General features: G+C 36.8%; 1 protein-coding gene across 5 annotated transcripts; it reads right to left on the bottom strand.

The window, feature by feature from the left end:
- Positions 1-34,236: 34,236 nt before the first annotated feature.
- Positions 34,237-71,735, bottom strand: klhl4 (kelch-like family member 4). 5 transcript variants are annotated; one of them, XM_047354400.1, is made up of 12 exons: positions 71,598-71,703; positions 65,812-66,304; positions 54,124-54,291; positions 51,488-51,624; positions 49,169-49,365; positions 44,608-44,820; positions 42,011-42,197; positions 41,700-41,924; positions 39,015-39,177; positions 38,056-38,268; positions 37,503-37,674; positions 34,237-35,329 (listed from the first exon to the last, which is right to left on the bottom strand). In XM_047354400.1, the coding sequence occupies exons 2-12, from the start codon at positions 66,267-66,269 to the stop codon at positions 35,270-35,272; spliced, it is 2,193 nt and encodes a 730-aa protein (XP_047210356.1). In that variant the 5' UTR covers positions 66,270-66,304; positions 71,598-71,703; the 3' UTR covers positions 34,237-35,269. The 5 variants fall into 5 exon arrangements, with proteins under 5 accessions (XP_047210356.1, XP_047210359.1, XP_047210355.1 ...); XM_047354403.1 differs by lacking the exon at positions 65,812-66,304 and having other exon boundaries at positions 71,598-71,735; XM_047354399.1 differs by lacking the exon at positions 71,598-71,703 and having other exon boundaries at positions 65,812-66,446.
- Between the last annotated feature and the right edge of the window lie 354 nt (positions 71,736-72,089).

Here is a 72,089-nt window from a genome sequence, read left to right as displayed (position 1 = left end):
ATTATAAAACTGCTAATATAATACGTTATTTGGTTATTTACAGTGAAGACTGAGCTCTTGAGGTTAGTACATCCACACCAACTTTCCAATAAACCCATACTACAAAATGGGTGCCCAAAATATCGAGCCAGAGTAACAGTTTGATATACAAAAGAAAAACACCAATTAGAATTCAAGAGGATATGTAATTATTATTTTTGGAAAACAGTTTTTTGCTAAGAATTTTCCAGATTGTTCAATGAAAAAAAAAAATTGCTTTAGAGCATATTTTAAATGTATTATGGTGAAATCTGATCACAGTTTTGTTATAGTTAAACATAAATATGCAAAGTTGTTTATATACATTAAGATATCATTGAAAAATTATTAAATTCAAAGAGCAAAACTCAAATTTTATACAGGTCCATTACACAGAGAGTAATTTATTTCAAGTGTCTATTTCTGTTATATTTGATGGTTGTGGCTTACAGCTAATAATAACCCAAACTTCACTTTCTCAGAAAATTAGACAATTATATAAGATCAATTAAAAATTACTTATTATACAGAAATGTGCCTACTGAAAAGTATGTCCATGTACTTGGTTGGAATCCTACTGCATGAATTACTGTAACAATGCGGCGTAGCATGGCAGAGTTCAGCCTGTGGCTCTGTTAAGATGATAAAGAACCAAATCATGATTTAAAGCAGCAGTGGCATAATACCCAATAGATTCTCTATGTGTTTTAAAGCCTGGCCAGTTTGGTGGTCAATGAGTGAACCATGGTCATTAAAACTGGCTTTGGTACTTTTGGTAGTGTGGACAGCTGCCAAGTCCAGCTGGAAAATGAAACCAGCATCTTCAACACCAGCAGATGACATGGCCCCCCAAATCATCACTGACTTCACACTGGACCTAAAGTAACTTAGATTATGTGCTCCTCCACTCTTTCTTTGTGATGTAGGGTAGTGATTTCCAAATTAAATGCAAAATTTTCTCAAAATAAGTCTTTAGACCCATGAGCAATACTCCAGTCCTTTATCTTCTTAACCCAGGTAGCCTCCAAATTCCTAAACTGCTTTTGTGTCACTATACATTATTTTTTGGTTGTGTGCCTTTTTCTGTCACATTTCCTTCTTCCACTCAACCTTCCATATATATGCTTGAATAAAGTTAACAGTCAGCTTCATTAAGAATGAGGTTTTGTGGCTTTTCCTTTTGTGGAGGGTGTCAGCTGGACAACTCTCAAATAAGCAGTTTTCCGCATGATTGTGTAGGTCATAAAAATGTGTATGTCTTTATTTCTTGTCCAAATAAATAATAAGTATTTTTTTGCTAAACATCACGTTGTGGGTAATGAATCTATAAATGAATTTTAATAGATTTGCTCAATGAATTAACTTTTCAATTTGACAGATGCACCTGTATATCACAATTCTTTTTGTGATTTAGAAATATATTATTTTATGAACTTATATTAATTTATCAAAATCCTAAAAATCTGATAGTTTGACCTGTGTGTGATGCATTAGTGACATCATCATCTCCAGTACCCAAACAGCTCTGTGTTTGGTCTGAATGTGGACAGATTTAGTCTGGTTATATGAATAGATAAAGGCAGACTATTGGATTGTCTCTGCTGTTGTAAGAGTAACTGTGCTGTAGGCCTGGAGGCATGTGTATAACAACAGAGGTAAGAACAAACATTTTCTTTACCTTATCTGAGCCTCTGTACTGCTTCCTTGGCCAGTTTAGTGCACACTGGGCCCCCTGTGAATACACTGTGTGATACCATTGACACAGATTATAGATTTTACCTGCTTAAAAATATGCTATGTGGGAGTGTGGAAATGTCAGGGAAGGCACCCAGGCTCGGAGATTTACTGGGAATTTATAGATAACCAAATGCTGCTCTCTAAGGAGAGAAAGAGGAGGATGGAGAAAGTCCATGGGGAAGCCTCGTCAGAATTCAACCACTGTTTTCCATTTCACCCTGAGCAAGAACTCATGTCTAGCAAATTTGCATATACATGTATTTGTACAGATCCAATCAAGGCTCAAGGTGCCGACACAATTCCAAGATTCAAAGCGGAATACCAACCAGTGTTTCAGCTGTAACTAATACCCACAGCCCGGGGAAGTGGAAGAAATGGTGCATTATCTTAGAAACAGATAACATTTAAATCACAGAGGAGTTTCAAGCAGACTGAAATACTGCCATAGAGGTCAGGTCACTTGTTCTTGTTACAGATGGAGTATGTCAAGCAAGTGGAATAGATTAAGGATGGACAAGCCCTGCTGTCATGTACTTATCAGTTCAATAGTGCATCTGGTGATTACACATAGTGGTGAGCAATTAATTATTTATAGAAAGCATCACATTCCCTTACAGTATGCAGCGTGCCTGAAAACGAGATTATACTGGGTTTTTATGGTAGATGTGTTGCCAATTTGGGATCAAATCAAGTCTACTTGGTAAATCCTATGGCTTTATTGAGATAAGAGCTTATTTATACATGAATATTTCTTCTAGTGAATCTTTGCACCAAAAATCCCGAGCCCATATGTAGCTTATTTTGTGATCTTCTGCTGATGTCTCTGCAGCTCAGCCAGTAAAACCAAAATGCTTTACTTGTTAAAATCATATAAAATCAAAGTGTGATAATTTTCAAAACATATTGTCCTCCACCAGTAGTACAGTTAGTGAAAGCGAAGGAAGGAAAATAGGGAAAAAATGTGAGCGAAAGAATATATTAAGCCTTGAATGGAGAGACAGAGAAAAAAAATATCCCCCACTCACAGCATTCAGAATGTGTTATTAGGGAATGATTTCAACAGACTCTTAGTAGCTCTCATTAGATGGTGTATCAAACCAGAACAAAAGTCACTTCTCCTAACTATGTGGGGGAAGTGGATTGGAAAATTAAATGGGAAGAGGAAAGTGAGGGAGCAGTCTCTGCTACGCTCTTGTCACCATGGCCTTGCTCCCACTAACAAGTCCGCTCAGTCGACTCGCACCAAAAGTCATTCACATGGTCTTTAATTTCACTTCATTGATTGGAATTTAAAGCTTCAGTATATAGCGAGGAAGACATTAAGATTATCTAGTCGCTAAACCGTGAGCTGAGCATTTGTTTTTAAATTGTGGTACAGTACAGCTGAAGCTTCGTCTTTCGAGTTTACAGCCCTGAAAGTTCAGAAAGTTTCCTAAAGTGAGACAGCACACCCACCAACTGCTGAGCAATACATGAGTCCCTGCAGTTATTTTTTTAAGGAGTATATATTTATATACTGTACAGCATGCCTAGATGAATAAGAGTAACATTTCATTAATCTTGACGTGCTGTTGCCGCTTGATGCCAGATGCTAGGGACACAAGCTGTCGAAACAATAGACGAGCTCTTCAGCACTCTCCCCTTCCTGCTTTTCTCTTTGTTTGCCCTGCCAAATACACAAAGACAGCATTACATCTGTCAGGAAAATATGATTTACATAAACATCAAACTATTCTACTGATTATCTGTCAGAGAAAGTTTCAAGACTTGCAACAATATTAGCATTTCAAGGTTGCGTTTACACCATATTCTTATCTGTTTTGCATATACTATTTTTGTGTATTCCTAATTTGCACTTAAGCTCTTGGTTGTGTTGCTGACCAAAGCTGGAAAGTTGAGATTTTATGGATGAAATCACATATTTTCTTTTTAATAAAACAGCAGTAATATCAGTGTTTAAATGTGTGGAGGGAGCTTGTGTTTTGCAAATTGCAAGAAAAATCTCCAAATAATATGCTGTCCAGCAGGCTGATGAGAGAAGCACTGGAGAAAAGACAACAACAGCATTCCTATCCATTCAGCAAGTGCATGTAATCACATTGTGGAAATACACTTCGGACAAGAGCTTGGCCATTTAAGACTCATTTTTAACACTGACTGTATATCAGTCATGTCTGAGTTTTTTTTATTTATTTATTTTATGAAATTGCAGCTCCTGCAGATGTTTGAATATCATCTGACGGTTTTCCACAGTGTATGTACCAGTATGAGCTGTTGATGATTCTCTGTTGAGGTGTGCACGTTTTTGAAAGATGCATGTGTTATGTACTGTCATTTATTGAAGTGATAAAAGTGCCACTTCTGAAGCTATTTGCATGATACCTTGTTATTGGCAGGCAGGGTAAATTACTGACATGAAATTATAGTTATACAGACTAGAATAAATGACCACGTTGATGGATTTTGTTTTTTAGTTCTTTTCACATCCCCAAGAAATAAGAATACCCTGACTGGTTAGTCTGTAAACAATCTGTGCTTGTTCAGGTTGACTTCTTGATTTAGTTTCATATGTCTTAATCATTGTTGTTCTACCTGTCATCCACTAAAACAAACTCAGACAATCATGTACAGTTAAAACTACACATTTACACATATTGTATAACAAGACACAACCTATTTTCTCACTGTCTTCCGTGAAATCAGTTGAAAACGTTCCTATTTTCATCAGTAAAGATTACCAAAATTATTCATATTTGGGAGGTAAAAGGGAGGTATATGCTTAAGGTATACGTTTCCATTTGGTAGCCCCAACTGTGCCCAGGATTTAACGTCCTGACTGATGTATTGAGATGTTGCTTGAGTATTTCCATATGATGTTTCCCCATGACGCCATCACCGCCAGTCCCTTCTACAGGAGAACACCCACACCAACCGTTTCTGCCACTCCGTAGTTCACTGTCTGGTGCCCCCAGATTTGCAAGATTCTCCCCTTTTTGGAGTTTTTGGTTTTGTTCTGGGGTTTATTTGCACATTTCTTACCACATGTATGTCTGGAACACAAATCCATCTTCTCCCTGGACACTATGATGGATGATGATCAAAACATTATCCCACCCTCGTTAAATTCATCATCACTATAAAAATGGCAAAAAGGATTGTAGAACTTGCACAGCACATGAGTAAAAGCTAAGATCCGAGCCGACTTCCTGACAGATAAACAATACGTGGCCTCCTCAACTTGTATATTAAACATTGTACTTCAAGTACTGTATTCACCAATATTGCCTTTAAATCTGCTGTTTTACTTTGCTGGAGAGAAAGGATCGATACTCTATGAATTTTTAAACTCATCTTAGCTTTGGGTGTAGCCTGTAACCTGCAAATTCAGTCTTCTCCAAAGTTCTGAATTTAATTTGAACTGCACAACCTCTCTTGACAAGTTACTGCACCAGGATCCTTTTTATGCCCAATATATGAGTATTGTAATGTGAAAGACAAATATATTTTACATTTTTGATGAATATTGTTTGTTATGCTATAGTTTAGAGCTAACTGTGGACATGTTGTATCCCTTCAGAGGAATTGTTTTCATGCCTTAAATTCCCACACCTCAGTGCTCTATTCCAGCTAATAGGCATTATGTGCAAGGGGTGAATCTCTAAAACAGGTCACATTTGTCTGTCGCTAATGGAAAAGTGACAAAACAAAGGGTTGAATTACAGTTTTTCCTTTTTTTTCGCTATGTATAAACTAAAAGCTAATAGTACGGGGGAATAAATTGCGGGTTTACACTTTGGAGAGCTTCAGAACTGGGTAGGATTTCAATAAAGGATTTGAGCTTAACTCTTCAGTTGAATCCTCTTGATTGCTAACCACTTCACACAAGCCTTAAAATAAAGTTTGGGTGGTGTTATATTTTACAGACACTGGCATGTCTGTGATGTATTTTAGACGATGTTGGACTTACACAGACTACATAATTGGCTAATTTGCATTTTGTGGATGTGGAAGTTTCATTCTATTTAAAGTTGACATCGTCAGCAAGCCTTTTGTGATGTTTTTTTTTTTTATGTAACTTTTGGTTTGGTTTACATCTGGACATCTCTGAAGAACATTACTATAAGATCTAGGTGGAAATAAACCTTAAATAACAAGAATAGAATCCTATGAGCTAGCATGTTTGGTTTTTTTTTGTTTTTGTTTTTTTTTTTGTGGGAGGGAAGCATATCCAGGAAACAAGGAAATGGTTTGTTGCTGGAAAAGTTAAATTTCTGAGAGGGATTTTTTTTCTAAGAAAAAAAACCCATGAAAATTCAATAAAATTACAAACATATAATTCGAATACGCACTTTGTAATCTCATTGTAGCTCAGTCAAAAAAATTCTGCTTTCAAACAATGTAAGACAAAGTTAATAAGATACATCAATTTACAAATATAATTCATTAATAGGAATAATTAATGAAAAGCCTTCAAGGTATCTTCAGGCATACCCAAGTCAGTCTGTCCATTTACTTTATAACCAAATTAATGAACTTAAAGTGAAACTTTTAAAATATTCCTGTTGCTGTTTCTAATTCAGAAGCCAAACTTTAGTACAATTCTGCTAAAAATGGTTTAATGCAAATTTTTGTTGCCTTCAAAGACAACAAGAGTGAATCTTTTAACAGGACATCTTTCACTGCAAATACAATGCATTTTTAGACTACGCTGTTTAAACCTTTTACCTTGAAGACCAAAAGGAGGAAGCTGTATTTACACTTCTGTAAAACAAGGTCTGATTCATTAATTTAAAATCTGATTTTCTTGGACCTAAGTAAGATGGTAGGAATGGTTTTGTTAGGTTTAACCCGTAAAGAGAAAATGTTAGTATGTAATTATTATTGTAAAAACACATAGTTGAATATTTAAAAAAATATATATTTTGCTGTGTTCTGGGCATGATATGCTCTGAATAAACTGGAGCAACAATTCAGCTCTAAGCTAAATAATGATGCTTCTCATATGTCTTTTATTACTCAGTTCAGTGCTTTGACAGTGTGCTTTTATTTGCATTTATGCTACATCAAAAAATCTAAGTGTCTGGGCATTTAGATTTTTTGGAAAATTTGGGTATTTGGTAACACAATTTCAAAAAGGACATCATTAAGAATTAACTGGGAGAAAAGAGCTTTTAGCCTGATTAAATAAGAATGACAAATATATATATGCAAACATTATAAGGCTTGCACAATTACACTAAATGTATGTTACCCATCCAGGGGATCGGAAAATGTATCCATAAATAATGAGTTTAAGTTTAGTCAAACAAAAATGACTTTCTTCTCCTAGCCCTCTATGTATTAGTCTTTGTCTATGTGTTGGTCAACCAGGTCAGTTAAAATCACAGACAAAAGAAAATGACACATTCAGTCATTTATCGGTGAGCTGAAATGCCAAGCAGAATGTTCCAATCTTATCAAAGACAGTTTGATAAAACTGTCTTATCAAAGGAGTGAAGTGCTGATGAGAATGTTTCACATTGGTCTCATTAGGAGGAAACCACACAGAGAATGCAGCTGGGCTCAAAGAAGCAGGGACAACTAGAAAGAGGAACAGAGTCTTGTGTAAGCCTGGTGATTTATTTATTTTACTATGGGGGAAAGTGTGTTATAAAATATGTTATGAAATAACCTGATTTATATATTTAGAATTGTACGACAGACAGCTCTGGTCTGCACTGGTCCAAAGAGTGTGTTCTTCACTTCTGTATGTGGAAAAACATCATACTTTTAATGTAGAAGGGTCATTTTAGATTTGGTCAGAGGGGTGAAAGACAAAGGGAGAAAGCCTGAAACTTTCTTTGTCAAGACAAAGGACAGGAGCAGACTGAACAGTGACAAAAATATCAGCGGCAACAGCATCCCACTCTGTAAATGTTTCTGTGAGATTTTCTGTTTGTTTATTGTCCACCTAAACACTGCAATGCAATTCCCAAGTATAGGGAAAATGTTTCCTTTAGCACAAATAAGACATATACTGTGTGTTGCAAAAGTGTTAATGTTTCTCAAACTTTTTCCAGAGTTTGCTACATAACAACCACAAAGTTTGATACATTTTAATTGGATTTTATGTTAGAGCCTAACAGCTTCACCACTTGGAATCAGCTGCAAGTCTGTTGGGGTTTGTCACTACTTGCTTTTAACATCTTTGTCCATTCCCCTTGTACAATGGATTAAATATAATCACATTGGTTGAAGAGAGTCTGTGAACACCAACATCCCTAAATTCTCCATTAGGTTTAGGTCTACACCATTCTACCGCAGGAATATGCTTGAACATCAACAGTCCAGTCATGGCTGTATGTTCAGTGTGGTTCTCCTGCTGGAAGGTAAATGTCCTCTCCTGTCTTTTTCAGCCTCCAACCATCTCCCTATCAACTCTGTCCAGTTTGCCTGTCTTGCTAACGAAAAACATTCCCTACATCATGATGTTGCCACCCTCATCTTTTACATTGGGAATAGTGTGTGTTTAGGGTGTTAGATTTCTGCCACACCATTTTGCATGTGGGCCATAAATGTCAGTTCTAGTCTCATCTAATTAGGGAACCTTCTTCCACATGTTTGCTGTGGAAATTATACGCCCTGTGTAAAACAGCAGGGTGGAATTCTCTCTTTCAATAATTCAGCTATATTGCCACTATCCGATAGATGCTAGATTTGCAGAGTGCATTACTAATACTTGTCCCGTCGACTAATTCTCCCACCTGGGCTATGCATCTCTGCATTTCCTCTCGAGTTAACTGGGTCTATACTGTGGTTATTCTGTGTTTTTGGATGTAATATTTTTGGCACTTTGGGAAACAGAGATTCTATATTGTCTTCTTTCATTTTTAAAAATCTAAATCACAGTAGTTCTAGTTAAACCAGTATATGAGTATTAACATACAAAAATCCAATTGGGTAATTTTGCTTTAAAACATAATACAGATATCACTGTCAAGTTGTTCTACCTGCAATTGAATGTTCTTGGTATTTATTTATGGACGCTAAATTACAATGAAGTAAAAAATAAGAGCCTGGGTAAGTCAGTCAGAATTTGCACAAGTTTCCTTGGCAGAGAAGGTAATATATGTTGGGATGGGTTGGAGTGTAATCCCTCTGGATTCAGTGAATCTACATTGGCAAAAGGACAATAGTAATGATATTCACCTAATCTCCACTGACAGATTCAGGACATGCTTTTCATTAACACAAAAGTGGATAAGAGAGCCATAAGCACTGTTTCAGAGTTTACCTAAATCCTTTGAAGCTAACTGAGATCCCCATTCCGGTGTCACATGTCTCTGTGTGCTTGGGTTTAAGCCGGAGCAGGTATGGTATTTGCGGAGCTCTTTGACATAGTTCTTGTTTTTGTCTGGTGTTTCCATAAAGGCTCTGACTACAACTCCCACACAGAGAAAGTTAATTTAGTTCATCTAGTTATAAACAAACCTCAACCATATCCAGACCAGACCACAAAAAATATACATGTAGGGCCCCTGATTAGTGTGTTTTGAAATACAGTGTGAAAGACAAAATATTTTTTTTTACTACATGATTCCATCTCCTTTGCCAACGTGACACAACAGTGCTCCATTTATATGTGGAAATAACTTCACTGTTTCAGCTAAATGGTGAAATCTTGAACACTTTTATTTTTTACTTTTATTATCCAATTATTTGGGAGATGATTTTTACAGGTTACAAAGAAACGTTTGATTTCGTCTCTTTTCTTTTCTGGGGATAAAGTATGTCCGCAGAGTTTCCAGTCAATACTACAAAGGAAGCAAGACGAGGGAGGATAGCACTTATTTTTCTTTTTAATTAGCTTCATCTGAGGAATTATCCAGCACTAATATAATGGCTCGATTCATCTCCCGTGCCATCTGGTGTGAGAGCAGTATACCTCTGGAGCTGATTGCTTTTCCTTGGTGTTGTGTCGGGGTAATAGGCTGTTCAAAGGCTGCTCTGAGCTCGGACAGCTGAGCGGAGGTGGAGCAGCAGCAGCTGGCCTTGGCGACATCACCTGCTGCCTGTCAGCGAGCTTTCGGATATAGTCCATCCCAAGCTCTAAGAGTATGTACCAATGTGTGTGTAAATGTGTGTGCATGTGTGCGCTTGCATAAATGTGTGAAACACCTCAGAGCTGTCAACAGACAGAGCATGAATTTGATATTCTTGTTGAAAAGGAAATTAAGAGATAACAAGAAGGTGCTTCTCTGGGATTCTGTTTTGCACTTTTGCATCTTATGTTAAATGACACAACACAATATGTGTAATTCATCTTTCTTTGCATAGTACCTTAAAGATACACGCAACTGTATTTCCTTAAACAGATTCATTTTTTAATTATTTCACTGTCACTTGAGTTACATTTTCAGCAACTGTATTTGTCACATAGGTGGGGGGTTTGTTTGAAAGCTTGACAGCATCTGGTTGTCCCAGAGTCTTTCAAGCTCTTCCTGCAGTGCGATGCACCCAGAGCATTTGTGCAGGATGAAACCTGTTGACTGTGACCCATTTTTATTAGCACACTCTGTTTGAAGGATGAAACTTATCACGCTCACTGAATAAAACTTGACAATTATGCTTTGGAGTATGATGTATTTAATACTTTTATCTTAACAAAGGATAAATGCCATTACTCCTTAACTCTGGGGCTATTTTTACATTTCAAGCAATGTAAATTAGAAGTTCTAATTCATTTATGCTGCTTTAATCAACCCCTTAGTCATGAGCAGGAAAACAAAGTGGGGAAAAAATTTATTTTATTCTTGTCATCAGGTGCATGCCCCATTCCAGGCAGTAGCCCGATGACGTTGGCAAAAAAAAAAAAAAACAGCACATCTCACTTTGAAAAATCTTCAAATTTCTTTATTTACTTTTGCAGACTTTTGAATTGAAAGTCCCAACATCCACCAGCATTAAACTGCATGTCTATATATTTTCTGTGCACAAACACTACCAGTACACAATACCAATGAAAATGAAGATGTTCCCTCTAATGGTTGCTGCAATGATTAAATAATAATAAATTAATGAATAACATGAAGTTAATTTGCTCCTTTGGTTTGGAATCAGTCAAAGCTCAACGGCTTCTCTAGTCACCTGGCAGCCCTTCTTACAACTGATTCACCCTTTCAGCACAATTGTTCTAATGCTTATGTCCCCAATTTTCATCTACCTCATCCTTTACCCATTCATCCTTCCATCTCTCTATTGTACCCTCTCATTCTCCTCGTGTCCCTTATTTCAACCCCTTTTACAACTTATCTCACATCAGTTTAGTAATACAATAGTAATTCATAAACAAAGTGCACCGCAGTGCTACACAGAACGAATCCAGGGCTGATCCAGTTACAGGGTGTCAAATTCAATCAAATTCAGTCCAACTTGACCTAGCCACAAATCAATCCAGAACATCATAACCTCTTATTGCCCCCACTTTTTATCCCTGTTTTTAACTGTACAATGATCCATTACAGCCATCGTCCCTTATTCCTGCTTTCTTTTTTCTCAGGGTAATATGTATGGAAATCCTAAATTGTCATACCAATACCGAATGGCCATCCTAAGTGTACTTCTTCCTAACCACTAATCAAAAACGTTTAGATCCAGCCATTCCTTCACCATCTTTCCCTAAAGTTTCAAAAATAAACCCTAGTAAACTTACATTTTTTTGAAGTTTCCTTCACTTTTTTTAATTGGATCAGGTCAAAAACTGTCAGGATCTGGGTTTGTGTGTGTTTTGTGTTTGTGTTTTTTTGCTACATGTGCTCATTCTCAGGTGGTGCTGGAGCTCTCAGGTGTGCTGGGTGACAGGTGAGACTTGTTCCACTGATTACCATGAGGAGTACTTAAGCAGGAGGCTGCCAGCACTTCAATGCGAGAGTGTTTTGCCACCAGTGGTAAAAACTCGAGCCACACTCTAAGTCTATGCTTCGTTCTTCGACCTTCGATTAACTTTGGTTTTGCTCTTCTGCAGATTTTGAAAGCCTATGCTTTGGATCTATGTCACTGAGTTTCTGACTTCGTTTTTTGGAAGCTATTCTGTATGATCAAGCCTGTCTACGCTTTGAGGATTGCATATCCTATCTTCTGTCTTCGCTTGGATTCGCATCAAGCTGGCAGCTCCCTACTCTCTACGTCTCCTGATCCAAGCCACAAGCGTACCCTGTCCACCCTCCAACGTAAGCCACCACACATCAAACTAATACCTTTGCTCCAAGCTCACACTGAACAGCACCAAGTGAACTCTCTACGGATATTCCTGACCTGGATCCTGAATCTCATTCCCCCTGGCGACCTGACCACCATTGCCCAGTAAGCCGATCTCTGCATCTTGTTAATCATTTATTCTTAATTTCGTTATCCCTGTCGTTACCCGTACTCATCCATTCTCTTCACTTCTCTCCCTACAGTGAGATTCTCGTCAGTTTTCGTTCCTGTTTATGTTTTTTCAATAAAACAGTCTTTATTTTACTTTCTTCTCCTGAGTGTTCTCTGTATGTGGGTCTGAGCTATTTTGAATATAATGACAAAAACGTGTTAGTTACCCAATGACATCACCTAATTTGCTCATGTAGGTATAATGCTGTAGGAGGCAAGAATAATATTATGTTAAAAAGTGAGTAAAAACACATTAAGTATGTTTTCAACTGTTTAACAAATTAAATACCTTTTCAGCTCTGCCCATAAATTTGTCTGAGATCAGAGTTTTGTGATAGCCGCTCCAAAACACTGACTTTGTTGTCCTAAAGCCACTTTGTAACCATTTCAGCTGTATGCATAAAGTCATTGTCCATTTGGTAGACCAATTTTAGTCAAAGTTTTAACTTCCTAGTGGATGTCTTTAGATATTGCTAATAATGGTCTTACATCAGGACGCCATCTATTTTGTGATCAAATGACCTAAGCAACATGATACTGCCACCTGTGTCTTTTTTAACAGTGTATATAAACATCTAGCTACAACGGTGTATTTGAGCTTTTCTGTCTAAAGTTGTGGGAAAAAAAATATGAAGCAGTGCATACTATCTCTACGGCTGAACTTTTTTATTAAAAAGCAGCAAAAAGAAAGCATTTTTTTTTTTCCATGATCATGCTTGCAATTGTTGCACTAGAAGTCCTTTAAAGGAGGACATACAAACATCACCACAAACAAATTTAGACTTGTTCCTGTTTACTCTTAAAGTACCATAAGAACTGCTGCACAGCTACAAGGAATTACAAAAGTAGCAATTTAAAAAGTAATTGGTTCAAAAGTAAGGAAAATAAATATGGGATTGTTTATTATCTGTCTATTGCATTTGTTCATTGTGTTAAAGTCAGTAGCTGTAGATGGCTTTATACCAATGTCTTTTAGAACAGAAAACATTTGCCAATTTACTTGCATATCTAATAAAACTTGTTTCACACCAGGAACCATGCTTAAAAAAATGCTGATTGATTTTATATTAGCATTCTTTTTTGAAAGCCTTCTAGTTAAGACTTAAGATTAAAAACTTTGAATCTCAGTAATAAAAAATGAGGGCACACTTAAAGCAAGTGCTGGAGCTGAGGATGAATGCATATTTGTTTTTTGAGTGGGAGAGGGATGAGCAATGGGTTATTTAAGGTATCTAACAGCTGAGTAGCTTTAAGGCTTCTAATGGGCAGCTCATCAGATTGAACTGTAAATATGGACAACCTTTGTGCATTCAAAGGTGTGTACATACTCTGCCTCATTTGCCGCATGTTAAGTCATGACCGAACTGGTTATTATACCATGCAATCTACAATTGAAATGAATAAAAGCTCCCACGGAAAAAAGTAATTTGCCTTAGCTTAAACTGGACTTACATGCCAGGCACAAATTCCGCTTTTACTCAAAAACTTCCCATGCATGCAGCACATTATCATTTGATTTCAAGCCAGAGTTCTCAATTAAAATTATACAGAGGTTGCATTTCATTACCTGAGCTTGGGGCAATTTGCGGGCCATTAAGCATCTACCTGTATCAGTGGAGATGTTTTCGAGGTGAACATCTGGGGTTGAGGAGGCAGAGCATGAAATGAAATGCCCCTGGCTCTCTGCTCTGCCTTTTGTCCGAAAAGGGCCAACGGTATTAGAATGCCATGCATAGTAAAGAGCATGTTTCTATGGACTGCAACAAATTGGTTGGGGATCTGAATAGAAATGGAAAATCAACTTTGAAGGTTTGATATCAAGTTTGTCACACTGCTTCAAAAATGCCACAGAAGGGGCATTTCATTCTGAGCATTCTGCTTTATAGTACTGTTTTTAATAATGTTTGCACTTTTTTTTCCTTGAACTATTTTTTTGTCTTTCTCAATTATGAAGACCTGTAAAAATACAGTGCTCCTTGCTGAATTTCTCATAAGGGATCATGAATCTCTATAAAACTGTAATTGATTTCTGTGCTGTACAATAATGAAGACTTGCCATGAAGGAAAGTATCCTTAGGAGACCTTTTAACAATATCAAATCATTACAACTAGGATCTAATGATTTTCTCTAAACCATAATTGAAAATACAAACTGCAATTATGTTTCCTTAATGATATAATGTAATTTGGATGTTAGCTTATAGTTTACAACATGTATTGGATATGTCTTCCTTGTACATGCTTGCTCGGCATAAGATAAGACCACAGACTGTATTGATAGAAAATAATAATTTCATCAGATTTTTTCAGTTTAGGGAATTTAAATAATGAATTGCACAAACATCTTAAAGTGAAATGTATTTGTAAAATAAAATTTTTTAAAAACATATTAACAACGTGGGGCTAAAACGGCTTGCAAAGGTGTTCACACTGGTTGAGCATTTTACGTTTTCACACATTTCAGTTAATTTTCCATGTATTTTATTTCTATTTTATGTCCCAAAGTAGGTCATATTTATAAAGTGGAAGGAAATTATGGTTTTGAGCATTTTGTGGAAGGAAAATTATAGTTTTGAAAACTTTTCACAGCTAAAAATTTGAAACATTCACTTGCATTTGTATTCACCAACCCAATCTTGAGTCAGTATTTTGAAGAACCACCTTTTGGTGCAAGTAGAGTGTTTTGGGGTATTTCTGGTGTTTAAAAAGCAGCACAAGCTCATTTAGATAGAATGGAGTGTCTGTGAACAGCAATTTTTAAATCTTACCACCGGTTCTCAATTATTTTTACTGGTCTGGAAACTGACTGGTGCATTCAAACACAAATACGCTTTGATCTACCCCAATTTCATCCCAGCTCTGGCCATATGGTTAGAGTTATTGCCCTGCTGGATGATGGTCCGACGCCCAGTCTCAAGTCTTTAGTAGCTTCCAATAGGTTTGCTTTCTGGATTGGCCTTTAGTTAGCTTCATCCATCTACCCATCAACTCTGATCAGCTTCCTTATTAAAGCTGGAGAGAATTGTCCTCACAGCATGAATTTGTTTTATTTTAGTGTGTGGAAGGTGTGTTCAGGGTGATGTTTAGTGTTAGTTTTCTGCCATACACAGTATTTTGCATTGAGGCTTTTAATGTACCTGCTTCTTGTATTTTTTGGCAAAAGATTCTGTCATTGACTTATACACTCACTATATTATTGGAAAATTATTTACTTTAAAAATTCCCAAAATTATTACTTGATTTGCCATCATTACATAATTGGCTTAATTATATTAAAACTAACCAAAATTATTACTTTACTGGCCATGATTACGTTATTGATTGCTGGATTTTTTAACTGTAAAAAATGATTGAAAACCATGCATCCTTTCAGCCCTACAGGGTGAACCCCATTTTTCGCTCAATGCTCCCTTGGGACGCATAGATATGCATGTAAAGACGTTGGATGGCTGGTTGGCTTTCACATTGCATTTATGCTTTACTGTTGTGTTAGTCTAATAGATAAAATCACAGTAAAATACATAACAACATGTAATTGTGAAAATAGGAGCTATCTTAGAATTCCTTGAATCCGTTTTTACTGTGTGCTGAAAAACACATTAAAATTACCAACAGAAAATAACCTGCATTTACTTTTGTGTTCATTTGAATTAGAATTTAAATTTGTTTGACAGTTTGCTGTCACATTTAACACTTGCATAGCCTATTTTTCCTATGTAACATGCAATGTCTGCACTACTGAAGTCTTATCAAGAGTTGCTACTGAGCTCCACCCTTTAATTTTCAGCTGAAAGAAGTGGAAAAGAATAAAAAGTAAATCTAATATCTTGTATGAAAAAAGAGAGAAAATTGATCAAAACATAAAAGCAAATCACACACTTAGAACAGGGCAGCTTTGGTGCATCTCTTTCATACTGTTGTGAATAATATAATTTATTTGCTGTAGATTAAAGGTCCTTGCTACAGGGTATTCCAAAATACCTGTGACAGCTCGAAATGGCTTTCAGTTTGTCAAATATCTGCGAGGTCGCTTTCTACATTCCTTTACAAAGTGAGGCGGAGGCATTAAGAGAACCACAGCACAAACCAGCTTTTTTTGTTCCTGATTTCATCCTCCGACAGAATGAGGATCTCACTGGAGATTTTTCGTGGTACAAGTTGTATTGTAGATGATATGCAGTAATCAGGTCCTCTGAGTGTTCTTCTGTCTCTCTGCCTCTCTGTCTGTAGTTTGTCTCTCTCACTCTGCCCCTCCACCACCACCACCCCCACCAAAGCTGGTAAGCACTCAAGTTTTGCAATGTTTCAGCATTATATTACTCCACATGGCACACTATTAAGCTTGTGGGAATGGGGAATACAGCCCAGGCCTTTATATATGTCATATTCCTCTGCTCAGTTGTTGCTGGGAGTAGATGAACTGCATGCTGACCAGCCCTGAACTGCACACAGATGAAACAACCAAATAAAAGTCTTCTTTCTTTTCTTCAAAAATAGCTTGCAGACAACTGGTGATGCTGCAAGTGGCGGACACTTTTTTCTCCTTCTGTGTATACTGATGTTAACAAAATATTATGCAAGAACAGGAGGCTGTCTGTAGGTATCCGTCCACCTGCCTTTATGATATTCCATCCAGGTACGACATCATGGTGACACTAGTTATGCAGTGGAATTTACTGTCTGCACTGCGGCAGATTACCAATGCTTAACATGCCTCACAAGGAACTTAAAGAGGCAGCTCCATTTGCAGCATTGCATCCTGCTGGCAGCTATGTTGGAATGCCCGTGGCATGCTGGGATGCCTGGTTTTTCTGTGAAAAACACAGGGCACACTTTATAGTGCAGCGGATAAAAGTAAAAAAAAACTGAAATTATTAAATAGTCACAGTGACACAACACTAAGAATGTACCCTATCTAATTTTTGTTCAGTTTTGAAGACACAATGGTCATTCAAAGCCAGCATGCATGCACCTCTCACGTTTTCACATGCTCTCTCACTAAAATATGATGTGCAGAGGAGCCATTGGGTTATATAATCGTCAAGTTTTAAAATGCAAAATTTTCATGGTCAATATCATGCATTAACTTCCTCTAAAATAGCCTTTAAAGATGGCAGCTAAATTCATTTTAATATTCCTTTCAACTTTCATTCCACAACAAAATACAGATTCATCCTAAATAATTTAGCACCTCTGCATTTCAAACAGGCGTATCAGAAATCAGCCTTGGGTTGTATTCTAAAGGAAAGTTTCTCTCCAAGCTGAAGGCTATATAAAAAAAGACGTAAGCCACTTTGAGTACAAGAATATTTTCTGTTAAAAACGTGTCTGGGAAGATGAGAATTAATCTTTTGAAGTTGTTATCTGCATATGTACACTATCAGACTCCAACACCAGGATATAGGAGGATATAAAAAGGTTAAGTTTTTGTCCACCGTGGGCAATCCTTCTGGCAATATGGTTGCAATGTGGGTTTTGCCAGTGTGGTACTGATTGCCCAGGGTTAAGCAAAAATTTATTAAATCAACTCTAGTATGTATTTGTTCACATGCCATTGGTTTGGTGGGTGTGGACTGTTGCCTAAAGCTGTAACACTGTGGCAGGAATGTCCAGTATAGCAAAAACTGTTTATTGTTCAAGAACATTATTAATATTCCTTTGGAGCTTATTTTTTTCCATCACATGCACAACACTCTGTGCATGAAGTGCTATGCAGGTCTCTACTCAGTCAATTAAATTAAAAGTTTGACCTGGCTTTCTTTCTGCATGAGATTTTGAATGAAAAATGTAATACACTAGATGCATGGGAAGGATTTAAATTGATTTGAAGATTAAAGTAATCCTTTTCTATGTAATATCTTTTCAATAACTGAAATCACTTCTATCTGGCAGGATTTCACAGAGGAATTTGCTGTATACGTAGATGTTTATAGTTTTTTTTTATTATCAATCCTGATTTTGTGTAAACAGGGAAAACAGATTCTGGAACTAAAACAGTTTTGGACACAATGACAAGCTGGAAGCAAACACCACCAACATTAACATTTATGTCTTGCTTAGCCTAAAAAAAAAGAGAATCTGTGAACATCTGTATACAAACAATAAGCTTATTAAGACAAAGATAGAGGAGGAATATTATTTCTAGGTTGTAATTCTTATGAACTTATGAATCTTTACATCCTCAATAATTAGACAGCGTACAGTGTCAGCCACAGTTACTGGCACCCCATGAAATAATTATAAAAAGCATTAATAAAAATTTAGCTTTTACTGCAGTAGCATAATATAAAACAGTTAATTTTAGAAAAATCCAACCAATTTGAGTAAGTTTATTCACTAAGGGAAAAATCCTACATTATTCACTGGTGGCACAATTTGGCAGTGCACCTGCTGTCAGTCTATACAAGATCACCTGATGTTCTCCAATGACATTTCACAAGGTTGGGGCATACAGAGATATGGGTCTATGAATAAAGTCCCCTTTCTAAAATCTCCCTAATTGATCCAGATCCTTGGGTCCTTTTATTCACTCTTCTCTTGCCATGCCAATTGTCATATAACATGAGACTTTTTCCCTATTGATGAATGTACCTAAACTGATTAACAGAGTTGTTCTACATTTGTAGTGTAAGGTAGTGCAAGGGGCAGGATTTTTACATATGCTTACCGGGATGCCTATGTGGCTCGGTTTATTGTTTCCGCAAATGTATGAACATTTTAAATGTTTAAAATCTGTAACACTTGCATTCAATAAATATTTTTACTATTGCTATCTAACGAGAAATCTTCGGCCTTGAAGGGGCTTTTATGGGAAGATAATTTTTTTTGTAATGAAGAAGACTTTAGATACAGAACAGCTAAATAAGCTGTCAGATGAGGAAAATCTGGATATTTATACAATTTACAAACAAAGGTGCTTGGGAAATTCTTTTAAATTAGACCAAAGGAGACAAAAGTTGTGTGCAAAAAAACATCCAAAAAAGTTGAATGTGATGATCTGGCAGAGAATAAATTAATCAGGGCAGAATATATAATAAGGAAAGAGATAATGAGCAATGTAGAGGCAATCTCAATAAGATCCCAGGTGGCTGTTTCAGAAGTGAAACAATAACCAAAGTAATGAAAGAAATGGAGTCCTTAAAATTAAAACAAGTAGAATAAAACAAACTAACCAGAATGCAGAACCTGTAGAACCAACTGGAGATACATTTAGAAATTCCAAATAAAATCAAGAATAAATTTAATAGCACTCCAATGAGAGAGACAATTTAGAGAGGTTTTGTGATAAAGCATCTGCACAATAACAAGGCACAAAAGCGAAAATAAGATCTAGCTAAAAGGTCTGCTAAGAAATGACGTTGATGGATTGGTAATGTCGGCTCTGGCTCTGCCTAGCTGCCAGACTAAGTGGCTTGCAGACAACCATTGAGGTGAGTGTGTAAGGTCAAAGTAACCTTCGTAGACTGCATTTCCTAGAACAGGCAAATATTCAGACAGAATACTGTAAAAATTGATATGGTTCAGTGTATGATCTCCATGGTTTTATGTTTGACTTGTGGATTGCAGTATACACAGAAACAGGATAGAGAGAGGGAGTAAGAAGAGGGCGGAAGGAAGGAAACATTGAAGAAGGGAAAATCAAGTGAAGAAATATGGTTAAGATGTTAAAGCAGTTTCTTTTAAACCTTAATTTATTGCAGTAAGTTCCACAATGTTTTTTTTTTTTTGTGTCAATTAATGAATCATATCATACTTTAGAAAAAGAAAATCTTGAAAGTACAAAACAAATAAATCACAATTAATCTTTCATGGAAATGCATATAACTATAACTACGTATATTTCTATTGAGCTATAAGCCTGACCATAACTGACAAGGAAAAGTTGCCCTTCAAGCAGCATGTTAAAAATAAGGTTGTAGTTATTTAAACTATAAATAAGTGTAGACCATAGCCAAAGGTGATTTTTTTATTTTTTTATTTTGTGAAGCAAAAGAGCTGCTTGCAGAAGAAAGTAAAAACGGGCTGGACTAATTTTCAGGGCAGAGAAGAAGAGAAAGTGAGACAAGAAATATCTAGGTTAGATCACAAGAGGGGACTGAAACCTAGGAAGCATAATTTTAGTCATGTTCTTAAATATAAAGTTATTATCTTGTGCATATGTAAAATTATTGCAAAACAAAAATAACAGCATTATTATTTGAGGTATTAGTTTCACAGAAGGCATGTTGGAGGTTAACCTTAATTACCTGACCACAGGGGTTAGAAATAAGATTTAAAAGTCTTTTACTTTATTTAATTCTTTATTTGTTGGTTTGCTCATATTAAGCAAGTCATTACTGCCATTTTATAAAATTCCTAAAAAACAATACAAAAAAAGCTCATCATAATCAAATTTGATTAAAAAAAATGGCATTGTATGAGATAATGTTAGGTCCCATACAGCCAGTATAATAGGGAAATGTTTCCATTGGACAAAAGGCTAACTTTTCATTAGGGAGTAGTTTAAGTATACAACCTCTGGCAATGTGACCGCATTTCTTCATTTTGGTACCATGATTGCTGTTTATGAAGACATCCCAGGCAATCATTAATGAGAATAGCTGCGCCCACACATTCTTTCACTGTTTCAAAACAATCATATGTGATACTGATGAAAATCTTTACTCAGAACAGGAGCAAATGGCTTGCCCACAAAGAACATTAGAAATAGTGCCATTGACTTTGCGGAGGAGGAAATTGTTGTAGTTAATAATCACGTAACTACCAATAACACGCCCTTCACACTTTTCTGTATTTGCCTTGTCTTTCAATGTAACAGCAAGATACACTGCCTTAGGTAAATAAAGTTCTAGCATCAAGTTCCTAAGGATTTCACACTCTAGCATACATAATTTGATCACCAGCTAAGCCAAGTTGCCATGGATGTTTTTTTGAACAAAAATTAAGCGTGTACGTTTTGCAGCTCTCACACGCTATGTTCCAACACCTGTGTGCCACTGCCACAGCATTCAGACAATTGTTTTTCAAATGTTGCAGCAATGACCCAATAATCTCAATGATCTTATTCACATGTAACAGTATTGTTAGCATTTGTGAAGAATAATTTGCATTGGACGATAAATACTTGAAAGTAAAAGTTAAACAGTTGAAATGACCTACTTTGTGATTACATGGGGGCACTAGCAGTATATTGAAATATTATTTCTAGATGGTCAGTTGTTCTTTAAATAGGGAATACGAGACCGAGTCTTCACGGCAAAAGTAACATTTCATCCTGATGCAGTTGAACACTGAACTCCACATCCTTGGTTTCAATGCACATGCACTATTCAAACCGGGAACACAGAATTTAAAGATTTGACAGAACGTCATGTTCCACAAAATCTTCGTTTGACCACATTTAGACCTACACAACATTAGTTTTTTTTAATAGTTTTTTATATTTTATTTTTCATTTAGTTGTTTGTTTTATTTTATTTATTCATTTTTTGACGTCTATTCGTGGCCAATTTGTCATTCATTGCATAGTGAGACATTTTAGAAATAATTTTGTCTAGTTAAAGTGATATCAGGTTTGTAGAAAAAAGCTTTAACACAGTTTTCGATGTTGCTATTTTTTAAAAGTCACTAAAAATGTTATTTTTCACACAGCGAAAAGCCTGGAGGTGGTTTGTTGCAATTCAAAAATATGTTGTATGACACAGATGTGGTAATTAGTTTAGAAAATAAGTATGTTTCCAACAATGAGCTAAAATAGTTGAGAAAAAATAAGCTACTTGATGTTCTGCTCATGATTGTTACATAAAAAATAAAGAATTATCTGTTAGACTAAGTCAAAGCTGAAAAGGTATTAAGTGGAGATTAGAACACTAGTTTTCTTGTACAGAAAGTGAATATATCTCAGTAATGAGAATCTAAAGATATACCTTATAAATTTTACTCCATATGGATAATATGGTATCCATCATGATTTTCTTTCATTGTCATGTATCTGTGAGGGTGGCAAGAAATCTTTTTATTATCAGTGAAAAACATATTAATCTTCAGAAAGTCAATATAGCTTCAATACTTCCTTTTCTTGCTTTTTTTGTTAGGATCTCACTATGTGCTTCAATGTTTTCACAAGAAATTATTTTTGGAGGAACGATGAATAAAGAAGAATAAAATGTGGTAAAATAACTGTTTTTCACAATACATCTAATTTACATTTAAGTAACACCTTTACAACACTTAAAGCCTTGGCGTGCCCAATTTAAAAGAAAAGAAAGTTACACATTTACAAACAGCGTTATTTCAGTTTAAGTATTTACACATCATGTATCACTACTTTTTTATGTTTAAATCTACTAATTTGCATTTTTTCCTTATGTTTTATGTATTGCTCTTTCAAATGTTAATAAGGTCACCTTCAGAAAATTGTTACTGGAAAGCTGCACTTCAGCATGTAACAACTGCAGTATAAACAACACCCAGGTGACTCGTTTATGCCCACTGGTTGCTAAATTATGAAGCCAGCTAATTAGATACACCATGTAACATTAATTAAGGCAATTTGGGATTACAGTTCTGGGAATGAAATTTATTTTCCTCTGCTTGAAACTGTCTGACTCACAGCCTCAGCCTAAACATCATCCTCTGTTGCAACCACACCCGATATAAGAAAGTGTGCTAGCACAACATTTATTAAGTAAATCCTCAAAATAGATGGACATTGATGAGAGGACAACATTCATTGCTGTTCTGAAATTGCAAACAGAGTGTGTACCCTTCGATAACTAGTATTTATATGTTGGGACCCAGCCATGGATTTCAACATTAAACTAAGGTATGGACTTTTCTGGAACTTTCAAAATAAATTGCATTTAACTGACTTCCAGCAACTGAGGAAAGGGGGGTAGCAGCAGACTTCCCATGATGCCTCTGTCTGAATAAGAGCACCCCCTCTCCAACAAGCCGACCTCTTCCACACCGGTGTTCATTGGGATAGGAGGGGGACAAAGCGCGCTAATGTCTTTTGCTGGCAAAAAGACATAAACTCTTCAAACTGGATCCAAGAGTGTCATAAGATCACGCGATCATATGCACAAGTTAAGTATGAGTGAAGCACTGTTTGTGTACCCGGTGATTTCATTCATAAAGAGGGGAAATTAAGGTATAAGCATTGCTGACTTGCTCTCCGAGCCCTGCAGAAGCAAACGGTGTTCGAGAGAAACCCCTGCAAAGACGCGGTCTCCCAGTCTGGAAGGAAGACACCAGAGACCGCATCATTGTGTTAACCCGTGTGGTCAGTGGACAGGACGGGCACCAAGCTACAGCTCCGGAGCTAACCCTTTTGTTCACAGAGCGAACGCACCTTCAACCCCCCGCAAAGCTACAGAGGTTAGCTGAAAGCTAACCGCTTGTTGACTGTGGACGTTTCTTCAAACTTTGCCCCTTGGACAACATTTCCTCACCATGGTCAGAGGTTAGGTTTGGGCAGATTAACAGTTAGGATGAAATAATCTGAATGTTTTCATTTATGAAGTTTGGTTTTGTTTGTGTGAAACTCAGCCATCTTAGTGCTAGCAGGCTATCTGCAGCACACATGCCCTGTTTGTGTTCTGTGTTTGTGTGTTTTTAAGTTAAGTCAAACTTTACCTGAAGGGTGATTTTAAACACAGAAGATTGCTCATAACGCGCCGTCCGCGCTTATGCATTTTAACCCTTTTATTAACGGTATTTTTAAAGGTGTGTGTTTGATTCTGGTGCTAAATAATATTTACCCAGAAAGGTTTAGTCTTCAATCCAGTAAATAATAGTCCCTAAACATTATTTCACTAAATCTGATAACTAAGTAAATATCATTGAGCCCCATTTCTCCAGAAAGATTTGGCTCTTTCCAAAATAGTCCCTTAACAATATTTCTTCAAATATTATTTCAATAAGTAAAGGCAGCTAATGAGACACTGTTGAGAATTAGTCATCCAGAAGGTTGGTTTTATTCAGCAGATCATTATTTAAAACATTATTTTATTAAAATAATATTTTATCTGATCTTGCATTATTAATGGTTGTCTAAACGTTTGTTGATTATTGCCTAAGTTAGTTCCAAGACTAACTTAACTTAACTTCCAGATTCTTCAAGATAATCCTTGGTTCTCAAACATAAACATTGCATGGTAATGTTGCATCACTCCTTCGGTCATGATTTTCAATCATCTTTAATCAACTTGTTTATATGGTACATAGCCCATTAGCCTTCCTTATTCTTTAATTCTGCTTGGTAGTTTAGTTGGATTGTTTTGACATAGTAAAGGGTTTGTTGAATGAAATATGTTTGACTTTGAGTTCACTTATTTTTGTTAATAAATTCTTGCATTTTAAGAAATTGTGTGAATTCATTCCATGTGTGTGCAGAGTTTATGCTGTTCAATAATGTCAGAGCTCGTCTCACACCTTTCTATTTTGTCCTAATACCATCGCCTTACTGGGCTGGTATTCACAGGACAACCCTTAACAGACCGAAATATTATTTGATAAAATATTAAAATATTAATGTTAAGTATTAAATAATATTCTCAGATTAATAATCACAACATTATATGACTATCTAACAAACAAAATACATAGCAACATTTTAATCAAATCTCCTCTTGTTGTTCCTTTGTACAATGGACAAAATAAGTATTTAATCCCATGCTGATTTTGTAACTTTGCTCAATAAGAAATAAAATAGTTTTTTTTTTTTTTCTGTAGTGGGGAGATTTTAATGTAGAGCAAAAAAATAGCAAACATATTTATAAAAAGGCTTTAGCTAAAAGTTAGGAATTGGTTCAAATATCATTGACTTAAATTAAAAAAGCATTAAAATCCCTTACAAACAAGCCAGAACTCTAATTCCATGAGCAAGAATATAAAGCACTTTTTACAAAGAATCCTCTTCTTCCAACCTCTTCACCACTGTGGATAAGACCAAACGCTGCCAGCTGATGTCAGGGACAGTATAGTAGATCTGCACAAGGCTAGAATTAGCTAAAAGACTATCAGCAAGAACCTTGGTGAGAAGGTGATAACTGTGTGATTACGGGAAAATTGAAAAAATACAAAATGAATAATCAATTGCCGTTGGCTTGCACCTCCTTGCATCATCTTATCTTACGGAGTAGGGGTCAATGAATGCTGAGGAATCAGTCCACAACTACATGGGAGAAACATGTTTAACAGCCATTGCCACAGTCAACAAGAACACAACTGGTACAACAATGCACCACATAGGATTTAAATCTTGAAGGCTGCTGCTACATCGAGTTCCTAGGCAGAAACTTGACACACCATGTATGGCATTTGTCAACAACAGCAAAAGAAAATATACCCTTACATCAACTTCTTCAGGAGTGTTCCAGTAGAAGCAGGATTGTAAAGTCACTGTAATGCAGGCCCACAATCAAGCACCGAGGTGGAAACATTATGCTGTGGGCACTTCCTCTGCCAAGCATTTAGGAAAACTTCAGTACTTTGACAGGGGCAAAATATGGGTCGATGTACAGTGAAATCTCTGATAACAACCTTTTACTCTTAAACAAAACACAAAAGATAGGTAGCGCATTAACGCAATGATCCAAATCATACTACCAATATAAAAAATTATGGGCTAACAACAAACTGCATTAAAATCCTTGAGTGACCCAGCCAGTGGAAGGAACTGAAGTTCTGCGCGCTCAAGTGGAGGCCAAGAAACCTAAAGGATTTAGAGCATTTATTTGAAGAAGAGCGGACCAACATCTCTCCTGGTGACCAACTCAGAAAGAATCCCTTTACTTTGGTCGCCAGCAATGTTTTTTTTCCCCAAGTTCTAAGTTATGTTTTGCTGGGAAATCAAATACTCATTTCACTCAGGGATTTGCATATTGTCATGTCATTTTTTTTTTCATTTTAATTCTTTTCTCTATTTTTTAGTTTTGGTTGAAGTTTTTGTCCCTACATTAAAATGAAGCCACCTCAAACATTTTATACTGATTATTACTTTGTACCACAGCAAACCTATAAAATCAACAACAGATTAAACAAATATTTCCCTATACTTTATGTTCGACATAGGGTTAGCACACCAGCACAGCTAGCTTTACAGAAAGTTAGACACGTAGACGTGAACCAGGGCTTTAAAAATTAAGAACTTGTTCAAAAACCAGTTTTTTCATATTGCAGCACATGTGCCATACTTGTGTAGTTGAAAATGTTGCTTTAATACTGGGGATGATAAAACGTTTCTTCAACAATTAGAAATATGCAGCCAGTGGTTATAGAACGATAAGGCTTTTAAAAACTAGACTGTTGAAATCTTGCTATGGCTAAAGAATCTGTTGTGTATCAGTGTTAAACAAACCGACATCCTAAATGAAAAAAGTGGCAATATTGGATATTTCCAAAATTAATAATGTAACAGTTTTTTTCTATCTGGGCCTACCCTTATTTAAGTGTGTCTGTGTCGTAAATAGGGCTGGACCTTTAACATGTTGATATGAGTGATTGCCTACAGAAAAATATAATAATGAATTTAAAAACAATTCCCAGCCTGGGGTCTTTCTTCATGAAGTTTGCATGTTCTCCCCGTGCATGCATGGGTTCTCACCGGGTACTCCGGCTTCCTCCCACAGTCCAAAAACATGCCTGTTAGGTTAATTGGTAACTCTAAATTGCCCTAAGGTGTATGAATGAATGTGTGTATGGTTGTATGTGTGCTGCCTTGCGATGGACTGGCGACCTGTCCAGGGTGTACCCTGCCTTTCGCCCATAGACTGCTGGAGATAGGCACCAGCTCCCCGTGACCCACTATGGAATAAGCGGTAGAAAATGACTGACTGACTGTAATTAATAACACCTTTCTCAATATCCTCATTTCTGACCCAGCAGTAACACTAGTCTTTTTTCAGTGCAAATCATGCTGCTTTGCATGGACACCAGAGGTAGTAACAATAGTCATAGTACAAGTTCAGAGCCAAAGTAAAAATACTGATTCAAACATTTGTTGAGTTTTTGTTTTTGTTTGTTTGTTTGTTTTTGTTTGTTTTTTTGCATGGTTGTAAACATGTTTTTGTGGAAACTTATAGGGATTGACTTACTCTTGATGCAGACCTCAACTGGGCTTGCAAATGTCTGCGTACTTGATATTTCTAGTTACTTTCTATAAAATATGTTTAAAGTTCAATACTGACAGTAACTGTATGGATGAGTTTTATTTTGGCTTGTTTGAAGTAATGGAGTCGAAGACAAAAATTCAATCTGGGAGACTCACCCCTCCCAATGGCTTCTCTGTGTGTCTCCACACCAACCAATCAGCTTCAAGTCTGCAATAATCCTCAGCCAATGATCCTTCAAGGCTCCACATTTAAAGACTCCCATCCATGGATCTCTCAGCTGTCAAACGAGCTTCAACCCTCCTCCACCCCATCGCCTCCATCGGGTTCTCAGTTCCATTACCATCAGGCCTCCTCTCCATCACCAGTACCAGATCCGGGGGAAGACAATTGTAATCCTAAAACGTTCATCAGTTCATGCATTATCAGCATTCATGTCTTCCTATGGGGTCTGAGTGCCAAACAAATAAATATCCATCGTGTAACTTCTCTAATCGCATTTTGTGTTTCTTATTGTGAGTCTCTACAGGATTGAAATGTGTTACGGTGTGTTTAAATGGTAAATACACAAGGGTATTGAATTAATGTGGTGAAACCTGTTTCCAAGCCAACTAAAACGGTAATTTTTCCTTTTGTGGGAAGACTAACATTGATTTTTCAGGTTCTTGAATGTAAAAGGCATTCTTTGCCATTTCTTAATATGTCATACAGAGTGGCAAACTTACAGTATAAAAATGCATAAGTGTAGTCATAGCAAATCTTTTTATTTTGTTTCACACGGTACATTTGGTTATTATTCTGTTGTAGTTGGCTGAATTCTATGAAATTTCCACATTACTGCCTGTAATATTTTCACCTTTTATGTTTTTTTTCTTTTTCATGTCCAGGATGGCCGCATAAAGCAGACCTTAAGTGTGCAAGGCGGTGGACATTTGTTGGCTCTTCATCCATTCCAAGGCCTTCCATTATGGCTGCAGATGACAGATGGAGATATGCTGGTGCACTCCCTCTGGCTGTAAAGCATCAGGTCTAACCTTCCTTACACCAGAAGTAATGGTCCACACCTTTAATTGTCATGGGCTGTTCATCTTCACTAACAATAGCAGTAAGCTATGGGTCTTGGAAAGAAAGGCAGTCGGGTCTGACAAAGGAAGTGATTTAGTTCCAGAGACAATTTGTAAGCAGTAGTTGAACGGGCAGCAGTAATGTGCTGGAAAGACAGACCATGTAGGGGTAAGAGGAGCAAGAGATACAATAGTGACATGCAAGAAATGCTGGACTACTTGGACCATTATGTGAATTTATATGAAAATGAAGCAGTTAAAATGTAGATTTTGAGTCCTTTTCTGCATACTCAGACATTTTCTCTGAAGTAGACATGATTCTGTAAATTCAAGAATGCTGTAAAGGCTTAGAAGGTGAGTTTGATAGGTGTGTTGTCATCTCTGTTTCAGAATACAAAAAAAAACATCTTATTTAAAGAACTGAGCTGCTTGAATGCATGTGATCTCTTGATGTTTCCTCATTATTCCATTTGATGTTGAAACATTACTTGACGCTTAACGTTTTTCTTTTATCCCAATGCTTCTTGAAGTAGCACGTTTATGAAAAAAAATGTGCTTTTGATGAGTCGGCCGTTTGCTGTCTGAATTAAGCACATAAAATAAGGGATATACAAGTGTAGATGCCAAATTTAGGCATGTCCCCCAGGAAATTTGTGGCCTATTACAATGATAGATTGCAAGGTGTATGAAAATGGATGCTTTATAACTACAAAGCAATCTAATTGCATCCATTCCTGTGAAAAGTCTACAAATGTTGAATCTAGATTCTCTGGCGAATTGGCAGCAAGCTGCTCGACAGCAGATGACTAGCTTCAAACGAGGAGCGAGGAGGGGTAGGGATGTAAAATCTTGACAAACAGTGAGAACGGGTGTCCACATCATCTCTCGCCCCTGACAGGCTTCCCCATGCATGAATTCAAAGCTGGTAAAACCATAGCTGGATTCATTTTGATCTGACATCCATCATGTAGATCAGTGTTGTGGTTTCGCTGTAGTGTGTCCACAATAAGATGTTTTGGCAACCAGCCCATGACATCTGTTAGAGCCAGCCGAGAGAATCTGGGACCAATTTGGCTTGTGTGTTACAAGTTATTGCTGGCTTTTGGCATCAAGCTCCATACATTCATTACGAAATAGTCGGACGAGTAGTTTTAAATTGAAAAGGCTGTCTTGATGGGTATCACATTGATGTTTTCGTCTAAAATCTGTAATATAATTGTATGTGTCGAACTGTGTATATTTTGGTGCAAACTTTAAGCTAAAAATAAATTCAATGTACTGTTTTTCTTTTATTTCCAGGGTTTGCATGTTTGTTAAAAGATTTTAAGGAATAAACTACATCATGTATCTAGACGTGCTCTGAGATATCAGCTGGTGACCAAAATCGGTTTTATCAGAATATACCAAAGCACTACTGGTTGTAAGCATGACATTCTTAGATGGGAAAGTTTTTACTTTTAGAAGAAAAATCAAAGTTACCTATTTAGAGTGTCAGGGAAATGTTGGAAGGAAGGATATGTTTGTTAAAAAGGAGCTCTCTGCCACAGGACGTCAATTTGTATCCATCTTCGGGACGTTTTGTCAGATAACAGGAAGGCTGGGGGATTTATCCTTGGAGCTTCTAAGTTCTGTCTGTCATGAAACTTAATATAGAAATGTCGGTTGTCTTTTGAAAAGCTCAAAATAAGCTAAGGGTCTGACTTTGCACACAGATGATTGTTGGTAATGCTAATATAACATGCTAAAGATTGGTTTAAACGTCGTTTCCAAATCCGAATCCTATTTCACAGAAACTGCTTTTTACCACGTCATGACATTGCTTCTGATTCTAATATAAATAAATAATGACTATCTACAGCAGGATGGCTAAAATAAAAATGTTTTGTACTCTGTTAAGTATAGTTCTTGAAAATAAATCTTATTTCATTTAAAATTTATATCTGCCTGTTTTTTATAAAAGCAGGAGGTCTCAAATCGGCCACAAATCTATTATTGGTGCATTTCCAGATATGTTGCAATATTACATCAGATTTCAACAAGTGAGTTTAATAGTCAAGGGTTATTTTATGGTTTCCTGCTCAGCTTGAATTAATCCAATCAAAAGTAAGTCTGTGGTCTGCTCGTTGTGGCAGAGATATTTAACCAACCATTAATGTCGTTAACATCAGTGTCCAAACCCACCTAGAATATTGGTCTCATTGCTGCATTACAGAGCTACAGACGAACAGTTTCAGCTTGTATGGCTGCAGTATGGCAGCATGTGTGTGGAAGGCGTTGGGCAGATGGGACGTGTCTGATATCTTTCACTCAACATAATGAGACGGGAATGTGCTTCACCAGTTTTTGGGCCCGACTCAGGGCAAGAGACACGGTGCCCACTCATACGGGAGGGATCTTTCCCCTCTTCAAAGATAATGAGATGACAATGTATTCAACTATGATTAGACAGAGACATGGTTTCAGGGGGAGGGATGGAGGGAGAAACGTTCTCCAGCACTTGTCTACTGCCTTTGATCAAACAGGAAAAGCAACTGTCATTCTTTGTATCAGTGCTGGACACATAAAAGCTCAGCTAAATACTTCATCGCTCTCAGTGTCACAAGAAGGCCAAAGTTTGTTCGTGCAATCCTGCTTTCTAGTGCAGGTGTTTTTTCTCCTCAAAGCTCACCTGGGAAATGAACTGAATAAAAGCTTGATATACTAAATATGTTGCTGAAGTCACCCGGTTGACAAAATTTGTAGCAGTAAAATCAATTTGCCACAACCAAGAGAAGATACGTCGTTTTTGCCTGCTGTCGCTCCTCTTTGCAAGGCGTCAAACGTGCCATGTTAAAAGGCTTAGTTAAGCAGGCATGACAACAGAATCTTACTCTCAGTTGACAGTTTGTTGTGACGCTTGTCTTTAGTTCCTGTGGTGAAAAGCTTTTGCATGCTTGTTTTGTATTTGAAACTCTCACTCTTTCTTAGAGTGTTCTGTTTTGACATATAAACCATACAAATCCTGGCAAAAACTTTTCAGGCATCTTAATTGAGCAATGTGCTGGCTGGTCTGTTTTGAATTCTGAGGCTGTGTTTTGACAGCATAACATAAAAAACCAAAAACTAAAACTAAAAATAACAAATGTAGTGTTATCATTTATCTGGTGCAATATGTGGGGTAAAATCCAGATTATATGCCTGAAATATGATATTTTTTGTACAACTATGTTTTATTATTGCTGCTAAATTCAAAACTGTAATGATAATAATACTTCAACTATATATTTTGTCTTCAAAACCAATGATCAGTAAAGTAAAATATTTACAACACATGCTTTTTTGTTGATTCATCCTCCCATCACTTTCCATCTCTGTTCACTGTCACAAAAATGATAAAATACAAGGGAATGCTTCTCCTCTAGTTGAAAAATAAATTCCCAAAGAGGCTTGCAGCACAGCCAGAAAACAAATGCAACTGTCAAAATAAAATACATCTGTCAAGCTTTGTCATACATTAATGAGACATTGTTCAAATGTTGTGATGCCAAAGTCCCTTAAAAAACCTGACAAATCATCGCTCTGAGCAGAATCCATCTTGTTCAGGCTTCACGCTTCCATCGGAACTCAGCAACATGCTCAGTTTGAAAGTAACAGAATTACGTGCCTTAACATCCAATTTCCGAACATTTCATCATCATGTCTCAATAATTATGCAGGGTTATTAGCTCAAGTATTTGTCCTTGGCATTCTTAATGCTGTTTGACATTTTTTATGAGCAGTAATGGTATTGGAGATTTTGATCTGCCTAAAGCAGAGGTAAGTCCTACCTCTGCAGTGCAACAGCACCCTCTCTTGGTAAACTATATGATTACATTAAAATGCAGGAGCTTGAAGTTTGTGTGCAGGATAATGGTGAAGCCTAAAACTAAAGTTATGATTATTCTGAGGTTTTATGAAATTAACATTATTCTCTATTTAAATCTAAGTTTACTCCATTTTTTACTGGGACTCCTTGACTAAAATAAAATCATATTTAACTTTTTGACTCAAAATACTCCTTGATCTGCCACTTTAACACGGTGGACGGGTTTGAGTGCTTGAAAGATCCTAGAGATTATGTTGTCCTTAATCTTAAGTAACATTTTACTATACTTAGTTCCTGTAACTTTTTCATCTTCATGTGTTACTATCTTCATTAACAAAACGTTTTCTCCTGTCCACACTAACACAAGATTTAAGCTGCAAATGTTTAGGAAAAAACCTGACAAATCATCGCTCTGAGCAGAATCAATCTTGTTCAGGCATCACTTTTCCCTTTACACTCAGCAACATGCTTGATCTTCTGATGATCTCAACATCAGTGTTATCACCACCTGCTTGTGCAGTGTCGGTAGTACAGTGTTTTTTATTGCAATCTCTCATTTAGCATAGATTCAGATTTGTTTCAAAAACAGAGGGAAAAAAATACTTTTTAAACTATATTCACAACTGTGCAGTCGCAGCCTAATCTTTGAATGTTGATGCATTTAGTTCCAAGGTGATGCTCTAAAAGTACATGATGTTGCTCTGAATGTTTTGAGTTTAAAGGGATCATATGAAATAAGATCTTGTAGCTGACATATGTCAGTTTATAATTAGTTTGTAGAAAAGAAACAAAGGTTTCCAATTATGGATAGCCCTGACTTATTTAGGTTTAAAGTAATCTTCTGATTTTACCAACACGTGTCTTCTGACTGGATGTAAATGGTAAATGGACTGAATTTATATAGCACTTTTCCAGTCATATAGACCGCTCAAAGCGCATTACACTAGAGCCACATTCACCCAGTCGCACTCACTAACACTCACACAACGATACACAGATCGGTAGGCAACTTAAGGTTAAGTGCCTTGCCCAGGGGCACATCGACATACAGCAGGAGGAAGCTGGAATCGAACCCACAACCTTCCAATTGCAAGACGACTATTCTTCCTACTGAGCCACGCTTTGGAGTGGCCTAGTCAGAGTCCCAATTTGGATCTAACAGAGAATGTGTGAATGGTGCTAAAGATTAGGGGGATGGCAAGGAGGCATTCCAAACTCAAAAACCTGGATCTTCTCACCAAAGATACATTTTGAAAATACTAGTGGTAACATGCAAAAAGCTGGTCAGCATTTATAAGTGTTTGATTGCCGTAATACCAACAAAGATTTTTCCATTGATTGTTGAGAAGAATATAAATCATTTTGAACATGCCAATACTTTATTATCCGAACATTATTGTTTTATGTAATACTTTTTTTATATATGTTTTTATTATCATTTGTGAGATTCCAGTCTCATTTCCTATCATGAATGATAGGAATGATATGAATAATTTTGAGCTAAACTGTTTCTGAAATATATGGCAAATGCTTTTGTGGAAAACTGACAGAAGCTTCTCTGACTAGAAATTTGTAGACAAACAGAAGTAGAGGCATATACCAGGATATTTTTCTTTACATCTGAGAAATTGTGGATGTAAGTGCTTTTGGTTTGTCAGATGTTATGTGTTTTCAAGACACCAATCCGATTTATAACTAAAACCTTCGTGTGTGGACAGATAATCCACTATTTTGTTAGCAAAAGCAATCTCAATCTCACCAAACAAACTGAAGGAAGTTAGAGAGGAACGGCTATTTAGAAGGCAAACAGTTAAAAACAAAAGCGAAACAGAAGCAGTTAGTCATCTTGTCTGTTGATGGAAGAATAAAACAGAGCAATATCCCCAAACATGCTTGTTTGATTTAGGAAGATGGCGTGGCAGTGCGAACAAAACTTAGATTAATGCAGGTGTCAAAGTCGGAGTCTGTTAGTTATAGACTCAGTTTTGTTTATGAGGAGCAGAACAAGAAAAAATGGAAAATCGGCTTATACTGAGGCCACACTTCTAAATCATGCAAGAAAAACTGAAGTTATTTTATTGGCTTGCATGCTGTACAAAATTATGCCAAAACATGAAAAGCAGCATTTGGCCCCCAAAACATGTTATAATTATAGCTACAGATTGTTTTTTAGTGTCAACAGGCTAATAATGTCAAGTTTTTTTTAACACTGCAAATGTAAAAATATGTTCTGCAAGTTGTATAGCTAAGCTAAATGAATAATCAATAAAGTCAGCATTGGCTTAGGCATGATTCTAAAAACACAAAAGCAGTTTCAGAACATTGACAGAAATCTGTACAGCAACATGAAATATCAATATGATATATTTTCTTCGATTCACAAATGTGCAAACCTTTATTTAATGCACAAAAAGACATTTAATAGAAGTGAATGACTTTGGTGTTCTTTTGCTACAAGTGCAAAAAAAATATGTTTCATTCCTGTACTTTAAACTCTTCACCTTCAGTTTTAATCACAGTGGTCTTCATCGCCAAGGAGTAACAATCAGTTCAGACCACCCTTGTAATAAAACACCCGGTTTATATTTACATCTCTGTAAGAATTGTTGTTGTAGTAGCTAGAAAATGACATATAAACCCCAAAAATATACCGTCTGAGATGGCACTGATAAGAAATGCTTGTGTGTAATTGTAAAGTAGCAGAATTAATTCAAAGTGTAAATGTTACATAACATTTTGAGGATATTCAAGTTAGCTTTTAGAACGCAGTACAGCAAATCCTTGGCACGGATTCACTATGTTTTTGGCCAAGTTCTTAATCGGTTGAGAATGTGGGGAATGTGCAGTGCATTCCAGTCCTTCCAGTCCTACCCACTGGGCAGACGCATCAACTAATGACAGAAACAATGGTTTGTGGGCAATGCTTTGCCTCCGTTTCCCAATGAAAGATCTGGATGGCCAAGTTAAAGAAGAAAATGTGATAATTTGTCCCTCAAAGGATGTGTCCCCAATCTTCTGCTTTGTTTGTCCACACCAGTTTGCCGTCCTTTCATTTCAGCCCTCTGTGTTGTTGCGAAACAAAATTCTCATGGCAGCTTCACCACCACCACGCAGGCGCCTGCCCTTCCAATGTTAAGAGGGACCTCCTGCAGGAAGACAGAGAGGTTAACATGCAGCTGTTAATCAGAGTCTCTTTTCAAAAAGTCCTCTTATATTCGATGCGCAGATGAAGGTTTCGTTGCAGAACACACTATTCCAACCGAGTCATTTAAATAGTCTCAGTATGTCAAACAAATTAGCTTTGTGATGTTTTCTTTTAACCCTTTTTATGGTTTGTAATATGATATAAGTCAGAAAATTATATACTTTAAAAACTTTATTAACATCCTGAAGGGAAATTTGATTTGCAGCAAACGTCATAGACCCAAAAAAGACACATTCACATATGACATCAACATTCACTCTCTTAGCACAACGCAATTACAAATTTCAGGAGCACATATTTCCACCGCCAGATGCTGTTGATACATTTTAGCACATGGTAAACTAAAGGCATTGCACATAATGCATTAAAGTGCATAGTGCTCCAAAGATAGCATGAACATCAGAGTGCATTACAGTTCAAAAGGCGTGGGAGGTGATCTAGTCTAGGTAGTGCAGTCCTAGCCAGGGAGATTAAGCTGTGGCAACAGGAATGGAAGAACCCCTGGCATGCCTTGTTCTCATCTTAGGCATCCTAAAATGGCAACCAGATGGAAGGAGGCCTTAGTTCTTACTCAATTAAAGTATTTATTAGATGCTTTGGACAACAATATCTATGAAAATGTTGACATATTCAGTATTTCTTTCAGTATATTCAAGTTTAAATGAAGTTCTAACTACATTGCAGTTTTTCTTTTGTTATTGAAAGTAAAACTCAAACTGAGAAATCCAATATAAAAGCTATGCAGTGACAAAATAGAGGATTATCTGTCCGCATATGAATATGCCTGTATACCTAAAGTATCAAAATTGATACTCTCATTTTCATCAGTGTTTTTCTAGAAAACATTTAATTATATTTTGCCTTTTACTTTCTAGGTGATTTTTTTTCTATTTACATTTTACTTGCCATAATAAATTTTAAAGAAAGGTTTTGTAATCCATGAAAACTCTGCTTGTTAGAAGGTGGATCTAGATATCATGATCCCCCAACAGGGGGCATGTGATAAATACAGGGTTTGATACAGCAGACTTTTGATGAAAGGACCAACTTTATTAAGTCGATGGAGGTCTCAGAAATATGCCCGTTGAAAAAATATTATTCGCCTAGTGGGGTTAATCAGCCAATCCTTCACTCACTCTTTATTTCTAAGTCCAAAATATTTCATACCTCTGGCAGATTAATTCACCAAAAACTTTGTTTCTGATTGGAAATGGGAAAGGCATCTCTCACAGAATAATAAAACAATGCAAGGCATATCAATTTCAATTTTTATTTACATTTTATTAAAAACGGTATGCTGAACGTTTTCTATTCCTTGTGCAATAATCAATAGAAAAATCTTTAAACGTATTAATACCTTTAAGCTGCTGATGAGCTTTTTGCATGTTTTCACTGATATTTTGACATTTATCCTTGATGATGAGCTCAAAATGTTAGGTTAAAGGTTAAAAACTTTACTTGCAATCAGTTTAATCTTAAGCTCCCTCCACAGATCCTCTATCACGTTCAAGTTTAGACTGAAGGTGAGACACTCCAAAACATTAATAATGCTTAGCTGTGAAGCAAATTTCATACACAGCAAGGACAATATAAAGAACTACGTATAAGAAAAAATCAGAAGGTAAAATAACATCAAAAGATAAAAATTCTGAGATTACCAACTCTAAACATGGGGTCAAACAAATGTATTTGTTGATAAAGTAAGAGGAAATGCAAATGTGTAATAGTGGTTAGAAGATACTAGAGGTAGTCATAAAGAGTTTTTGAAGTATAGATTCTAAAATAATAATACTATGATAATAGTAAAAAGAAGGATAACAAAATGTCTATAATTAACTCAAAAAGCTGGTAAAAAGGTTAATTAATCATAGTGGTGAAACATTAATAAGTAAAACAGAATAAATCATATAAAGTTAATCTAAAGTCAAACTTATAGAGAAATAAATCTAGACACATAATAACTTACAAAACCTATAAATAATAATTTTGCAATAATTTAGAAACAAAACAATCTTAATTACTGAAATTCTGCTAAACATTTAACTAAATCATAAAGAATGTCAAAATCCACTGCAGTAACTGGAATTTTTTATGATAAAAAAAGCTTTTATTACCTCTGTCCACTCGTTGTTTTGTGCATCGTAGGACTCGACAGTTTTGAGATAAGACTGGCCGTCATACCCACCAACTGCATAGAGCCTGTCACCCAGCAAGCAAACCCCCACTGCATCCCGGGGAATGCTGAGAGATGACACAGTGGTCCATGTGTCCGTCTTTGGATCATATCTGTAATTGGAAAATGCGATCAAACAGTCAGCTTAAAGCTCTGTAGAAAAACTTTGACCATTCCCTACTGAATGGACAGATAGATTAATAAATGTATGAGGAGACTCTTTTAATAAATTGCCAGCACAGACAAAAAAATAAAAATAAATGAGGTAACTTGTATGATTTATTATTGATAAAGATGCAGATATTCCATGTGTTTTATTAAAACATTATGGCCACCAGAGGGTGCCAGACTCCATAAAATGGACCATATGTGCAACCTGATCATGTCTAGAAAATGCAGGAGCAGGGTGGGAATTAAGAGCAGCTTTTCTCTCTACTGATTAGATGCGAATGGTGGTTAAGCAACAGGATTATGTGTTTGGAGCATTCACTGACCTCTCAACACAGTCTGAGAGTCTGGAACAGTGGTTGGAAGCGGGGGCGTCATGTCCACCCACAGCATACAGGAAGTTGTTGTATGTGGCTACGCCCACACCTCCTCTCCTTTTGGACATTGGTGCACACATGCTCCACTTGTTGGTATGTGGATCAAAACACTCCATGGACCTCAAGCACGAGCTGCCATCTCGCCCACCGACTGCAAACAGCCTGAGGAATAAGGAAAAAGATTACAACACTGACATATGGTTCTGCAAATATGCTTGGATAAGTGAGATACTCAAGACAGCATGGCAGAAATTCAAAGATGCAGGATAGATTTTTTAGACCAAGGCTGTTTCCTTGAGAGTATTCTTCTTTGGAAATATTACATCAGTGTTTTACATGCTTGTTATTCACATGCCTATCACAAGATCATAGATGCTAATGAAGCCGTTTTCCTGATGTCTATTTTTGACCTAACTGTTAAAAAACTTTGACAATGAATAGTGAATAAGGCTGAGCCAAGCAGGAGAGTGGTTTCTTGTTTCTTCAGCAGATGTGCATATTGATGCTATGTTCAGCGCTGCTCTGTGTTTAAACTTAGAGTGATTTCAAATGCTTGTTATAGATAGAAACACATCAAGTATTTGGCTTCTATAGAGTCTAGATTGCAGTGTTTGCCTGACCCTTCCATTAGAGCTGGTGGTATATCTCACTTGGACCACTTGTTTGCAATTTAACACACAAACCAAAAAAGGTTACACAAAGAATACAAATTTTATTTGAAGTGCATATAAAAATGGTACACAGGTTTTGAGACCATGATAAACAATTGAATTGTTTTTCACCCTTATTGTGACTTATATCTTGAACAATTCAATTGAAAGACAAATGTTGAGATAAACAAAATGGCGTATTATTAATTTTTGCTCATATGCTGGAAAACTCAGTGAAAAGAAGATGGTGCAACTTACTTTCCATTGAGTGCTGTGACTCCCATGGTGCTTCGTGGAGTCGACATGCTGGCCACATAGTTCCACTGTCTGGCCTGTGGATCCCAGCGCTCCACTGTGTTGAGATAGCTCCAGCCATCGTGGCCTCCTACTGCATACATAGGACCCTCAAGTACAGCAATGCCTAAGCAAAACCAGAGAGAAGCATCTTTTTGTAAATGAACAGATGACATTGTGTGCCTGAAGAGCAGGAAGTACTCTACTGGAACATTATTTAAAGGTACTTCAGATTGATAATTCTATATTGATTCCATCATAAGTTGCTAGTTCTTTTTACACTACAAATCAGACCTAAACACCTCCAGAGATTATATGCCCTTCTGATCACTTCAACTGGACTTTCTGGATATTGTGATTTTGCCAAAATGAACCTTTAGTTTAGTCATAGAAGCAGGTCTGTCGAAACACAGTAAAGGCCAAAATTATTCATAGCCCTGACTGATTTAGATTTAATGTTACCAATATGTTTCTTTTGACTGAGTGTAATGGTAAAGATTTTCCAAGAATTCCAAGGATTTGAGTAATTTTGGGTTTAACTGTAAAAGTTTTCTTAAAATAAAAAATCTCCTGATCTTCCTGTTGCTGTACTTGTTTACCATATGGTAATTAAATAGTTTTCCCCCATCTACTGGTGTCATTGTGAAACCAGCATGCACTTCTGATTTGCTGGGCAAACATCTTTCCATATTGTCTAAGGGAAGGTGTTGCCCTCAGGAAATGTGTGGTTTATTTTGAACATGGAGATGACCTGTTTCTTTTTGTTTTTTTTTGTTTTTTTTGTTTATTAAGATCAAGCTTGCATTATACAACATGCTATAAGTTAACAACAGCAAGTATGGGACTGAAGTAAGGAGTCTTTCAATAACAACTGCTGACAGTTCTGGTGATGAAAGATAAAAAGATCCTGGTGGCTCTGAAACCCTCTCCTTGTTTTTTGTCTTCCTTTCATCCTTTGCCCTGTCAGATTAAAGTAACATCAATCCCTGAATTATACTATAAAATAACTTTGCTTTGGCTTATGAAAAACCAATAGTTTTTAGACAAACATGTAATCAGCTTTAATTAATACAGTTTGAGTTCCCTCTTAATGAATATTGCACTCACAGTGATAGATTAAGTTGATGTTTTATTTTCTTCAGTTTTTGATTAAAGATTCGCTTATTCATAGCGGCCCTGATTTTTAAAATATGGGCCCATTTTAGACTTTCTCTGTGTTAGTCTTCAGGTGAAGTGTTTATCTTCCTTGGGTTTTTTTTTCTACTTTAATAACTATTAATCCTGAAAAGATATCAACTTTAATTTTCTATGAAGTACAACAGAAAAGTAAAAAAATTATCCTTGAGTGGGTATTTGGTAGATTGAGATTTATTTATATATTTACTTTATTACACATTAATGTACCTTGTTAATGGCATTTATTTGCATTTTTACAATGCAAGAAGAATGATTTTTTTTTTAGGTTGATAATAATATAACAAAAGCTGTTCTGTTTTCACTCGTAAATCAAAATTAGTCATACAGTATAATCAGTCATTCATCTTTGATTAAAAGTAAACAATCATGCCTTTTTTCAATTTGTAATAATAAAGCAGAACATAACTAATAGACAAAGCATATTTCCAGGAGTTCCTGACTAGAGCTCCACAGAGGTGTAGTTCTCGTTTTAAAACAGGCTGAGGCATGCAGCAGTCCAAAACTATTCAAAACAGGAAGACTATAAAAGAGGGTTGTTATTTTTCATTCCAGTCATAGAGGAAAGTAGTTTCCACCATCAACAATGTAGCGAGTTTTCCTAACACAATAGATTTGTTTTTTTATTACACAACCCTTATTTCCTTTAGTGAGAGTTCAATTATTTTCAGGCAACATTAGGCTCCTGGCCAATTCATTAAAGCTTTGTAACCAACTACTCTTGTAGAAAAGGTCTTTTTTCTTATAACTGTCAGCATTGCAATGAAAAAAAAAACAACTCTTCCTTGTCTTACCCCACAATGCACACAGTGGGGAGCAGCCATGCAGGGGTGCTCACAGACACCAAGTTTAAATATATTCAAGCTGAAAATATGCACAAAATAAGCAAAGCGGCAAGAAGCATTTTGCTTCAGAAAAGATCAAAGACAGTGCTGGTAATCTGTACAGTATGCTCTCCAGGGCTCGCTGATACATCCTACCACACTGGGCGAGTGAGCTGAATGCTTTGACAAGATCTCCCTGTTCGGTGTGCAGGACCTGTTTCAACTGCAAATCAAAACGCTTCTGATGTGAGATGTGTTGGGCAGGGAACGATAAGGCAGAGCAGGGTCAGTACAGTTTGCTGAGCTTTGATAGGAGTGTGGTAATATATCAAAGGTCCACGGGGAATAGTGGGATTTTTCTTTTTTTACAGCATGCTATTTGTGACCCTCCTGAATTTCATCCAGTAGTTATTAATGAAGCGAAAGCTCAACTGAACTGCTAAAATCACAAACAGGGGCTATAATAAGATGAAATACTTAACTAAATGAAAAACAACTATGAACCTGACAATAATAGCAACTTTTCCACGTACAATTTTTCTTTGTAACTGACTTCTAGCTATATGGACCTCATCTACACTATTTTCTTTGAATTTAAACAAGCTCATACTTTTCTACCACCAACACCTACCAAGGCCATGGCGGTGTGTGGACATTGGCGGCATAGTTGACCAAACTTTGCTAACAGGATTATAGCATTCCACCATGTTGGATGTCTTGAGTCCATCTCTCCCTCCGACTACGTAGAGCTTGTTGTCGATCACCGCCACACCAAACTGTAGCCGGCGTCCGTTCATGACTCCAACCTGGACCCAGGTGTTTGTCCGCAAATCGTACTTCTCAATGGTAGTGGAGCCTATGAAAAAATTAGACAGCACCAACTACAGTTGTAATATCCGATTTAATCTGACTGAGAGCCGGTGTTTATGAGTCTTTGTATACCTTTGGTAGCGTCCATTCCTCCCACAGCATAAAGTGCACCCACAGTGGACTTTCTTGGTTTTGTTCTTGGGCTCTGAAACATGGGCCGTCGTTCAGGCAGCAGATGGTATTTCATGGCTTCCATCAGCAGCTTTTGACATTCCAGATCATCAGAGAACATTTTGTTGTTTTCTAGATCTGCAAGAAGCTGGATTGCAAGGAAGAACATCATTTATCGAAATGAGATAAAACTTCTCAGAATTTCATGAAGAATTCTGTGCAGAAAAAGTGTCAAATATTATTAGAATGAAGTCCCAAATGCTACATTTATGTGATATACTTCTTTAATGGTGTTTTAGCAATTAGAAGGCAGCTGTGTCGATTTTCTTGATGCTCTCTTATAGATTTTCCTCATAGTTCTGGGCTTAAATTTTCCTTTTTTAAAAGGCTCTTTGTTCAGACTATCTGAGATGACCCTGCAATGCCCTGTTTCTTTGCTTCTGTAGTCTTGGGAGGCTGAAGTATGCATGTTGGCATGTTCTATGGACCAGAACATGCCAAAACCAAATGATAAGAGTCAAACTGTCACCTGCAGTGACACGTTTTGACTCTGTCCTATTTCCAGTATTATTGTACCTGTCAAATCCACAATTTTTTCTGTCCACTTTCTACTTAGACATTTCTCTACTTTTATTGTAATGGTTGGCCTCCACACATATTATAGCCCACTGTCTAAATATTGCTTCTGCAGTCGCGTTTGGAAAAATAGTCATGCTCTTTTTGGTTTTACATATTTTTATATCTAGGGGTTTGAGGCTGTAAAAACTTTCCCATTTTGAATACATTTTTTGACTTTTCAATAATGGCATGTTGGAATCTGAGGTGTAGAGATTTTGTACAGATGACATATTATTTTAAGACTCTAAGACTTAATTGATGAAACTACTGACAACATATATTTATATGTTAAAACACCATAATTTGACTAAAAGTGTCATATTGTTTCTGTCACTGTAGTCTACATATGTATGTACTGTAAGGCCTAAGTAATATTTTGTACGGTAAGGTCAAAGTAAATTTATGTTTCTCATCTGAAAAAAATTGTAATCAAATGAAAAAAAAAGATCCAAGAAAACTCAAACCAATAAAAGGAATACTAAAAGGAATTTCAATTAGATCATATTTGGATTAAATTACACTATAATGAATTATAATTTCAATTTAAGCTTTTTTATTAAAGTTGGATGAAACAGTGATATGAATTTGAATCTGGCCTGATGATTTTATTCACACAAAGTAGAAACGGATTCAGTGTAGTAAATGTTACAGAAGACCTCTACCACATGAAATGTGCAGATTTTATTCATTTGTGTGCAAAGCAATAGAATTTTATCTGATCATTTCCATGCAGTAAAGTAGTAAAATATCTGATTTACATGAGAGAGCCAAAATGTTCATTAAACTATTTTAGGGAGAACATCTTGCATGCGTTTGATAAACGGACCACACCATATGTTAATTTTATGACTATTTAGAAAATACCCCCTCCATGTTAATACAACCCAGAAACAACAAGAAGGCTAATGCTAAATGGAATGGAAAACAATAGCTTTTTCTTAGTATTTCTGTTTTTATGTCAAGGACATAATGTTTTGTATTTATAGCAACATGTTGCGATGCCTGCAAGTCATGTTTGAAGCCCTCCTCAGCCCAAATCATTATACATGCAAAGAAACAGTTCCAGCTCTGACAATAACAGTGATTCATTTTCTGTTTACTCGCCTCACAGAAAACAACCTCTCATAAAGAAGTGGATGAAATATCTGGTGTATTAAATCATATTGTTTTTATTTATAAAAGCATCTGCTTCATTGGTTTTTGCAAACACTAGTGCCGTGGGTGTTTTCTTCCTTTTTTTCCACTTTTGTTTCCTTTTTTTCATAAATAAAATGTCAAAAAGCATGTGCATATTAGGTTGTAGAAAGCAATAAATTATTCAGGGAGAGGGATATTTTTACACTTCATACTTGCTATAAGGACAAAAAAGGGTTTGAAGTTATGTATATTAAGACTATTAGTAAATGTGATCTTTGTGCAAAAATTGCATATTTAAAAATATATACCTACACATATCAGATATTGTACAGCTAAAGATGGGAAATTATTAGCTTAAGATATTCTTATGAAGTAAAAATATTTAAACATTGATAAACTGTGTACTGAGTAATTATTTTGACAATACCGCTTATCAGTTTTACTTAGGTCATATCTGGCTAACTACTGCAGCAGAAAGTCTGACAAAGTAACCAGCTTGTTATTCTCCACCTGTTACTCTAGAAAAAAAGGAGCAACAAATAAGGACAAAAATTCTGTGTAAACAGCACTTACTACATTCTTGTTTTTAAATTTTGTCTAAATGAAATAATATCATCATAGTTGTTTTTGTACTCGATATCATCATACCATGAGGATCTCTCTTCACCAAGAGAGTACGGGAAGAGAAAAGCAAGTTATGCTGAGTGAAAAAAACACACTTTCAGTTTTAACTTCCAAAGTCAACCAAAAGAACATAAAAACGTACTGTCCCTTATAATAATAGGCATTCTCAGTTCTCTCACCTGTGGAGGAAGGAGAGGCAGGCGGATGTAAGCGAGCAGCACCCCAAGGTCCTGCTGTCGATGCTGGACATCAAATCTCACCCACATCATCAAAGCCTGAAAAATAGTTTCTTCATCTGGAACGTTGATGTCATCACTGGAGAGCAGCTTAACAATCTCAGCCGTGGGGAGCAGCAGGAACTCCTGGTTCTGAATGACCTCCAGGAAGTGCTCCTGGAACAGAGAGGAGACACAGAGGAGACAGATAATCATCAGTTATTAGTCGAGGAGTACACTCGCTGCAGCACAGTGTGTGCTTGTGTGAGTGTGTATCAGAGAGTGTGTTGGCATTTCAAAGGCTATGGCAATCAACTATAACAGGGACAGAGAGGTGAAGAAAAATGAATGAACAAAGGTAGATAGTAGTATTTAGTTTCTGTTTGGTAAAATTAAAATTGTTCTTAACTAAAACAGTGATCATGCTTTTATAAGTGTAATTTTAGTCTTTAAAAAAAGTCCAAATAAGAGGTTACAAATCACATCATAGCAATTACATATGATACCTAAAAGCTTCTAAGAGCCTTTTATGAGAAACATATAAATGAGTGCCTTTCCCCAAATAGTGTGTCAAGCTCCAAGCTTTGCAGAATTCTTCTTCTTGCCTTTCTGGAGATTAATCTTTCATCTGTTGGCCAGAGGCCCAGCCAATATGACAGAACTGCATGGCTACATATTCAAGGTCTTTGTCTCTGGGCATTTCCATTAGATATGATATACTGTAGAAAAGGCTCTCCTGCCTCTGTGGATCCATACCACTTCCAGCATCCAAGCACTTAAAGGACATACTGAGCAGTCTTTGGCTGCAATCATGCCTTGTTTATTCTTCAAATAAAGCAGCTGAACATTAATTACCACGTTGCCACAGCAACTTCGTGTTCACCATAAAGTGGATGCCCTTAAATTAAAAAGAACAACCAAGCTATTGATCATCAGCTTGCAACTAATTACAGTTTCTTGATCCAATCTTAATGAGAGCAGGTTTTAAAGGCTTACCACAGAGGGGCTTAATGAAATGAAGAGCATCTATTGATCCGTGGTGGTAAAGCTAAGGGAGAAAGTTTATCCAAGTCTTTGATGCTGCTTTAGATAAGTTATTCCTGCTTGCAGGTTTAAAATAGATAAATATAAAACTGAAAGCTAAATCAACTTTTTTTCTTGATGTTTTAAAAGCTTGTGTTTCTCATTGCTAATTTTTTTATTTTCCTGGGAAACAAGATCAGCAGGAAGGAAGAGTTTTTGCTTTTGATACTACTAAACAGTAATGGTGTAATGTCAATTTTTTCAACAAGAACTGCCTTGTAAAATTACTAATACCTTGATTTTATCTACATTATTTAATATTAAAACCATAAACTTCAGGAAGGTAAATGACACAGAAATGCTAAATGTGTTTACCCCCCTTGATCAATACTTTAAAGAATCACTGCTGCAATTGCAGCTGCAAGTTTTTAGGTGTATTTCTTTACTCCCTTTGTCCATCTAAAGAACTGACATTTCTAATCTTTTTTTCACAATATTGCTCAAGCTCAGTTAGCATGTCTATGAACATCCATTTCCAAGTGTTTCCACAGATTCTCAGTTTGTGAGGTTTACATCATTTTATCACATGAAGCAACATTGTAGCTCTGACTGTATGTTTAGGACCATTGTCCTGCGGGAAGGTGAAGCTCTGCTCCTGTCTCAAGGCTTTTCTAGCCACTTAAAGGTTTCCTTCAGGGACGGCTCTATATTTGGCTCCTTCTTCCCATCAACTGACCTACTTCCCTGTCCTGCTGAAGAAAAGCCTAAACCCAGCATGATGCTGCCACTGCTGTGTTTCATTGTGGGTGTGTCATGTTTGAGGTAATTAAAGGACCCAAGTGCAGAGACAGCCTTGGAAACAGGGTTCTTTAAAAATAAAGCAATAAGGAGGAACCAGTTATGAAATATGACAATGAGAGAGCTTATAGACAGAAGAAAGGGTGGAGAATGACATTGGATGCAGGTGAGTAAATCAGAGGGATTTGGAACACTGTGGAGCAGAGCAACACAGGTAGACTGAGGGAAGGTGAATAATTAACACAGGGAACTAAACTAGACCCAAAGGGAAATCATACTAACGCTGATCTAGAGGATAAACTAAAACAGACAACAGAATACAAGAAATAAGTAAGAAAATAAATCTAAAGGAATTAACCTACATGGCAACACCTATCTAACAATAATGAACACAAAGAATTGAACTGAATGGGAAAACCTTTCGAACATATACAAACAAGAAACCAAAACCCAAACACCCAACAGAGTTCAGTTTCTATAGAGTTCAAGAAAAAAGTATGACTGAAAATTGGTGGTTTAAATACAATATAGGCATAATACAATAAAGAAATGTTTACAGTTAGAAGATTAAAACAGAAATATATATTTATATCTAATGAATTGAATACTCTCTTCTTTTTATTATTTTGTTGCACTAATTTATATGTCTAGTTACTTTTTGGCCGTGTAATTATTTTGTTGAGTGATTTATTTATTTCTGTATCTGTTCTTAATTATGGCAAGATTTGTCCTCTACATGTTCCAGCCATAATCTGATTCTGATTCTGATAATATTGGGATCATTTTACATAATTTGCACTCCCTCACTGCATTACAAGTACTTTAAAGTCAGAAAAGGTTTGTAACACTCACATATATTTAATTAATAAAGGCTTGGTGTGTTGTCCAAAGCAACACTGACCACACACAGACCAGCAGCAACAGCAGTTCATGATTCCTGAAAGGTCTGTTAATAATACACAGGGCTGGTGGTTGTTTTATTTGTGCCTCTGTATCTTAATGGTTTCAAACCTTAAAATATTACTCTGAATAAAGAATGTATTGCTTCTTTTGGCACAGGCAGCTGTTGATAAAGTTAAAGTTAATCAAAAGTATGAGCTTTAGACTATTTTAAACAGATATTTTTAAAAAAACGTCTTCACAGCAATCCATGCAAAAGTTCCTGGTAAATGGAAAAGTACTACCTCCCTACCAGGCCATTATTCTGCTGTATATTTCTAACCTGGTAATTTGTTTTTGCCCTGGTAAATGCAACTGAAAAGCAGGGGGAATAATAGATCCTGGAAATTACTCTGTTTCCTTTAAAAAAGTTCCAGTAGTGGAAACCTGCTTTAAGACTTTTAGTTGTTTTGTCCGTTTAGTTTGGGAAAACATGTCTTTGCAATTGTGCTTTTTCTGTCTTGAGCTGTGAGGTGTTGTATAACATAACACTGGAAAAAACTCATCTCAATGCTTCACCTGGCCTGTCTGTTGTGTTCCTTGGTCTTCCTGATGTTTTTGTTCACTAATGTTCTCTAAAAAAAACTTTGTGCCCATCCGTTATAGTGAGATCCAAATACAGACAGGTGAGCTCTGCACACTTTTGAAGGCAATCCATTGGATTTTATTTAGAGTTGTCAGAGTTTAAGAGGCTGACTATATATGCATGCTATACCCCATTTCTCCCTTTGCTCTCACCTCACAATCATACTTTACTTTTTGCTGGTTAATCAAAAACATAAATAACAAAATAAAATGAAGTTCAAGGTTTGAACATGACAAAGTTTGAAAGGAAGTATTAATGCTTTTGCAAAGCAGTGAGTATATGATTACAATCTGAGGCTATAAGCAAAAACTGTGTGCTCGTGTTATGCTCTTAAATGCAGATAAATGATAAAATATCGAACACCACATTTGCACGTTTTCTGTCATAAATATGACATTGTTTCATAAAGGAAGGATGTTAGAGGCTTGGCTGCCTTCGCTCAAACAGGGAAACAGAGCTTATCAAAACACAACTCGGTCCACTCAGAATGCAGAGGATGGTGTAACCAGGAAGTCCACAGCTCTCCCTGCTCATTACTGAAGTGATTGAACAGGAAGCTGGACATCTTGTGCAGTTTGATGATTAGATTAACTTCCTGGTCTCAGATGGAGGCTATGTAAACCAAGTGAGCAGATGTCCTTTAGGAGATAACGCCTGCATCACTCTATCACTTCTGCATGGAAGAAATTGAAAAAGAAAACTGATATGTGGCTGAATCTTAATCCAGTCCAAATATTACTTGCAGAGCGAAATAGAAATGGCTCATATGACAGTGCAGCTCTGGCAGCATACAACTCAATTACATAAAGTTAAAGCGTGAAATTATTCCATTCCTATTATACTCACACATCCAACACCATCCGCTTAAATTATGAAATGTAAATAACCAAGGTACCAATATTTACAGAAAATGGCAGAATATTTAAATTAGCTTATCTAAAACCAAATCCATTTGCATCATGAAGTCTGCATACAGAAATCAATTATGTATAATGTGGCGGACTTTAGTTTTAATGTTTAAAAAAACTAAATATTTGGTTTATTTACAACATTGAACATTGGTTTATGGTTTTTATTGTTGTCCATGTGTGTGAGTGTATCCCTGCAGTGAAGATCCATATTGCAAAATAAATCCTTTAGTTCACCACAAATGTGACCTGGCTCTGTTTACTGTCCTACCATGGTGTAGTTATGAGCCACGTTCAGCAGGTCCACACAGCCCTGGGCGTCCGCAAAGGATCTTATTCCAAGGCAGTTGGAAGGATGAAGCTGCTTCATGAGGAAGCTGCAGCAAACCTGGATGACTTGTGAAAGCTGGAGGAGGCATGCTGCCGCCAATAAACTCTCAATGGTCTCCTCTTTCAGCTCAAGGACACCTGTAATGTCATGGCAAAAAATTAGCATCATATGTCGTTACAGAATATTTTTACAACAGATCAGAATACTGGTGGAAGCAGTTTAAATAAAATAAATAGGCACATGACCTTATGATGCCAAATATACAGTTAAAACAGATATTTGCCTACACTGTATGTCAAAGACACATTATGTTCTCACTATCTGACTAAGATAAGTCAAGATTACCAAAAGTATTCCTATTTCCTAAACGTCAGAATTATGACAAAGAATTATGTTATTTTTTTTTTCTTATTCAGAGGTTTGCATACACTCAGATTACTTTGCTTTTACATAATTTGGGAAAGCGGATACACTGATGTCATGGCTTTGTAAGCTTTTAGAGCTACTTTTTTGAGCTACTTTGAGGCACATCTGTGGATGTATTATCTGTGGACAACACCTCACATATACTGCTTCATTTTGTGAGGTCATAAAAAAGGGAGAAATTTAATATACCTTTGGGGCTGATAAAGTATATTTAAACTGAATTGTAATCAAATCAGGAAGACAACAGTGGACCTCCACAATCTGGTTCATTCCTGGGTATATTTTTTTCAGAAAGCTGAAGATGTTACATTCAAGCAATCATTTTCAAGTATAAACACAATAGAAAGATCCAGCAATCACATTGGTCAGAAAGGAAATGGGGTCTGTGTCCCAGAGATGAATATGTTGTTGGTGTGAAATGCATGTTTCAACCACAGAACAAGAGCCTAACACCCTTTAAAGATGCTGGCTGAAGTTCATAAGAGAGAGTCATCATACACAGTGAAATAAGCCTTGTACTGACATGGGTTAAAGGGCCACTCAGAAAGGAAGAAGGCGGTAATCCAAAAGAAACATAAAAAGTAAGATTAAAGTTTGAAAATGCATTTGAAAATAAGGCTTTAATATTTGGAAACATGTTTTGTGGACTGAAGAAACTAAAATTAAAATGTTTGGTCATTAGGAGGAAAAAGGGGCAAACTTGCAAGCCTAAGAACACCATCTCAACTGCACAGCTGTGGCAACATCATATTGAGTGTATATTTTGCTCAGGAACAACTGGTGCTCTTCATAAAATAGATGCTATTATGAGGAAAGAAGACTGTGTGAAATATTATAGCACCACCTTAAGACATCTGCCTGGAAGTTAAATCTTGTCCATCAAATTAGTTAAAAGGTAGCTTAAAGTAAAAAAAAAGTCAACGTTTTGGAGTGGCCATAACAAATAACTGATCACAGTCCTATAAATCATTTGTAAACAGCTGAAAATGTGTGTGGGATTGAGATGGTTATACAAGGTAATGCTACCAAATACAAACAAAATGTGGGTAAACTATGAATTTGAAGAATGTTTAAAATAATATTATCTCTATCATTATTCTGGCAGTTAGCAAAAAGAAGAATTGTTGTAATCTAAAGTGACTTAAAACAGGAGATTTAGTTAGGATTTTTTTGTCTGGATTAATGCAGGACAATGAGGAAAAGGGTGATGTGTCTTGTGTTTATATTTATTGGGTATGTAAATATCCGGTTCAACTGTACAATTTTAATACTGGTGGTTTTGACACCCCTATCACTATAACAATTTAGTACTTTTGTCAAAGCCATGCATTAGATAAATACATTGCTGATTATATTTTACAGATTTCCAGTGAAAAGCCTGTTAAAGTGTGTTTTAATGGTGACAAGAACACAGAAGCTTAATGTAATAATTATGCCAGAATTAATTTGATACATTAAGCCAATGTTTACTTTTTTGTTAAAGACATCCAATCAAAAGTGGAATTTTGAAACCAGACTTTTCTTGCAATTACATTTCTGTATCGGCCTTAAATGCTTAAAAAACATCCCTGTTTTGGATGTTTGGACATTTAGTTCATTCTAGACAATGTGATGTTCACTTTCTTCTTTAATGTTGAAAAAGTTATTTTCAACACATTGCAGAGGATTTATTAAAGACCATTTGTTTGGCAAAAAAAAATACTTAATGTCGAAGTGGTTCCCAATCTACAAGCCCAATGATAAATTGCCTCATTGATTAATTTTAATCATTCAGGATTACAGAGGTCTCATAACTGTATACAAAAGCCAGTGAATTCCTTTATAGGCACTCACCAGTGTAGGCGAAATGAACCAGGGATCTGAGGGCCTCAGGATCCACTCCCTCCATCTTTATCTCCTCTTGCTTTGCCTCTCTCACATCGCTGGTAAACATAGCAGCAAAGTAGTCGGAAACCGCACTTAAGACAAGTCTGCCATGAGGGGGAAAGAATGCATTAAGCACACTCTTTTTCATTGGTTTACATGTCTACTGGGATATTTGTATGGGGTATAATTTAAACGTACCTTTGCACTTTAAATAGAAGCAAATCTTTAGAGTTTATTTTATCATCTTCTGCTGCCAAAGTAATTACTTTATATCATGTAGCTGCTGTCCGGTGTTTCCTGCTTTGCTGATGCAATTTTACGCCTTTCAAGGTCACTGCAAAATTCGCTTAGACTATGTCAGACTACTTTGTCCATAAGTTATTACATTACATTATCCCAACAGCAATAGTTATTTGTGCAATCAGATATAGTGCCTTGCAATAGTATTTAGTCAAAGTTTTCCATATTTTGTCACCTTACACTATAAACTTAAATTGATATTTTATGTAAAATATATAAACATAATGTAGCACATAATTGTGAAAAGGAAGAAAAATAATCCTTCTATCCATCCATGCATCCATCCATGTTCTATACCCACTTATCCTTGCAGGGTGGATATCACCAGTGGTTATTGGGCAAGAGGCATTTGTAGTTGGCTGCAAAAGTTACACAGCAAACATGTTGATGAAGGACCTTTGGTCAGGTGAGACCAAAGATTAACTTTCCGGTACATTAAAAATGTTGCAAATTACCGTTAACAGATTATGCTTATGGCGAAACATAATGGCGGCAGCATCATGCTTTTCTTCAGTCGGGATAGGGATGCTGGTCAGAGTTGATAGGAAGATGGGTTGGGCTAAATAAAGTACATTCCTGAAAGAAAACCTGCAGGGGGTGGAGGTCTGCCAGCAAGTAGGACAACAGCCCTAAACATACAGGAAGAGTGAAAATGGAATGGTTTATATCAAAAAGAGTAAATATGTTAAAACAGCTAAGTTAAAGTCCAGATCTAAATCCAACTGAGAATCTGTGGCAAAACCTCAAAAAACACCTTTAACAGATTATCTTCAGTCTGTCTGACTGAACCTTGGGTGTTTTGCTGATAGAGACATACCCCCGAAAGACTTGCAGATGTAACTGCAGCAAAAGGTGCACAAATAATTGACTAAAGGGTGCTGAATACAAATCCATGGCACACGCTTTATAATTTTGAAAAATATGAATCCCTTGAATTCCATTTCAGAATTATGCACTACACTGTACTGGTCAATCACATTAAATCCCAATGAAATTAGTTTGTGGTGGTGACATGGCTCAATGTGAAAAGGTCAAAGGGATAAGACTTGATAACACTCTTGCAAAGCACTGTATTCATTTCACAATTCTGACTTTTATGTCTACTCATTTTTATTACAGACAGCTGGAAAGGCATTACAATAAAATTGTAGCCTCTGGAAACAATGTTTTGAGTCCTAAATTGTAACTTGACATTTATGCTTTCTTAAGCACAATGCATGGATGAACTGGTGCAGAAAACCGGTTGAAGAAAAGGGCTGTTTTTGTCTGTTTGGATGAGCAAACAAAATATGAAATAACATTTGGGCTAATCCACTCAGGAAGAGGCCTTCGCCATTCAGAGGACATCATGTGATCTGTTCACTTCAGTTACTACAATTGCAGCCAGCTTGTTAGGACCCAGTGGACAAATATTGACACCTCTGCAGTGAAGTACCATTTTTCTTTGGATCAGATGGAATACAAATTGACAGAGCACATACTTAGATCACAGTAGCATATAAATTTAGAAACAAGCCAGTGAATAAGAAGTTTGAATGTTAGTTACTTAGGGATGGACCAGGAAATTGGGGGTGATCTGAACTGATTAATCTTGAGCTTGGTCGACTGGTCAGATCATTTAAAAATCGTATATTTTTCTTTTCATTGAACACACCATGCTAAGTTGCACCAACCACAACACTTATTGGTATTCCAGTTGTTACTGTGAGAAGAAGCTATTCTCGGTGTCAGTCAAAGTGTTCAAAATAAAGCTAAAGGAAGCACAAATGCTGCAAGAAGCAGTTTAAAAGGAGAGTTTATTTTCTAGGGAGGCATTTTGGCTGATCATTTAGGCTACTACAACAAAGAGCGAGACCTCAGCGAATGCTCCATCACCATTTTGTATATTTGCAGTGTTGGACATTTTTTAATGACAAAACATATATATAGACTGTTATAAACAGATTATTATTATTAACAGACTGTTATTAACAGTCAATATATATATATATTGAAATTGAACTTGGCTAAAATTGGTATCAGCAGGTCAAAGCTTTATAAAAACTGAAAATCAAGAATTGGTCACAAATCTTTGATCAATGCATTTGTACATTAATTATATATATATGCATAGCATTTCAGACATCAAACAGTTACTCATTGGAATGATCCAAATGTGTTGCAAACAGAGATCCAGACCAAAGCTTTTATGCCTCCACCACTAGTTTGATGAACCTCAGAGAGAGGAGCAGATTCACCTCTAATCTATAGCAGATGCAGGACTAATTAATGAAATGAATGCAGGCAGAAGCACAAACACCAACCTATGAGCTGGTATCTTGTGATCCCCTGCTATCAGCAGTACGTCACACAGCTGCTTGTGCTGGAGGTAGGTCTCCATTTTACGGAACGTCTGCTCTGCATGATTTGCGGCCTGAAAAAATTCATCGGAGGAGTTGGTGTTCATTCTGGACAAATTGCTTAAAACCAACCTGTGGAAAATAAAACACAAAGGAAAGAGAGATTCATTGCATCAGACTTCCTGATTTTCCTGATGTAACATCACATGAATGGAAAACTGAGAAGATGACATCAGATCTGTTGAATTTAGAAAGCACTTCAATGAATCTTTTAATAATTTTTGTAGGCACTAATGGCCTTTATTTATGACATATTTTTTTCAAAAGTGAGTTGACAGGAAATAGGGTGGAGAGAGGGGGAAGGACATGCACTAAGTTTCAACAGCCGGGACTCGAACTCGCAACAGCATGCGTCAAGCACTAAGGCATCTGCATATGGGTCGCGCACTTTTCTACCGTGCCACTGCCACACCCTATCATAATCAATCTTGAGAGACATATAAGAATAAGGACAAAATAATTCTGATATTTTGATTTAGAGCAATTAGTTAGACAAATAATTTATCCAGTCTGAGGATCAACAAGAAGCCAGTAGCTGTACACATTTAGATAAGAAACAAAGAAGCTTATTTTCACACGACACCCCGAATCCTTTTCCCTGCAGCACCAATCTATCTTTCATGCCGTGCTAAGCTGAAACTAAAACTGTTATATAAAAACTCTGTACATGAGAAGATAGCTAAGTGCATCGTCCAATGAGGCAAGAAAGCTCCCTATCCTTGCACCAGCATCCAGACAGAATGTAAAACCCTATTTGCGGTTCCCGTGTGCATCTGCAACACGTTTGTGTGAATGTGTGCCTTCCATAGAAACAGGGACTTAACAAGCAAACCAGTCTGTCCCTCACAGCATTGTGGTGAGGCTGAGTGTCCCAGTCCCATAAGGCTGCTAGATTACACGCTGTTTTACAGGCATCCGAGTAATCCCTCACACTGATGGCAAATAATGCATCCCCGTCACTCCGGTGTCCTTCACAAAGAAAGTGTGTTCATTGACATTTCAGGTTGTTTGCTAAGCTACAGAAACAACCAAGCTGTCTCTGCAGGAGAATTTACCATCATCTCATGGACTTTCTGCTGTGCAAATACGGAGACCATCAAAGAGAAATATAAATTTTGCTATTTAAAGCAACACATTGCAGCCATATTTATTGCCTCTCATGCACTGACATGAAAGCTGTTTTAACTGGTTAAATTACAAATGTATCAATACAAATAAACTGCAAATCCAAACTGTAATGCTTGGCTGCATAAAGTATTGGCACACACCGAGATTTATACAGCAGTAAAGATGGAGTGGTTAGGGCTCCTATTGATGTCCCGTTTAACATGCTGTCTCAAAGCTTTGCATCATACATTGAAAATATTTTTCTTTGTTTACCAAAGGCAATGATATCATCCCCCTGGGAATGGTTTATGTTGTTCTGCAGCCATTGCAGTATCCTATAGTCTAATCTTTATTGGGTGACTTTATGCTAAATCCAAAAGTAATTTATTGCCATGTCTCTGTATTCCCCACTGACTTTAGAGTCTCACAAAGGAACACCAAACAAGACTGAATAAGCAATTGGGCCATAAAACTGAGATCCATCGCTTTTCTATTGGCTCCACGGCATGCTGTAGGGGTTTTTCATGACTACCAATCTCTCCGACACTAATTGCTTTGGTACCACATTCAGGGGAGCTGTAAATTTGCGCCGAGGTGTATATTGTGCTCCTAGTAGTGAGGTGCACATCACAGGTATAGCCCAATTTTATTAAGGCACTAAAACCCCAAAACACCTTGCCATGGAGTTACTGCTGTGGGGACAGTGCTGCTCAAGCACATAACCATATTACTAAGCAATTCCCAGGAAACCTGAATACTCATAAAATAGTTAACTTGCTATGTATAAGCAAAAATAATAAATAAAAAGATCTAAAGAATTTGAACCATAGAAGTCATACTTTATTTGTTATCGCACATTATCTCAGAGAAGATTTCATGCAAACAGTGCATGTCACCTAAAAAACTGCCATTTGGTCTTCACACCTTTTAGTACTTTCTCACCATATTGTTACTAATTGCCGCAAAAGATGCTGATATAACACTGCATATTTCAAGTTTTGCAAGTGAGGAAGATGCTTTGCAGTATTTTACACTTTCTCAAGACGAGAAACCTCTTTAAAATCTCCTCTGTAAAAGCACTATATGCCAATTCTACCACAAGATTCAAACAAAGCCAATGCACAGGTTTAATAACACATTAGGTTATTGAGATTTTGTAGGTTTAATAATAATATGTCCCTTTGTCAGCCAAGATTCCTGAAAATGTTGGAGTTGTTGCTAAAAATCCCAGTCTAGTTCCAACCAGTATCAGCTCCATCCTTCTACAAGAGGGAAAGTCATGCCTGGCGGGGCCAAATGGGAAGTGTATCTTTCAAAAGGGATTATAACAGCTATTTTCCCTAAAGCCTGCTAAGCAGCTTCAGCTGGGTTGAGAATCCAAAAATTCCTAAAGAACTTCTTGCACCATGCGCCAAGTCTGTGTCTTTCATGAGATCTTTCAGCCTCTGTACTTTGACAGTCACTGTTCTGCATTTGGGTTGAGAGACAAACTCACTGACTGCAGTAACTTGATCTGTGGAGCAAGACTCAGATGAATGCTCATGATTCATATACACACCAAAACACATTAGTGTTTTTCTCTGTAATTGGCCTATTAACATGAAATTTATGCCAGATGTCAATGAGTACCCTAGAAATCAAAACACAAAAGTAGTAATGAAGTTATGGGTAGTTATGTGGGTTGGCACAGTGAATAAGTGCTTAGTACTTTTTTTTAATAAAAAAGAACTAATGCCTGGCTCACACAGCAAGGATTTTATGACAATTTATGCCCCGATCTTCCCCTTCCAACAAGCCCTGATTATCGTGATGACTCTTGAGATAATCTTGAGATATTCCTGCTGTGTGTGGTGTGTTAAGTGTGAGCTAGTCAGATCGGAAGGACGTCGGGACCGCTCCAACCTCAAATTGGGGATATTCAACATGTTGGATTGTCTTGACCCAATATCCTACAGAGTTGGGTGTTCCCTGAGGACAGATGAGCATGCAACCTGTTGAATGAGACGTCTAATCAATCAAAAAGCGATGTGACAGAAATATGGAAGGGAATTACTATACAATTGCATTTAGGATTGCTGTCTTATTTTAAAATACCCCATCTTATATCTTTTCATTTTTTTAACAAGAATTTATTCATGCATTTCTCTATTCATCCTTCCTTCAATCATATGTATGCTGCCAGTGCCATTTCCTAAAAGATAGGCCCACACTATGGTGTTCTCATCTCCAAACTTCAATGTTGGTATAGTGTTTTTGGCGTAATGTGCAATGCCATTACTTTTCCAAACATGTTGTATGCAAAGACAGCCAAAGAGTTAAACCTTGGTCTTGTCTGATCACGCTATATTCTCCCAGCATTTCATTAGCTTGTCCAAATTTAGGCAGCAATTGTCAAACAAGCTCCAACCTGCTTTGTAATTATGGATGGAGTCTTGACCAATGAGCAGGAATTAAGGTCATAGGGTCCATGGAAAAGCTGTACATCCTTTCCAGGTCTTTCTGAAACTCTATGTATGGTACTACTCTGGGTATTGTTGATTCTTCTTTAGAAACCTTGCAAGGAGTAGCTGGTCATAGCTGGTCACTTATGGATTTTGGCCCCCAATTAATTGCCTGCCTGCCTGCCTGCCTGCCTGCCTGCCTGCCTGCCTGCCTACCTGCCTGCCTGCCTGCCTGCCTGCCTGCCTGCCTGCCTGCCTGCCTGCCTGCCTGCCTGCCTGCCTGCCTGCCTGCCTGCCTGCCTGCCTGCCTGCCTACCTGCCTGCCTGCCTGCCTGCCTGCCTGCCTGCCTGCCTGCCTGCCAGCCAGCCAGCCAGCCATAGGGATGGGGATGACTGTCTTCACAAAGACAGAAAGACTCTGGAATGTGTGCGCTGGGGGTTTGGAGGCGTTCTGTAAAGGAAAATGTGGGGATCTTAGCAGAAAGCTCCTTGCTACTGGCAGGTTAACTTGCATAGAACATGAGTCTGTCATCACTATTAGACTGTTAGAGTTAGTGCATAAACACATTAATATGCAGTGTTATAGCTCAAGTCACACATACAGTTTATACTGTATATGAGCATATGTTTTAGCGTTTCATTTTATTATTTGAAAGCTTACATCAAGGCTAAATGAATCAATATTTTAAATTAATAATCCCTGTACACAGATATTAATTAAGAAAGGGCTGCAAAATAAAGCAACACAAGACAAAAACATTCAAAAAAATCCAGGAAGGAAACTGGAAGGCTAAAACATTTTCCTCTGTTAAGGAAATTTTGCATAGTATTGTGTAGAGTTACATCAGTCCCCTAAAAAAATTCAAAAGTGCTTTTAGAGTTCAAAGGAAATTGTAAATGTCATGAATTAATTTAATTATATATTAATATTCAAAATGAGATCAGTTGTTAGTACTATTGATGTTCTAATTACAAGATCCTCATTTATTTTACCAGACACACATAAAAAAACAGATAAATCTTAAACAAAAACATATGCTTGCTGGGTATTGGACCCAAGCATCACTATCTATTTACTGTGTCTTTGCCTTTTTTAGGTATTAAGTTGTGTAAATACTTTCTAAAAATTCAGTCATTTATTTAACATTTTCATTTTTTGTGGAATAGTGTCACAGAATTGTTGGAATCATATATATAATTGTGCCTATCCTCCAATTTCTACATAGGAAATAAATAATGATTAATATGCTAAACCAAGTGGATATTTTCTGATAGCTGTTGAAGATATAGCGACATTTTTATTCTTCTCTTTCACGTTATGTGCTTAACATCCTCATCCTGGCCTCCTGACTTTATTTCTAGGGTGCCTCAGGACGCTGTTTAAATAATTTCATGGCCCCTACTAATAAATGAATAGAAAGCTGTGTCACAGATTACTTTCTTTGAATTAGTTTCAGTTTGGGAAGAAATTGACTCATCCATATTTGAACAGAAAACCGAAGGATGTGTCCAGCATTAATGTGGCTGCATTTCCTTTCACCACTGTTTAAAGATTTGTTTCAGAAAGACAAGAACATTTTTCACATTTTTCTTAATCTTTAGCTTTCTTGTATGCTTACTTGGGAAAAAAATCACCTGTGGAGATTCTATTTAAGATTAGAACAAATAAAGTGACATTTATAAGTCATAGCATTTTAAGGTGGATGTGTCACACATAAGCCATTTGCGTCTTGTGGCATTTTGATCATTCAACAAACACCTGAATTACTGTCGTTGACAAGAGGAGAGGTGGTAGTATTTCTTTTTCCAAGGCGGTAGACTGGGAATTGGGATATCATTCAAACTAACAGCACGCTGAGTCAAGTCTCTGTTAGTGTTTATGCGTGAGAGGTCAGGGTTTCTATTCCACTCAGGTTAACTTTGGTCATATATTCTCTGTCAAACGTTGCAAAGAGGTTATTTGGATGAGAGTCATGAGGACACAACAAATATAGAGTTAATAGATATGGAGGAACACAAAAGGCAAGGTGGACTAAAACACAGGAGTTATTTACACCGCATTTCAGTTTATGTGCAGAATTAAAAAATACTGCTTAAATGGGGGGCTAATATATTCACTTGGAAGAGGAGGATAATATAAATCAATGTGATATCTAATGGAAAAGAAAGTAATTTTTTTTTGGGGGGGGGCATTAAAAAAAATTTGATTATTTGTAATTCAGAAACAGAATTACAAAAGCAGTATGTTTCTGTTTTTAATCCCCCAGCCATGGTTACAGATTGGTTACAAAATGTTTCAAAATAATATTTCCTTAAATATTATTTCAGTATTTCCTTAATAATATTTCTTTAAATATTATTTTAATAAATAAAGGCAGCTAATTAAACACAGTTGAGAGTTGGTCGTCCAGAAGGTTGGTTTTATTCAGCAAATCATTCTTTAAAATATTATTTTATTAAAATAATATTTTATCTGATCTTGCATTGTGAATGGTTGTCTAAAGGTACGCCAATTATTGCCTAAGTTAGTTCCAAGATTAACTTCACTTCACTTCCAGATTCTTCAAGATAATCCTTGGTTCTCAAACATAAATAACATTGCATGGTAATGTTGCATCACTCTTTTGGTCATGATTTCAACCATCTTGGATCAACTTGTTTATATTGTACATAGCCCATTAGTCTTCCTTATTCTTTAATTCTGCTTGGTAGTTTAGTTGGATTGTTTTAGCATGGTGAAGTTTGTTGATTGAAATATGTTTGACTTTGGGTTGACTTATTTTTGTTAATAAATTCTTGTATTTTAAGAAGTCAGTCAGTCAGTCATTTTCTACCACTTATTCCATAGTGGGTCGCGGGGGAGCTGGTGCCTATCTCCAGCAGTCTATGGGCGAGAGGCAGGGTACACCCTGGACAGGTCGCCAGTCCATCACAGGGCAACACACAAACAACCACACACACACACTCATTCATACACCTAAGGGCAATTTAGAGTTACCAATTAACCTAACAGGCATGTCTTTGGACTGTGGGAGGAAGCCGGAGTACCCAGTGAGAACCCACGCATGCACGGGGAGAACATGCAAACTCCATGCAGAAAGACCCCAGGTTGGGAATTGAACCCAGGACCTTCTTGCTGCAAGGCAACAGTGCTACCAACTGCGCGAAATCTTGTGAATTCATTCCGTATGTGTGCAGAGTTTTGCTGTTCAATAATGTCAGAGCTTGGCTCATCCCTTTCGATTGTGTCCAAATACCACCGCCCTATTGGGCTGGTATTCACAGGACAACCTTTTACAGACCGAAATATTATTAAATAAAATATTAAAATATTCATATTAAATATTAAATAATATATTCATATTCAGAATTACAACATTGTGGTATGCATACCTATTAAGGCCGCTTTAGTTTAATATCCCTAAATGGTATCTAGTGCAGCCAGTGCCTTCAAAAGTAAGGTAATAAGTAAATACAGCCCACTTGTCTGTAATTTGTTAGAGACAAGCAGCATCATCAGGACCCATGAACACAGCAGGCAAATCAGGGATAAAGTTGCAGAGAAGTTTGAAGCAGAGTTAACTGTAAAACGTCCAAGACATGGTTATCCGAACTGACAGCCCGTGAGCATTAATCAGAGAAGCAGCCAAGAAGCCTTTGGTTGCTCTGGAGGAGCCGTAGAGATCCACAACTCAGGTGGGGAAAAGATTTTGTCAGTACAACAATGAGTCAGAAACTTAATAATCTGGCCTTTATGAAAGATTGAGAAGAAGACACCATTCTTTAAAGAACGTAAAAAGGTGTCCCATTTACAGTTTGTCACAAGCCATGTAGGAGATCCAGCAATCATGTTGGAGACCAAAATATAACTTTTTTAACCTTGTTGCTAAACATCAAGTGTGGATTTAAACTTATACTGCACTTAAATCCTGAGCACATCCTTCCCACTGATGAACCATGGTAGTTCCAGCAGCATTATGCTGTGAAGATGTGTTGTGAAGATGCTGTTCTTTGATGGGGGGAGCTAAATGCAGGGTGATGCTGGAGGAAAAGCTGTAAGATGCTGCAATAGACTTGGGATTGAAGTGGATGTTCACCTTTCAGCAGGACATCCATGATCAAGTCAGAACTCTAATAGAATGACAAAGATTAAAACATATTAATGTGTTAGAATTCTTCAGTCAATGTCCAGACCTAAATCCAATTGAGAATCAATATCAAGACTTGAAAATGTACTTGGTTTGTCATTGTTGTCACAATGACAGTAGTCACGGCAGCTTATGCACCACCTTGTTGAGCAGCCTGCAGTTGTGGTGCTGCATTATGGGGTATGTAGTGCTGTACTAGCAGACTACTAATAATAAATACATGAAATTATGTCATGGGCCAGACAAAATTGTACACTTGTATTTGTAAACTCATGTTCTCAGACAGTCACCATCCAATGAGACTAAGCCTGAGCTCTTTTGAAAAGAACAATGGATAAAAATTTCTGTTTCTAGATGTGCAAAGCTTATAGAGACAGTGCCCGAAAGATTTGCCACTTTAATTCTGCTGAAAATGTTTGTTTGACACAGCATTGACTCAGGATGTGTGACTACACGTTTTATTTTATTCAATGTATGATTTTATGAAATCACAATTATGAATACTTTGTGTTGGTCTATGACATGAAAATCCAATAAAAATATATATAATATGCATTTATAAGTTAACAAAATGTGGAAAAGTTCAAGGGAAAACTTTTGTAAGGCTCTGTCATGATGTCCATACAAAACTCAACTACATCACATACATGGTAAACATACAGGATTTTTGGTCAGTATTTCTTTTTGTTAGTCAGTGAATGCTTGCATCATCAAGCAAAGTTCTGCATTTAAAGTTGAATCTGAACTATTCCCACATTCTAATTAAGGGGCATCAATGACTAATAAGGAATCTTCATTGGTTTGATCAGTTAATTCAGCTTGATAGTAATTTGAAATATTAAAAACCCAAGTAGGAAGCCAGTTTGATGAAAAAAATTTTTAATATTGGTCGGATGGCTTATTTACAGCAACTGCATGAATGAAGATAATCATAAAGGCATACCCACATCAAAAGATGAGTGGCATATTTTCAAACTACAGCTGAACTTTTGTTTTTTTCAGACATGCAACAGAAGCAGTCTCTAGTATCAGCCTGAGATACTGTGACAAATAATGTGTCAGGGATTTATGATGTGAGACGTAATAGGGCCACCCAGCTGGTGGCGTAAATAAATGTACATATCTCAGTGCCATTCACATCTGCTTAGCTACAGATAAATGCATGAGCCATGATGTGTCACACAGTCACTGGTCTAATTTGGGCTTGCATCTAAAACATGGAGAGCTTGTACCAAAGATACAGTTACTGAGCGGCTGTTTTTCCATGAGGCGGGATCAGGATTAGAAAGTAGCTTGATGCAACACACAGCCATAGATGAACTGATTTGTGTCAACTTTTTCCTTATTTAAAGTTCTGAATGGTCCAAAATTATACAGCGGCTTTCAAATGTTGACACAACCCTGTTAAAATCTTGTGACATAATAAAATTAGACAACATAAAACCATTTTCAACACTTTCCCACCCTTACTGTGACATCTACCCTGTGCAGTTCAACAAAATAAACAAATTATTAGGGGTAAAAACATTAAAACTGAGGCTTTGTTGAATATTTTCATTTAATTTCAGCATTCAGTATCCTTTAGTGGAAGTCTTTCAGCACTCCACATCTTGACTTCATTATTTTCAGACAATGTCTTGCAAAAACTCTATAAGTTGTGAAAACATTTCTTACCCACGGCCCAATTAGGTCACTTTCCACATTTTATGTCAGATTTAGTTTTGTACTCTGTCTAGGCCATCTCAAAACTTTAGTTTTCTTCAGATGAAGTAATTTTATTGTTAATTTGGATATATATGCTTGTACTCTCTGTGATGCGGAAAATAAAATCCATTTTATCTTCAGTTTTCTAACAACTACCTGCAGGTCCTGGGTCAAAACTGAATAACAGAAACCCCAAGCCAGCTCTCCCGACTGATACCTTTGTACAGTGAAGTGTTTTTGATATTTTGTAACCTCTCTGCGAACTCTAGCTTTAGGATGGATCCAAATCAGAAGTAGTCTGGAATAAATCCTACAAGGATAGATGAACCTTTTGTGGTTATTCAGAACACTATAATTGATGTTAGGTGAATGCCCATAAATATTAAAAATGGAATAAATAAATTTAAGTACACTTGTGCAACCAGGTTATTGCAGCTTTTTTGTCCCTTTTACCCTCCTAACAGATTTGTTTTTGAGATTGATTATACGGGATGGTCTCAGGTTTATACATTACAAAATCCTGGAATTTTAACAGGGTTGTGTTCACGTTGAAATTCCAAACCTTCTGACAGGATAAAAAAATCTAATGAGAAATAAAACAATTTGGTATTTGGTAATTAAAATCCTAACACTGTTTCATTGCTAAATTAATATTGGTGTTGTAGAGAATACATAGCCCGAGGATGGATTTTATGATCCAATAGAACATAAATGTTTCAATAATTTAGCCTCACTGTCAAAATATGCTGGCCAACATGAACTCAAGGATCCTGAGAGTCAGAGAGCTACAGATTTTCACTATGAGGCACATCTTTTATGCATGCACTTTTCACACACAGGGACTCCAAAACATGAACATCTGCCAATTATGCCAACATGAAGAGAAGAATGTGGAGTTGATTCTAAAGCCGTATCTTAACTCAGAATAATTCATGCCCAGTTCAGGGAGCCCAACCATCTACTGCCTGTGGCATTCATTCAATCCACACTGACACATTTTTCACTGTAGAGCAAGAGACTACGCATTTGGAAATACACACTGAGCTCCATCTAAAACAAAGGGACAGGTTTACCATCATTGTTTGTTTCATCGCCAGGTGCATGGAAAAAAGGCACATGGGAATCAGCAGAGCTGAAGGACCAATCACCTCAGAATGTCAGGGACAAGATAAAAGGAGAGTTTGTCTTTTTATCTATCTTGTGAGGTGCTCTTAGTGTTCTGCTAGACAGTGTGCATGCAAACAGGCTGACACACGTACATCTGTAGCCCCTTTACTTCCTAGAAGAAGATGTAGGATCACAAGGAAAAGTGTAGAAGAAATACAGCATTTATAAGCAAAGGAAGAGATTTATCACAGCTAAATTGGTTTAGCATAACTAATGCTAAACCAAAAGTGGAGGGTTTTCACTCTGTCTGAAGCTGTATTAGCTCTTAGCACACAAACAGGGCACAGTTGTGTCTGACTATTTGGATAATTTATGTGATTTTACTACAGCCTCTTTTTATAGGTCCGAGACATGTTACATGATGCAATGAATCTTCCCCGCTATACACTTTTAACTCAATGGGAAAAATGCATTAGCGTGCCATGTGTAAAAAATTAAGTGCTCCAAGGAATAAAGCGAAGAAGTGCTCAGAGTGTGATCCAGTCCACAAAACCAAAAACAAGGAAGCAGAAAAGGCAAGACTATTTTCTCCATGAATAATTAAATAGGTGTTTTATTGGTTTACCCTGCTTAACATGCTGTGGACAATGAGGATGAGCTGTTCTCAGGTGAGCCGTGATGGGAGCAGACTAGCAAAAGGAAACTGAAAAAAATAGCTGTGCAGGTAATTCTAATTTAGCTTATTTAAAGGATCTCACTGCCATTTAGCACAAAAACGTTATAAAGCTGCAGGTATAGGATTTATATGACTTGACGAAGAAAATGCGAAGGTTTAGCGATATAAGCAATATCTACTGTTTAAGGAATTTTATCCTCATCAGCAAATCAAAACATTACTGTTTCCTAATTGTTTTAGGGTACAGATTTGTTTCTTAAGATACATTTTTTATTTAGAAACTTATCTGTTTCTTTAAACTGGAAAGCAAAATGAAACATCTCATAATTAGCTCTTTCCTTATTGTCATACACATTATAAAAGGACAAGTGAAGCATAGGAGTATCTGCCCCCAACCCTACACACATACCTGTCTCTGGCTTCCACCTCTGCAGGTTCCTCTGTGCTGCTTATCATATCCTCCTGGCCAGACTTTGTTTCCTCTTTCCTCATAGCGCTGGGAGAGGAAATGTTTTTTGGAGACTCCTCGTTGACCTGAAGGCCCTGGATGGTGTTTGGCTGAAGATGCCATGATTGATGACCTGTCCTGACGCAGACAGGTGTTGGCCCCGGCGTTTGCGACATGACGCTGTGTGCGGGGCTGTTGGTCTTCCGTAATCCTCCGATGCCCCTTTCTCGCGAGTGGCTCTTCAGCCGTCCCTGGACAGGTGTTCCTCTGTGGTCCAGGCCATCCTGCTGGATGTAGCCTCCCACACTGCCACCTCCACCACCACCACCAGCAGAACCTTGGGATGAATGGCTAAACCAGCGCCAGCGGAGCCTGAGGATCTGTTTCACATCAAACTCCTTCTTCCCTGACACAGACATCCTCTTCTGGGCTTGGAGACACAGGCAGTGGTATACTGAGTCCCCAAAAACATAGAGAGCAAAGAAGAGAAGAGCCTTGCTTTCAGTCTGCACTGATTACAGTGTGCCTCTTCTGTTCCGTCGCAGTCTCACTACTATCATAACCACCTATTTCTCCTTGTAAAACACCACCGTTGTTCTTTTGTTCTTTTTAGCGTAGATGGAAAGCTGCTCTCTGCAGCTTTTGTTCTTTTGCTTGAGACTACAACCCTCTCTCAAACTCTCCCTCCTGTCCTTCTCTTTCTCTCCTTCCCTCCTGTGCTGCTGCTGTTTCTGTTTGCTGCTGCTGTGCCACTGGAGCTGAGATAATGCACATGCATGATCTACCCTCCCTCCCTTTTGCCTCCTCTGTTTCGCTTTCTCCCTATCTCTCTCACTCTGCTTGTCTGTCCTGTGCACACAGTAACACACAGCACACACTCTCTGTCAGAAACAGACACATATATTCTGGAATCTCAATGAGAAGATCTTCCAAGCCCTTCCTAGACCCCTTGGCTTCAGCTCTGTGTGGGCAGCTGTAAGTTTCTGTATATTTGAGTGATAATGTGACGCCTGTTCCTGCTGCTAGGAGGAGGTGGCGTATCATGGAGCCAGGATGATGAGGTCACACCATAACAAACTAAATTGCTACCTGTTTAAGAAGTGACTGAGAATGAATCCTGAGAACAATTAACATAAGCTCATAATATATTAACATCTGTAGATGTATGTAGAGATGGGAACAATCTGATCAAATATTGGTATCGGACCTTTTTCGATTTGATGTCCTTTTTGGATCGGATGTCCGGTTGAGGCCATCAATCTGTCCACTAACTGGGTTAGTGGACATTGTGACCCTACAAGGACAACAGGGTAACCAAAATGGATGGATGGATGGATGGATGGATGGATGGATGGATGGATGGATGGATGGATGGATGGATGGATGGATGGATGGATGGATGGATGGATGGATGGATGGATGTCACCATTCTGCACAATATCTAACTTGCAAACATACTGTAGTTATGTCCTGTTGAATAATTAAGACCATTCACAGCAGAAACACTTTTTAGAAATTGGATTTTGTAAGTGGCTATAGGAGCTTTTTTTGGCCATTTTTCCAATATTTGTACCTCCATTTAAGCTAAAAAAGCAGGAGCCTTTTTAAGCTACTAGAAGTCCATTGTGCCCCCACCCTCTTCTTAGTCTCAGCAATCTATATACAGATTTAGCAACTCTGTAGCAAAATGTTAATAAGTTCTAGATCAATAAATATCAGCAATCAGCTGGATACCTTAAATTTGAAAATCCTAATAAAATTTCAACCCACAAATCTTGGATTGGAGCATTTCCAGATGCGTGCATGTTTGTTCACAAACAGAAAAGCTGTGAGACTGTGTCTTTCAAAAATTCACAGACATAAAGTCACACCGTCAAAGGCAAAGAGAAATTAATTTCACACCAGCACACATCTATGCAGTTAGCTAGCCACACATCACACAGAATCCCAGGGGGAGGAACATCTCAATGTGAGTTAGCCGTGCAGAAAAAATATTTTTATTCAGTCCCTTTCTTGAAAGCTCCAGCGATTACAAGTGAAAAACTACATAATGATGAACCTTCAAGGTTAGTAAGCTGCCTCTTTCACAGTCAGAGCATCAGATCACTATCTCAATTTCTTTTTGACATTTATCCGCAGCTGTAACTTAATACTGTACCATTGTACAAAACATAGACTCTGAGCTTCAAAGCAAAAAAACACAGAGGAAATAATGCACCGTTAACCTAATTAAGTGACATACTCTATCTCTCAATCATGACCAATTAATGAAAAAAAATGTATAAAGGTATACTTTGTTCTGAAAAAACTGTTACATTTCAATGTAATTCATATATTTAGTTTTGAACTTTTATCAAATCAGACTTTGGGTCCAGTCAAACTGAATTATGAAATAAATTGCGAACTGTAAAACCCTTTGAAACACAACAGTCCTCATTTCACCCACTAAATATTGCAGAACTCCTTGTCCAGAGGAAAAGCTGATACTAAAACAACTATCATTCGCCCACATCACTTAAAATAGCAGATTTGGACTCAAACAGCTATTATTCATTTCTATCCTTCAAAAACATGCATGCTCAATTAGAAAAAATTTACAAAACATAATTGTGACCTAAAAATTACATTTAAAATCTTCTACTCACAGACTACACATTTGTCTATTTTAATTGATTCTATGTTAAATAAATCTGGAGACTGAAGAGCGAATGTCAACACAAGACATTGAGTTGAGAGAATTGTTTTTTGTATGTCATATAACTAACTACAACTAAGTTATCTCTGCTTTTGTACATTTAAACTGAATACATGAGGCTACAAGAACAACTAAACTATAAATATGGTATACTATAATTATAATAAACAGCACAGATAATTAAACAAAATTAGTTGAGTGATTTCTTGTTTTAACTCTAAGGATATTTTTTGCCATGGCAAAAGAATTCATGCCTCTTCAAGTTGTCACATTTTTTAATGTTACAACCAAAAACTATATATATTTTTTGATTTTATCAAAACAAAGTAGCAAATAATTGGCAAGTTAAAAGAAAATGACGAATGATATACAAATGAAACATTTACAAATAAATATCAGAAAAGTATGCATATGTTTTCACCATTCTTCAGTCTGATATCCTCCAATAAGATACAGTGCAGAGGTCACCTACATCAGTAAGTATTGTGCCCCAGTGTTTAATTTAATGATTGTATAAATGTGGCTTTTCTGTGAGAGCCTCAAAGGTTTGTTAGAGAGCATTGATAGACAAACAGTATCACAAAGACAACAAACTCACTAGACAAGTCAGGGATTAAGTGATGTGTAATTATAAAGAAGGGTTAGGTTTTAAAACAATATTCTAATCTTTAAGCAGCTAACAGAACACTGTTCAATCTATTATTAAAAAAATAAAGAATTATAGCACAACTACAAACCTTAAAAAATATGATTGTCCATTTAAACTGACAGGAAGGGCAAAGAGAGCAATACTCAAAGAAAGCAAGAAGGCCCATGGAAACTCTGGGGCAGCTGTAGAGATTCACAGTTCATGTGGGAGAATACAGTATATCGACAGGACAACTACTAGTTGTAAACCCCAGAAATCTGATCATTAGGGAGTGTCAAGAAGAAAGATATTGTTAAAGAAAACCATAAAAAGTCTTCTTTGCAGTTTCACACAATTCATTTAGGGAACACAGTAACCATGGAAGAAGGTGATCTGGTCAGATATGACCAATATTAAACTTTGTGCCCTATATGCAAGGCTATATTTGGAGGAAAACTAAGATTATGATATATAGTAGTGGCAGGACCATGCTATTGGGTTGCTTTTTTAACCAGAGCTATGATTGAATGGTTTACATCAGTGGTGTTCAGAGTCAGTCCTCAATGTCCCACATCTTTTAGATTTTTCCCTGCTTTGAAACATCTAAATGAAATACATGACTAATTAATGATCCTCTACAGAGGTAAAACAAGTCCAGAGCTAAATCAAATTAAGAATCTGAAGAAGCACATGATGTTTACAAACACTCTGCATCCAGTTTGACTGAGCTTATACTATTTTGCCATAATATGCAGAATTTTCCATCTCTAGATGTGCAAAGTTGGAAAATGTATCCCTGCGAAATACATTGTACAAGATCAGTTTACAGATTGTGATTGTGACATAAAACATGAAAAAGTTCAAGGGGTATAAATATTTTTTCTAAAGCTCTGTAACAACAAAATATCAGTAGGAGTATGAAGATAAGCTGATGAATTTATAACCAAGACATCCATTATATCTTTGTCTATCTGTTTTTGCTGTTGGACATCAATAAACATTAAATGTAGTCCTCCTGAATTAGTTTTTGTCCAAAGGCCTGCTATGATTTTCTTCTTTTTTAAATACAGTAAAAATAAAATCAGCCTGTTTAAAATCATTGTTAAACAAAATGTGATTCTGAGCTGCACTTAGAACATTGTCAGAAATAATTTGTTTTAAAATGTAGGGGGTAAAAGTATTAATTCTGAAATCTCCCATTCTCTGTACATTTTACCAAAATCTCAACAACAATAATACAACACAAAGACCTACCAGCATATTAAAATGAATCCTGAAAGAAAGCACAATTAAACACTCCCTAGAAATCAAGTCTATCTGTTCCATCTTAAAAAGTCAATTGTAGGAACATATGACTTTACGTATAGTAAAAAGCTATTAAATAGTGTAAACTCTTCAATTATTTTCAAAGTCAAGGACACCATCTGCCTGCTCTACGCAAAACAGATGTGGTGCAAGATGTCAGGGTGGTTTGGTAAACCACATTATCATCCAATGTCTGCCTCCCCAGTGAATGTACCATTATGCCCGGATAGATATTCCTGGAACATGCACAGGTAGATGAGCTCTGCTTGCATCATAAGCCGTACGTATTACTTCAAAGAAATTGATTAAAAATACACCATTATTACTATATGCATGCTTTGCCACTACTGAAAGATATTTTGAAATGTGTTCCACTTTCAAATTCTCAGAAAGCATTATGATTATGTTTATTTTGCGCATCACTTACTGGGTTACACTTTGGAATGTTCTGATAATGTGTAAAATGCATAAAACATGAATGGAGTCCCCCTCCAACCTCAGCCACAACTGCATGATCCTAGTAAGATTACTGACTAAATCCTTCATGAGACGATGAAAAACAGACCTGTCAAAAGCACGTGATGTTCCATGCTTTGTTAGGTAAGGAGTAACAAGAAGTCACAGCTCTGCAGGTAACATCGTAGGAAAAAAACACCAACACCAAAGTGTTTATACAAAAGTATTCACCAAAACTCATAAAGTACTGCTATGTGCCCAGATCATCCATGATTTAATTATTCCAGCCCATTAGGTGTACATTTTATGATCTTATGAAGCATCTTAATCGAGTGGTATACATATAAAAAAGGAATGCTGTCATCTGCACACTAAAGAGGAAGCAATATTTATGAGATGTCTTAAATTATGTGAGAACAAACAGGCAATGGTAGCTTCTGGATCAATAGCAGCAACACATCCTGGCGTAATAAAGGCCATACCTCAGCACAAATCCTTACTGTTATAAAAAAGAAATAAATGATTAAAACTAAAAAGGCATCTGGGTAGGCTCGCTTTTGACACTATCGTTCTCTGTGATAACAGATAATAAATGTTAACTTACAACAAATATCTTTAAATAATTAAAAACATCAAATCACATTTAGTAATCTCCATTCTTACCCGTGAAACCTCCTTGTTCTATGCGCTCGCCAGTTTTCAGGCAATAAAACTAGTTGCTAGAATCAATGGCAAACAGATTCTTGGTCTTTTCCAACTCTTTCTTGTCCCACGTCCCTCCTACATGTTTGTCTTCAGCAGAGAGGAAAGGGGCACCTTCCTCTTTAAAAGGAAACTCCTTTTAGTTTCCTTCCTCTGCACTGGAAAAACAATAGCATTCAAAGAACCAGGAACTCTGGAAACACATCCTGTGTTCTAGGCAAAAACACTGCTTTCAAAAGAATTGCCCTCCAAACACTATTGTAAGCCGAACTTAAAATTGCTGCTTGACAGAACCACTGGAAATTAAACCAGGGTGTGCACCTTTTTCAAAAAAGGTGTGAATTATTATACAGTTAAAAGTGAAAGGATCATAACAGCTAAAAGGATTATTGCAAAGAATCAAACACTGAAATTATTTTTGATGGCTTATTAATAAGCAACCACTTCTGACCT

This window comes from Girardinichthys multiradiatus, chromosome 23 (assembly GCF_021462225.1).
Source record: "Girardinichthys multiradiatus isolate DD_20200921_A chromosome 23, DD_fGirMul_XY1, whole genome shotgun sequence".
NCBI lineage: Eukaryota > Metazoa > Chordata > Actinopteri > Cyprinodontiformes > Goodeidae > Girardinichthys > Girardinichthys multiradiatus.
Note: the sequence above shows the minus strand (reverse complement) of the source record. Positions and strands in the feature narration are given on the sequence as shown.

Coding starts and splice junctions, on each gene's coding strand:
- klhl4 (XM_047354400.1), bottom strand. CDS start 66,269: ATGTCTGTGTCAGGGAAGAAGGAGTTTGATGTGAAACAGATCCTCAGG. Junction 39,178..41,699: donor CACACACCGCCATGGCCTTG/GTAGGTGTTGGT, acceptor GGTTTTGCTTAG/GCATTGCTGTACTTGAGGGT. Junction 38,269..39,014: donor GTCACAGCACTCAATGGAAA/GTAAGTTGCACC, acceptor CTTATTCCTCAG/GCTGTTTGCAGTCGGTGGGC.